This window comes from Coturnix japonica, chromosome 2, assembly GCF_001577835.2.
Source record: "Coturnix japonica isolate 7356 chromosome 2, Coturnix japonica 2.1, whole genome shotgun sequence".
Classification (NCBI taxonomy): Eukaryota; Metazoa; Chordata; class Aves; order Galliformes; family Phasianidae; genus Coturnix; species Coturnix japonica.
The window spans coordinates 125,512,956-125,584,322 of record NC_029517.1 but is presented as its reverse complement, the minus strand read 5'-3'; the positions used below and the strand labels follow the sequence as shown (position 1 = coordinate 125,584,322).

The following is a 71,367-nucleotide window of genomic DNA, read 5'->3' as shown; positions in this document are numbered from 1 at the left end:
CTTTTTTTTTTTTTTCCTCCTGTGAAAACATGAGAGACAGTAAGACTCTACAGTCATTATGCATCAAACAACCAGTTTAACTAAAGTGCAGCAGTCACTCTATTTCCAGCCCAGCTGTGAGCCATTGAGCACTAGAACTTGATCCTGCCTTTTCCAATTTATAGCGCCCCAGGGAGACCAGATTGAGGCATTCAAATAGATAGTGGGGCCTATAAAAAAGTTGGGGAGAGACTATAGGAATAGGGCAAGGGTTTTAGGACAATTTTAAACAAAACAGTAGATTTAGACTAGATATAAAGAGGAAGTTCTTTACTCAGAGGATGGTGAGGCACTGACACAGGTTGCCTGGGGGAGCTGTGGATGTCCCATCCTGAAGGTAAGCAAGGCCAAGTTGTCTGGCACCTTGAGCAGCCTGATCCAGTGGAGTTGGATGGCCTTTAAGGGTCCCTTCCAACCCAACCCATTCTATATTTCCATGTTGCTAAGTCAGCTGCCCAAATGTTGGCATTTAGCAAAATTCCTCCTGAGATTTGAACAACCTTTTGCAGACAGAATTTCAGCAAAGCAAGTGCATCACCACAGAAACTGCTGGCTCATTTTTGAAGTTCAGGAAAAAAAAAAAAAAAAAAAGAAAAGAAATCCAACTCAGTTTAAACATGAGTGCAATGCCATTAAATCAACATAACAAAAATGACTCTAGCCTGGAGACTCAGAAATGTAAGTGAGACTGGAACACGCCTTTAATTACTTCCATTTTTTGTTCCTCAGTAGCTCCAGCAGGACTAAAATAGTTCCTCTCTGCTCTTCCCAGTGTGTCAGTAGGACAGAGCAGTGGGACTGGTGTGTGTGGCTCCTCAGACACAACAGTACCTCCGTTGGCTTCCTCTCCCCTCACACAGCAGGCATTCTGTGTTGATTCGTCCTACTGCAGCCAAAACAAGAGGCACAACAGGTGGATTTCTTTTTTTGTCTCTACTCTGTTCCTTTTTTTTCCTCTTTTTTTTTTTTTTAAAAGGAGATGCAGATGGCAGAGTCACTCTCCCTTTGAGATGCACAATCGTCTCGATGGAAAAACTCCCCACAGCTTGTACAATTTTCTGAGCTGCCTTCTGCTCACCTCCACCTCCTCATTTCCCTCTTTATCTGCTTTCTGCATTCTCCGTGCTGCTATCGGTCCTGTGGAAATGAAAACATCAAAGCCATGAGCAGTCATTTTTTTCTGCTGCTCCCGTGTCCTCTCTCTCTGCTCTTCCTTAAGCATTAATATTAATAGCCACTGTACCTTTCTTCGCTGTTGCTTTCTTCTTGATCCTCCAGGGAGTAAGCCTTTTCTTGGACTTTGTGCTACACCGAGTGCTTGTTTGAAGGAAGGCTGGGGCATGCTGGGAAGCACAACGTCAGTGATGCCTGTGATACAATATTGGGCCAAGCAGCAAAGATATTAAACCCTATTGTACTCATTGGAGGAGTCAAGCACACTTTCATCCTTGCAACATAGAGCTGGATTTTTTTCTTCTTGTTGTTTTCCCAACAAAAAAAGCTTTTTAATCAGTCCAGAATCTCCAAGGAAAGGGGAAAACAACAAACAAACAAAAAAACAGCACACAAAGCTCTTTCCCATTCTATCCTTGATGCTTTTCCACAGGGCGGCTACCTGAGGACCAAAGGAGCAGGTGCTCTTTCACTCTTATTGTCTGAACCAAACGTGCACACATAAATACGCGCTACAGGGACACGCAGCACCTGCTCCCCCCCGGCTTTGCTGTTATTTAAATCGTGATGTTAACGAGCTCCAAGCCCTTCAAGGTTGCAGCCCGCAATCGGTCCCTGGGGCAGCAAGCTGAACACTGAGCGCGTGCGTCAGCCCTGCTCTCCATTTGTATTCTGCAGTACTGGTGCTTGTCTGGAGCGTGAGGAAGAAATCCCCCAGGTTTGATTTCACTCACAGACATATAATGGAAATACAGCAGTGTGCCGAGTGTGATGCTTCTGCTCTGTGGGGGCCTGCTGCAAGCCGCAGCCAAGGCTGTACTTTGGGTTGTGGTGGTGTCCAAAAGGCAGAAGGTGAATTTCTCAGTGTTGTCACAAGGAATGAGGACTGTGGTAAAACTGGAATTCACTGTAACCCTTGCAGTGAGTTATTCCAAGGATGCTTTGTGCCTGCACACTGTATGGATTATGATGTGCTGTCTTGTCACTCAGTGCTGATCCTCCTGCATGAAGGATTCCCCCAGTGTGCACAGCGCAGCACTCAGGTGAAAATCCCTCACCCTTCTTTGACAGCATGTGCTGCAGCTGGGCACATCAGCAAGGAGATGCAGATTGCACAGAGACACAGGTCAAGCTCCTCTTATGGCTCCTCTCTGGAGATATTCAAGATCCATCTGGGCATCTACTGGTGCAACCTGCTATAGGGAACCTGTTTTAACATACAGTTGGACTCAGTGATTTCTTTTAACCCCCGCAATCCTATGATTCTGTGATAACCTTTTCAGAGACTAGAAAGCCTCAGACAAGAAGAACCCCATGTCCAGAAGTGCCATTCTCCACCTCTTCAGGTCCAACCAGCAGCACTGAAAGCTGCTAATGGAAAAATAGAAGATTGCTGCAAAACACTGGATGCGAGTCTCACTATATTTGTACTGTTTATTGTTAGTGCTAACAAACAAAAGGAGGTGGGAGGATCTATTTGTTTGCCATAAATAATCACCAGCTGGATGATTTAAAGCATATACAGCAGCTGTGCAATCTATAATAGAGCCTCCTCATGTTTGCACACATGCAACCTAAACAAAGTTTCAGGCAGTGATGATGGGATGCTTTTGAGATCTCTGCAGGATGCCTAATAAGAAAATTCAAATGAGGTCACATGCTTTAATGCTTGTCTACAAGATTCTCCCAAAGGTCTCCCTCCTACCCTGGCTTATGAGCCTAATTAACCCTCAAAACCTCATTGCCAAGAATGGAATTTTAAGTAATTATTGGGATGTGTGGCTTACTTACCAGCATGTCAAACTCTTTAAATCACACTCTGAGCACTGGTATTTGCCTTGCACTTTATTCAGCATTGCAGGAGGTGGTCAGATACCCACACATGCAAAAACTCAACCCAGAGGCATCAATTTGCAGACAGTATTTGGACCAAGGGGGATCAGAATTCCCCTGGAGAGTCTTGCAGGTTTTTGCAGCACCGCAGAGCAGGAAGATTCAAGTCTGTGTTGTCATTAGATGTTTTAAACTACTTCACAGGCATTAACTATGCCCATTTCATACACGCAATCCTACCTTAACCAGATCCCCTGAGCCAAGAGGATGGTGTGTGAGCTTTTCTGCATATTCAGCTGGAAAGGGACAACCTGAGGAAGCTGCACTGCTCCCACAACTCTTTATACATTCCTCACTAGTTAGCTTGAATTGAAAGAAAAATACATATAACCTCGAAAAAAATCCAGAAGCAGAAACTGTGCTAGGAATGTTGCCCTTCGCACTTGTATTTGCAATGCACACTCAATTCCTTGCTGCTCTGAAAACTGGTGATGAGGACATCTTCTCATGCCCCACTGCTGTCAGACAGATAGATCACACTCTGGATTTTTCATAGCATGCAAAAGCCATGGGATTGGGTAGGGTAGGACCCAAACCTTTAGATCCTGAGTGGGTGCCAAAGCAACTAGGTCCGCAGGCAAAGACAAGGAGTTACAAGAGTCTCCCAGATACGTGACCTTAGCTTAAGATAGTTCCAGGCTCTCCATCGCAGGGCAGACAAGCCCAGATGACAGTTTCACAGACTCCTTTCATGGTTTGGTTCTTAGCTGGCTTGGAGGACCCAGTATCCAGCACACTCGGTATTGTAGATCCTGTGGCTAAACATCCATTTCCTCTACCATTTATTACACAGCGAATTTAGGAGTTATTCAGCAATGTACTGAATTCGCACTAATTTTACTGAGCAGATTTTACAATACCATTGTGTAGAGGAAGTGGACCTAGGGGTACTGATTGATGCTCTGCTGAACGTGAGCCGACAGTGTGCCCAGGTGGCCAAGAAGGCCAAAGGCATCCTGGCTTGCATCAGAAACAGGGTTGCCAGCAGGAACAGGGAAGTGATTGTCCCCCTGTACTCAGCTCTGGTGGGGCCACACCTCTAGTTCTGTGTCCAGTTTTGGGCCCCTTGCTGCAGGGAAGACACTGGAGCTTTGGAGCATGTTCAAAGAAGGGCAACAAAGCTGGTGAGGGGTGTGGAGCACAGGCCTTATGAGGAGTGGCTGAAGGAGCTGGGATTGTTCAGTTTGGAGAAGAGAAGGCTCAAGGAAGACCTCATTGCTCTCTATAACTACCTGAAAGGAGGTTGTTGTGAGCTGGGGGTCGGCCTCTTCTCTCATGCAACTGGTGACAGGACCAGAGGGAATGGTTTCAAGATGCATCAGGGCAGATTTAGGCTGGACATTAGGAAATACTACTGCTCTGAATGAGTGGTGAGGCTGCCCAGGGAGGTGGTGGAGACACCAACCCTGGAGATGTTCAAGGAACATTTGGACGTTGTGTTGAGGGATATGGTTTAGTGAGAACTATTGGTAATGGGTGGATGTTTGGACTGGATGATCTTGTAGGTCTTTTCCAAACTTGGTGACTCTATGATTCTGGGACTCTGTAATTGCCAGAGCTGTGAGACAGCGTGGAGGAGCTGCAGCCTCAGCATCGGCATACTACACTGATATAATGCACTGTCTGTCAGAACTTTTCTCTTCTGTTAGAGAACTGTTTAGATCCTTCATACATAGCTGGGCATGGAATCTTTGTTCATTTGATTGGGAATCCCTCAGTACTAGAAATTCACCCCAACTGTTGCCCAATTGCAGGCCAGAAGTGGACTGTTAAAGAAAATAATCAAGTTCACTAGCACAGTTTTCAAAATGATCTGGAAAAAGCTGAATAAAAAGGATATCATGTAGTGAAAAAATTAGCAAATGGCATGTCAGTTTCTTTTTAACAATTTCAGAGACCATGGCACAAATTTTGCATGTACACAAACTCAGAAGTTTCCTCAAAATGAACATTGCCACAATTTATCTTGAGTATATTACAATAGTCTCTATGAACACTTGGTTCTAATTAAACATTGACATCCAAAAACAGTAACAATTTGTTGTATTCTAAGGAAATATCATTGTACATTCTGCTTACACCAGTTGATCAACCATTTATTTCATTCGTCCCATGTGTGCTCTACTAAATAAAGCATTTGCCTTAACTCGAGGGCTTGCATCCACAAATCTTACCAGGTGGGTGACTTTCCCTTTCTCAGATTCAGTTCCTGCAGATATAAAACAGGGATAATGATAATGACCTCCTTAGTAATGCCACCGGGGATTTACTAATAAGCTAATTATTATTAGGAAATAAAACTTTATGTGAGGAACCATTTATTAAAGCCTTCCCATGGCTTATTTGCACTCCAAAAGCGATTTATGAATGGAGCCTGAGAGGGAAGGTCAATGAAAAGTGCTGCAGTGCCAAAACATGAAATATCCAAAGCTCTTGGTCATATCTCCAGCATACATATGTGTATCAAGAAATAGACACTCAGTAGTTCTTTACCTTCCTGTCCCTCACAGCCTTCGTCAGCAAGAAGGAGCTGGGTAGTAATTCTTTAGCTGTTTTGATGCAAAATTACAGGATTCTTTGTTTAACAAACACCAAATGGGTGTGAAACGTTATTCCTGCAACTGTTTCTGCAGTGTTAAACCCACAGGAAACAAGAGAAAAGGAGGAACTGTGCTTAGAGCATAAGGATATTAGAAACAGACAAAGAGAGCTTCCTCATGGTGCCTGGAGCACATTTGTATGAGTTTGAAGAAACTGGATCATAGGTTTCATCTATCTCTGTCATTCTGCCAAAGGTTAGGTTTAAGCTTTATGATGGAATTTATTCTTTGGAATGAGTGCAACAGGAGGTAGAGATCAAATCACTAAAAGCGATTCAACTGGTGTGAAATGGAGGGAAGAAACCTTTAGTCTATGATAGCAATAAACAGTATATAAAACTTCATCTCTTTTTCCACCTTACTGAGCTACTGCATGGACAATCTGAAACGTCACTCATGTATTTCTTCTTATTTTCCCCTCTGTCTAGTAACCTCTATTTATCGGCTCTCCTATGCATTCCATTTAAACCTCTGCAGGGTTCTTGGCTTGCCCAGATGCAAAATTTGCTCGTATTGCAAAACTTTGAGATCTGACTGAGTGCCAAATGCGGCTCTTTGTCTCCTACCATACTCTCAAATGAGGATTTTAGCCATTTTCACTCTTAAAAATAGGTATTCATCACTTCAAATCACAGCAAGGTTACAGAGTGGAAAACATTGGAAGCTGTTTTCTTCCATAGTTCAACTGTTTGAACTGTCCAGAAAGGACTCTAAAGAGTGTTTTGTCATTGGTTGTGATGACCAATGATATATGGATATGGAAAATGGACAAGTAGAAATAGAATCATTATGTGCCAGGAATAACAATGATAGTAAATTGAATATTTAGTCACATGGCTAGACAAGATAACCAGGGTACTCTAGACCTATTCTCAACCAAATCTCTCCTTAATTATAGGCTACCATTGGCTATTTCATACCCCACATGACACCATTGGGAGCTTATTTCATATGCACATGCATGGCAGGTCTCTGTGGCATATTTTCAGGGACTTTCCCAAATGTTAAGTGCAGAACATGTAAGGAAGGGAGTTGCTGAGAAAAAAAAAAACAAAAACAAACCAAAACCCTACTGAACTCTCATTTACTGTGGAAATAAATCCACGCTCTTCAAGTCCTTAAAGCTCTCTTCCCATGAACATGGTAATCTGCTCCTGTTAATTTAATGGCAACCATGGTCAGGGGTACCAGCTGACAGAAAATTACATAGTTGCAACAATGAATAAAATGGTACCGGTGCCAATCAGTACAGGATATAGCCTCAAGTCGTACAGGCTAAAGATGCATGAGTTCTTGAAGTCAGATGGCTGATACACAAACATAGGAAAGATGCTAGATCATAGGTTTCATCCATCTCTGTCTTAAAGCTGAAGGTCAGGATCAAACTTCTTGTTTCTCTTGTGGGACCAGAGGCAGAAATCAAATCAAGATTCTTGTGTACTAAATCAAGAACAGCACATTCTTAGTGGGTGTGAGATGAAAGTATGTCAAGGGAAGAAGAAATCTGTGCCACGTAAGCATCAGTCTGCTCTTGGGGTGATATATTCCAGCAGAGGGCCACAAAAATGATTAAGGGCCTGGAGCATCTCCTGTATGAGGAAAGGCTGAGTAACCTGGATTATGTTCAGCCTGGGAAAAGGAAGACTGAGAGGATCTGATAAATATGTATAAATATCTAATGGAAGGTGGGAGGCAAATGGATGAGGCCAGACAGTTCTTGGTGGTGTGTAGCAATAAGACAAGGAGTAAGGGCATAAAACTTCAACAAAGAAGGTTCCATACAAGCATGCAGAAGAAATTCTTTATGGTAAGGATGACAGAGCACTGAAACAGGTTGCTCAGAGTGGTTATGGAGTCTCCTTCTATGGAGATATTCAAGACTCAAATGGACACCTATCTGCGAGACCTACTGTAGGGTACCTGCTTTGGCAGGAGAGTTGGACTTGATGAGGTTCCTTCTAACCCCTGCAATTCTTCAATTCTGTGATTTCTCCACATAGTCTTGATCTTGGTCTTCCTCTTAATAGCCAAAATCACATCTTATTATCTGTGCACTGAATATTCCCATGCTGAAATCCATATTGATGGCTTGCAGTAATGATGGAGGTGTAGCATCAGTGTAAAGTGGATCCAGTGAAACCATGATTAATTTCAGTGTTCACACATACTGAATAGAAAACGGCACTCAACTTTGCTGTAAAACATGAGGTTTTCAAAGCACAGTGCTATGACAAGAGGAAAAGTGGTCTGGCTCTTCACAGAGATGTTATGCTTCAATTTGTTCAGAGTCAAGCAGATTGCTTAGTGGTGACAGAACTTTGAAGACAAGGTGGCTGGACAGCGTGCAGTCAGGTTAGCTTTGCAGGCAACTACCTCTCTTTATAAAAAGCTCTGATTCTCCTTTCATTTACACCAGCATAAATAACATGAACTCTGCAAGTCAGTGAAGAGTATCCAGTTTAGATGAGGGAAAGAGCTAGTCCAGAGAGAGTGAGAGAGAGAAAATTTGTCATCTTGAAACAGTGCTCTGCAGGTGTTTCTGCTATTACAGACGCCTTGTACAAAGCCCCTCGTGGCATGTAATTTAAATCCAGTTGGGCCTAAGTAAGACACACAAATGCCTTCTTCCTCAGCTCACTGAAGTCGTGAGCTCTCGTTGCGTTCTGTCAGGAGTCCCCACAGCACTCATGGTAAATGACTGGGGATGGATGCCTCATGCAAAGTCAAAAGACAAATTATATTAAAAAGTAAAAGTGAAAAAGCAAACAACTCAATGGGGACTTGAAAAAGAATAGCTGCAGCATGTACTTTTCATTGACAGCTTAAGTTTTTATGGCTGAATGACTGTTGGAAATGCTAAGGGTTTGATCTGGCAAATCTGTCTCATGCAGCATTCCAGGGACTTAGGACCACTTTCTTCCCCAGACATCCTAACTATGCTGTACTCACTTCTGCTTCATTCTAACTATCCCAGAACTACAGAAATATCAACAATATATAAGCAAAGCCCAGATGCCATTTTCTCCCAAAGGTATGTGCTTACATGACACAAAAGCCTGAATCAAAGTGCAAACATTACAGAGGTAATCTTAATCAGAATCTCATCCAAGGCTTATTTCTCTTGGACAAGTGCGTTTCTGTGCTCTGTAGTCTGGAAGCAGTTACACAATGGTTTCTCCTTGAAGGCTTCTTCTCCTGGTGAACAGCAGTTCTCTGTTTAGACAGCCATAGCCTCAGTCATTCATTTCTTTGATGATCAGTTTTCTCATGTTGTATTATATTGTGCTAACCATGGTAAAGCTGGGGACTCTGAACTCTGCTGCAATACAGATCGTTAATAATACTCAACTCTCAAATGAGGTGCAAGGGGAGCTGCATCATCTATGGCACAACAATGGGTGATTATGTTAGTGAACTTTCATGAACCGGCTTCACCTCTTGGGTGGCAGGGGCCAGCCTCAGGGGATACAAAGCTTAACTCATTTGGTAAGGCAATATCAGGATATATGCTGGATCCAAACCTTCCTCAGCCTGTCATGTGGAGAAAACAGTACCAACAATGTAATCAAGCACTGATCAAGTGTTATCACCAGCCTTCAAGAAATGAACCCAAAACCATTAACAAAGTCTCCATGCCATTTCATTCCTCCCACTTACTTTCTGCCTTCCACTGAGATGTTCAGCTGTGGTGATGAGGCAGGGAGAAATCTAAATGCATCGAAAGCTCTTTTCTGTGCAGATAGGCAGGGCTGGCAGTTGTGTATCACACCTACATGGTTTAGGTTGTAAGGGACCTTAAAAATCATCTAGTTCTTACCATTCTGCCATTGGTAGGGACACCTTCCACAAGATCAGGCTGCTCAGGTTCCTTCCAACTTGTTCTTGAACCCCTCCAGGGATGGGGAAGGGTTTCTCTGGGCAGCCTGTTCTAGTGCCTCATCACCCTCTGAGTAAAATAAGTAAATTAAATCCTTTAGTTTAAAAGATAGTTTTAGTTTAAAATTGTTGCTGCTTGTCTTGTCACTACACCTCCTGACAAAGAGTCTCTCCTCATCTTTCCAGAGACTATTCCAGACCCACAACTGTCCTTATTTGCCCTAGCTCCAGCCTTTTGGGTGGTGGTCCTGCTTGCACTCATCTCACTGCCAGAATTAACACTGCTGTTAGCAAACAATGCAATGGAGAGACACTATGCTCTTACATGTTCATCTCTGTGTGCATAAAACTAGTTTTCCCTAGCACTTCTTTTATTTAAAGATCAAGTATCAAGACTTATCTGTGATAGTTACAGAACTACAGAAACTGTGCTGGTTTCAGGGGGACTCCTGTGTGATAATGAATGTAGCAGTATCTAGCTGATTTTAGCCTTCACAAACTATCGACAGCAAGGTCCCTAGTCCCTGTCCTTCCCATGGCTCCCCTCTCTGAAGGAGAGAAGCTGGACTCTCCACATGGGATCTTGCTGCAGCTCCTCCAGCTAATACTTCTGCAAGAGAAGATGGTAATGAAAGTCAGCTTGCATATCCTCTTTGCCACTTCCCTGAGGCTGAGAATCTTGCCTTTTACAAAACCCTAATGCAACTTCAGGTTTAAGCCATAATGACTTTTTCAAGCTGGTGACTAAGCATTCATCAGAAAATGAAATGATGCTGGGAGAAAGCGAGTGTAGGAACTACCCTTATTTTAAAATTCAATTAGCAGTACATCCATGATGAACAGCCCTGTGGTTATGTAGATTTAGTAAAGTTATTAAGATCTCAGATTACATGTGGTGCTTTTTCCCCTTATTCTCCCTTTTGCTGCCCCCAGCAATACTGCCTTTTTTCAGCCTGTCAAATACAAACTGAAACAAAATCACCAGGGGTTAAACAGCCCAAATTGGATTACAGTCACACTGTTCAGAAAATAGAATATTGCTCATAATTGTATTCCATTGAATAAATAACTCAACATTAATTTATATCACATTAATATTCTGACAGTGGTTATTCTCATTGTAATTTGCCTGTCCAAGAATAAGTGTTATAAGTGTTATACAGAGCTTGGGATCCAAATAATTGATGGTTTCTGGTTGTTTGTTTGTTTGTTTGTTTGTTGTTGTTTCTTTGTTCTTCAAGTGTTGTTTCCTATTTTTTGTTGATTATTTTTATTTTCATTTTTTAAGACTGAACTGCATCTTGGTTGGGTCTCCATAAAATCTTAGATAAAAAAGTTTCCCAGAGCTTCTTCTTTCAATATCACTGAAAAGTTATGAGCCGAGTAATTTAAGACCTAAGCCTTTTCCTGTTAAGTCTGTAGTTCTGACATTTTTTTATTGCTTCAGGATTTTCAAATTTTATTTTATTTATATCACAGTGGCCCTCTGAAGTTTCTAGTTCCTAAATATCTACAGACAGTCTGCAATACCTCTTTTGACATCAAAGATCTTGTGACAGAAATGGGACTGGATAACTTCACATGAACTTTATTACAGCTTCTTAATGTCAGCTTGTCTTAGTTCAAATTGTCCATACCTCCTCACTGCTCAGCTTGACTATGACCAATTACTGGAGTCTCCAGAAAGTTAACTGATATTATCAATCATCAACCACTTTGATTTTGTTCAATGCCTGTTGTTCTTCACTTTATCAGGGAAAAATACAATGTCTTGACAAGCAGATAAAGAAGTATATAAAGCAATAAAGATAAAGAGCAATTTAGCCAGGGACTTCTGTATGCTTCACGGCATCACTGCAGACACATCTGAGGTATGTTCCTCCAGCTTTATCTGTGGCATCTCTGATATTGCCAGAGAGAGTTAATGGACCTCCAACTCAGTGAGGCAACTATTTAGTAACCAAGAGCATCATCGGTGTTCACAAACCAGCAAGTAGTGATGAGGACCTGAGAAGATAAGAGAGAAAAACACTGGCAATTAGATAGAAGTACAATTTCATTCCTTGCTGTCAGAATCATAGAATCCCAAAATAGCTGAGATTGGAAGGACCTTTAGGACCATCTGCTCAAACAGGGCCATCTAGGGCAGATAGTGCCCAAGAACATATCCATCCACACTCATGAACAACCACACTACTGCATATCCAAAGAAGGGTAACAACGCTTATGAAAGGCTTGGAGAATATGCCCTATGGGGAGAGACTGAAGGAAATCATAGTCCACCATAGTCTGGGGAAAGGAAGGCTGTGGGGTGACCTTATTGCTCCCTTCCAATATCTGAAAGGCGTTTACAGCGAGAGTGGGGCTGGTCTCTTCTCACTGGTGACAGGTGAGAGAATGAGGGGAAATGGCCTCAAGTTGTGCAGATGACACAAAAATGGGAGGTGGTGTTGATTTGCCTGAGGGTACGGAGGTCCTTCAGAGGGATCTGGATAAGCTGGATCGCTGGGCTGAGGTGAATGGGATGAGGTTCAACAAGGCCAAGTGCCGGGTCCTGCACTTTGGCCAAAATATCCCCATGCAGTGCTATAGGCTTGGGGTTGAGTGGCTGGATAACAGTGAAGAGGAAGGGGACCTGGGGGTGCTGCTTGATGCTCAGCTGAACATGAGCCGACAGTGTGCCCAGGTGGCCAAGTGGGCCAATGCCATCTTGGCCTGTATAAGAAATAGTGTGGCCAGCAGGAGCAGAGAGGTAATCATCCCCCTGTACTCAGCTCTGGTGAGGCCGCATCTCATGTACTGTGTTCAGTTTTGGGCTCCTCACTACAAGAAAGACACCGAGGCCCTGGAACGTGTCCAGAGAAGGGCAATGAAACTGGTGAGGGGTCTGGAGCACAAGTCTTATGAGGAGCGGTTGAGGGAGCTGGGATTGTTTAGCCTGGAGAAGAGGAGGCTCAGGGGGGACCTCATTGCACTCTACAACTTCCTGAAGGGAGGTTGTGATGAGGAGGGGTTTGGCCTCTTCTCCCAGGCAGCAAACAGGACCCAAGGAAATGGCCACAAGTTGTACCAGAGGAGGTTTAGATTAGACATAAGGAAAAACTTTTTCTCCTAGAGAGCGGTCAGGCACTGGGATGGCTGCCCAGGGAGGTGGTGGATTCGCTGTCCCTGGCAGTGTTAAAGAGGCGTCTGGATGAGGAGCTATGAGATATGGTTTAGTGGTTTGCTGTAGCTACAGTAATGGAAGGACGGTTGGACTAGATGATCTTGTAGGTCCTTTCCAACCTTGTGTGATTGTGTGATTCTATTATACTCCCAAGGAAAATGTTTTACAATGCTGCCCATAGTACTTCCTCGAAAGAAACACCCAGTGGCTGGATATCTCAATCTGGGCATTTCTATGTAGTAATTACTCTTTTTCCTTGCCACAGGTCCTGTAATCAGAAACTCCCCAAGACAACTGCACTGTTTTGTTTTCAAGCACCTGCAAAGAAGAACAACAAAGCTGGCAACAGGACCAGAAAAGATGTATGAGGACTAGCTGAGGGAATTGGAGTTGCTTAGTCTAGAGAAAAAAATGCTGAGAGGGGAGCTCATTGCTCTCTACAATGCCCAAACAGTCTCCAGGCAGTGGCAGCTCCTCCTCAGCCACAGAATCATTGAATCATAGAATCCTCAGAATTCAAAGGGACCTTTAAAGGCCATCTCATCCAACTCGCCTGCAATGAACGGAGAAATGCACAGCTAGATCCGGTTGCCCAGAGACTTATCCAGCCCCACCTTGAAAGTCTCTATGGATGGGGCATCAACCACAATGCTAGATAACCTGTTCCAGTGCCTCACCCCTCACTGTAAAATATTTTTTCCTTATATCAAACCTAAACCTACCCTCTTTGTGCTTGAAATTATTTCCCCTTGTTCTATCACTACAGATCCTGCTAAAGAGTCTGTCCCTTTCTTTCCTGTAGCTCCCCTTTAGATATTGAAAGGCCACTATCAGGTCACCTCAGAGCCTTCTCTTCTCCAGGCTGAACAGCTTCAGTTCTCACAACCTGTCCTTGCACAAGAGGTGTTCCATCCCCTGGATCATTTTTGTGGCCCTCTTCTGGTCATGCTCCAACAGGTCCATGTCTTTCCTGTACTGGGGATTCCACATCTGGATGCAGTTCTGCAGGCGAAGCCTCACCAGTGCAGAGTAGAGGGGCAGGATCACCTCCCACTACCTGCTGGCCACCTTCTCCAGTTTAATAATTCTGTGTGATGTCACAGAGTATGAAATCCCCCTTTGGCCAGTTTAAATAATCTGTCCTGGTTCTGTTTCCACCCAGTTCCTTGCGCCCCCCAGTTCTCTCACTGGCAGGACAGTACCAGAATCTAAAACTTCTTTGGCTTTGTGCAGCACTTGCTCAGCAGCAACTAAAACATCAGTGTGTTATCCTAAAGCCCCTGAAGCTGGAACACAGCATCAGACCAGACACCATCATGAAAATAAACTTTATTCCATCTGAAACCAGGACACAAGACATGAGGAAACAGTATCAAGTTGTGCCAGAGGAGGTTTTGATTGGATATCAGGAAGACTTTCTTCACAGAGAGGCTGCCCAGGGAGATGGTGGAGTCCTCATCCTTGTAGTTATTTAAGCGGTGTGTGGAGATGGCACTGTGGGACATGGTTTATTGATAGAGCTCATAGGTCAGGTCAGTGGTTGGACTTCATGATCTTGAATGTCTTTTCCAACCTAGCTGATTCTATTACTCCATGATTTCCACATCTGCAGGAGAATATCTTAGTTCTTATGGTAGTGCTTTGCATAGATTCAGTTTTTGGGAAGAGATATCACTTTTCATGCATAAGAAAGAACTGACATGGAAAGACCTTCACTTCTCCCATTGCTTCAGATGCATGCATGCTGTCATTTATTAGACAATTCCAAAAGTATTCTGGGCTTTCTGCCAATCAGCAACACAAGGAGTTCAGTCTGAAAGGCAGTTTTAGAGAGATGTGACCATTTCTGCAATGGTGTTGAAATACCAAATGCCAGAATTATCTGTATAGACAAATTCAGATTACAAATGTTAAAGCCTTAAACAGGGGTATACTTCAGGAAATATACTCACTTTTCCAACTAGTCTTTGTAATTTCCTATAGTCAAGGATTACTCAAGTGCATCACAAAAGAAACCTTCCACTTGCAGACCATTAATTGAGGAACTCTGAAGTGTTAATTTTGCATAATTTTACTGGAGATAACTTCATCTAAATCTTGCATTTTCTTCTCTTTGTTATCAAAAATAATCAAATAAGATGATTAGTTAAACGAAACTTTTGCAACTTGACTGAATTGAAGGATAATTTACTGCAGTTCACCTAGAAGCAGTAGTTTAAAAAAATTCTTAAAATCTCTCCCTGGTACTTCTGAGTCCTACAAATATACTCATGTAAGATTCTTTTCCCCCCTGCATTTTGTAATCTGTAGTTCTCTGCTTTACAAATTCTCTGTCAAGATATATATTTTTTACAACCTGAACATAATATTTGAATAAGGCTATCAACAGTGGACAGATCCTGGAAGGCAAAACCTACCACAGCTGGCATTTTCCAAAGAATGATGGGACCTTGGAGTCCAATTTCCACAGGCCTCCAGCCTATTATCTTGCTGATCAATCACTTCCATATGTAGCACTTGATGCTAAACACTGAAAACAATCCACATTTTACTGCCAGCACCAAGTGCTTGAGAGAGAAACAAAACACACTGAAAAAACTATTATGCAACTGGAATCAGGAAGCATAAGACTGCATGACAATGAAAAACAGCAAGAAGCCCAGCACTTTAGCTCTTTTCCTGGTACCTAGCACCACCAAAGACTGTGACTGTAGGCAGTGGTGACAGCAAAATAGTGACAGAACAACACACAGTCACTCTTAGAAGCTTCTTCATTTGGTGTCACTGGTGGAAAGACCTTGCATAAATATTGCCAACTAATTCCATCAGGCTTGATATAAGAACATCAGAGGGTAGGGGTATGGAAAGAGGCTATTACTGTAGGCTCCCTCCAGGCAAGGGCACCATGAAAGCCCTTTTGTATTACAGCAAAAGATCACAAAATTTGGAGTCTGGCAGGGACAGAGAGGACTGACAGAGAGGAATAAGGCTGGTAAACTATTGGGAATGCTGCCTGAGGTAACACTGATCCACCCTTGAGCTCTTTAGAATACAGATATCCATTATTTATTGCATCTTTTGTTTGTAAGAATATCTCAGACCCAAGCTAGTATTTGAGGCTGGGGGAAATGAGGGTGGATCCATTCTCCATAGCCATGTTTCCACCTTCCATTAGGTCTCCAAAGAGATAAAGCAATCCCACAACAATTCTACTGGTGAACACTAGTAGAAGATTTCTCCTTCATTTAAACAAAAGACTGAATACCTCCTATGCATAATTCCACCAGTCTTCTCCCAGGCAACAAACAGGACTTGAGGAAATGGCTGCAAGTTGTACCAGAGGAGGTTTAGATCAGACATAAGGAAAACCTTTTTCTCTCAGAGAGTGGTCAGGCACTGGAATGGATGCCCAGGGGGTAGTGGCAGTGTTCAAGAGGCATCTGGATGAGGAGCTATGATATATGGTTTTGTGGCTTGTGGTAGCAATGGTAATGGGAGAATGGTTGGACTAGATGATCTTGTAGGTCCTTTCCAGTCTTATGATTGTATGATTCTATGCAGCAGTGCTTCCCAGAATGGAGGGCAATACGGCATGCTGTTTCTTAATGGGAAGAGTTAAGAACTTTTGTCAGGAATTTATAAAAATGAACGTAGGTCCAGGGAAATTTGATCTAGTACTTGATCTAGCAGCTGGCAACCCTGCCTGTACAGGGGGATGATCTCTGAGGTGCCGTCCAACCCAAGTCATTCTGATTCTATGACAGAAGATATAGCAATTTGGAAGCTGAAGGAGAGAAACAGACTCTATTACATGGCAGCAGCATTTAACTATCGGAGAATGCTGATATCAAAGATCAGTCTTGGCTCAGTTTCTACAGATATCATAAAATCACCATGTGCAATTAGACACAATCTGTGACGTGTATTTCATAATAAAACCTGAACTACCACACCACAGTTACTGACTTCATTCACAAACTATAAGCATTATTTTCCCAGGTCAAAATTAAGATCATTGTCTAGCAACAGCAAAAAATATTCAGTTCTCCTGATAGATGTTTACAATCTTTTCAAGGCTGATTTAATTAGTCAGATTTTATTTTGCTGATGACATTAACCTTGGCAGGAGTTAAAAAACAACAACCCAGAAACAAAGAGAGAAAAAATGCTGTTCCAGAAAAGCAAAATCCACAAATCTGACCATAGTGGGTTTTTTTGTTTTGTTTTGTTTTAATTAGTATTCTAAATAAATTACATAGTAAATTTCTACTGAAACACAGTGTTTTTATTTTATGCATTTAAAACAGCCTAAGAAACAACATGGAAGTGATAAGCATTGATTTTCCTCTTTTGCATAAGAATTACAAATATAAAAATTTATATCTGATCCTTACATTCCTAAAGCCTTTATTAAAATCACATGCAAAACCTGATCCTACTGGAAGCACAGTCTACACAAAGCACCTTCACTCTACTTGGCTAAAGAAGGAGTAATAATCCATGTGCTGGTCTCTATTTGCAAGCCATTTCTAAGAAACAAATATCTTAATCTTAGCAACAACACGTCTTGGTATTTCCAACCAGGAGTTTTTAACAGAGAAAGCTTTTTGGAAAAGTTAAAACCTAAGCAATCAACTTTTCAAAGGCTCTTTTGTGTATTGAATAAGGGCTCTGCTTCAAGAAAGCTAGAAGAGCCCAGATATGCATGGCACTCATTGACTTCAATCCAGTGTGGAAAAAATCACCCAGTTGCCTTTCCTCACTGACACTGAACACAACACTACCAAAGATGCTGCATTCCTTGAGGGCCAAGATCTCACAGCCTCACTTGCAAGGGTAGCACCTTCTCACAATTCTGTTTAGAGTACAGAATGGAGTCAACTTCTGGCCTTAAATTATGCATTTATTTGTGATTTATAATGTTTGTTCTTTATAAGACCTGACACAGCAGTCATATTAATACTGTATGTTGGCTTGGATTTCAGATATTGGCACATCAGTACTAATACATTTGACCTTCAAATGGGAAGAAGATTCCTCTTGAGAATTCATGAAACACTTTGCCAGAGGAAGTGCATCACTGCTCAGATCTGTCACTTCTGTTGTGGGCCAGGGACAAAGTCTCCTACATCCACTACGAAGTAAATAAGAGAGTGGTATTAACCATGGACAGCACATGGAATTCAACTAAGACATCAGCTCCGAACGTAATGCTTCCTGTTTTAATATGTTGGCACACATCAGAGGCAAATGGTGGTATTGCCATAGAAGCTGAGAGAGGTTCAGCCTTCTCACCAATATTCCAGTACATTTTGTTGCTGTGCAACAGATGGCAGCAGAGGGGCAGACTGTCAAACAGTCATTTGATGTGGAAGTGCATATGAAACAAAAGTGTGTCATTGAATTCCTTCATGTGGAAAAAATGGCACCCATTGACATTCATTGGCATTTGCTGAATGTTTATGGAGACCAAACAGTGGACACAAGCACAGTAAGATGGTGCACAGTGCATTTTTGCAGAGGCAACAGCAATGCGAAAGACAAGCCATGTTCCAGACAGCCATGCAGATTTTAACCAGCACAGCATTCAGTCTCTTGTTCTTTGCTGGTGAAAATGCATAGCTAATGGTGATGATCATGTTGAAAAATGCTGTTCTTTATCTGAGAGACTGCTCTATCAAATAAAGCTACTGCGCTCTTTGTATCTGTTCAGTTTCCATAGAAATAAATAGAAGGCATTGCTTTTGGAGCAACCTACATACATAATATCTGAGGGGGATAAGGGGAAGTAATTTTTTGATATGTTACCTCTTCACATGAACCATCAGCAGAGATAAGAATACTTATTTTCCCAGGCATCCTCCCAGATGGAAACATTTACCAGCCAAAAAGAATTTCTCCCTTTGAAGTCCAGGAAAATCAGAAGTATTTAGGCAAGGACAGCCTCAAGGGTTTTTACCTCTTCATGGAGTTTCAAACTGAACAGTAGATTTTATCTAGTTCTCACTGAATGAGACTCCAGGATGGAGAAAAAGGAAGCTGTAAATTGGATTGGCTAGTAGGCATTATTAACAGGCAGATCTCTTGTGTCCTGTGAGAATAACAGAACCATAATATGGACTGAAAAGGACCTTCAAAGTTCATCTAGCTCAACCTCTTGCTCAAGGCAGATCTACTTAGGTCAGACTGATAACACAGGCATCCAGCCCAGACATTAACCCTTCCAAAGGTGGAGATTACACAGCTTCTCTTGGCAAGCTATTCCAGCATTTGCCCACTCTCTTTCTCAAATAAATAAATAAATAAATAATACTAAATCAGATTTTTTCAGCTCTTCACTGGTGCGTTTGTCATCATTCTTGTACTGGCGAGTCTGTATCTGAAGCGGCATTTCAGCTGCAATCTCACAAATGCTGAAAAGAGGGAGAGGATCACTGCCCTGGACCAGAAGACTACACTTTTATTATTACAACCCAGGGTGCCATGATGATTGGCTAGACATGAATCCTGTTGAATTTAATTAATAAAAAACTGCTATGTGCAATGCATTCTTTGAGTCACTTCTTTTCTCAGACTTTTTTTCAGTCTTTATTCAGACTCACTTCTCACTTTTTTCCTGTTGTTACAAGGCCAGTATTAATGACATCTTATCTTGAAGACATTACCTTCACCCAGATTTTATTGTTAGACCTTTGATCAAAGGAAAGATATAGACAGCAGAAAGTCTTTTCCCTCTCTTCTACTCCACACCAACAAAACAGCACTGTTTAGATACTCTTAGAGTATAGATTGCAGATGTTGGAATGGGATATCTAGTAGTATTAGACAGTTGAATCAGTGCATCCCCAAAAGAGCAAGGTACACACAATTTTGGTTCTGTGCTCTTAATGAAGTCTTTCCCTTAACTTAACCAGAAATTGGATTTAGCTCATAACATCAACTGAAGGGCATTTCAGGTGAAAACAAGAATCTGCAGTTTCCTTGGAGGAGTGTCTTTACTCTGCTTGTTCTAATACAAACGCCGCACTGCAAAATGGCTTTGTGTTGAAACCACTTTACATTTGATGCCTAGTGGAGATTAAAGCTGATTGTTGCAGTGACTTACTACAGTAAGTGTTTTGGTCCCTTGGCATGGTGGCCTTGCTGCTTTCCAAAAATAGTGTTTGCATTTTCCCCTACAGATGATTTATCTTCACCCACAGCTTTGCTCATGCTGTTATCTCCTTCATGTGGAACCATAAAACACTTAAATCAGAGCAAGAGAACACTACAGAAAGAGCCAAGAAATAGGATTTGGTGAGGAGTCGACAACTTTAGCATATACAGGGACTGTTTGAAATTAAGCACTGCCTGTAGGCATGAGTGTCAGACCTGGTCTGCAGCTGGTGTGAAGAGGAAAATCATCACTGAACTGCTGAGCTGAGCCAAGTTCAGAGCTCTGCCTGCCCCGAGCCTTCCTTCCAGCTCTGTCAGCCTGCAGAGGACGAATTGGAATGGCCAAGGGGCTTCCCTGCAGCAGCTGCCGTGATCGTGACACATTCCTGCCTAGCAGACAGCCCAAGGAAGGAAAGAAAGAAGGGAAAAAGGAAAATAAAAGGGAATGCAGTAGCACTGAGCAGCACATCGCTCACTGTCCTCTTCCCCAGCTGGAATTGACTCACGTAGCCAGGCAGGAGAACATCTGTCTCCAGAAAGGCAAACACATACAGCTGTCAGTTCTAACAGGTATTAGAGACATTATTATGAGCACACACATCATTATCCAGACAGCACTTTATAAATCCAAACCAGCAGAGCCATCCAGCAGGCCAGAGGCTTCCTTAACAGCAGATTCTACCAGGAATATGATTTTTATCTAACTAGCTCATGGGATTGAAGGAATGAATATGCATCTGCTCCTTGCTCTCCTCCCACAAGCACAAACAGAAAGGGCTGAGTGGAAGTCAAGGTTAATATCAGTGCTTCCTTAAAACAGAAACATAGTGGTATTTCCTCATGCTCAAATGCCTTTTGCAAAGGGGCAGCAGAAACAAAAGCCTCAGTGCTTGCTCTCTGCTTACAAAGCTACACTGGCTGACTCCACACTTGCAATTGACCAAGGCATAAAATGGTTCTTCATTGTGGGCAGCAGTGAATGAGTCCACAGGAATGACCTTTAAAGGTCCCTTCCAACTAAAATGATTCTATGATTCTGTGATTTCAGCCTGCCTGGGCTTACTGGTCCCCTGCAGCCTCCACCGTCTCAGAAGCAGCATTACTTAAGGCCAAAGGATGCTTGCAGCCATCAGAAATCTGCAATGACAAAAGGCGCTTGCCATGCATGCTGCAGGAGTTTGATGCACATCAGAGGTGCTACGTCTTGGATCTGCCTGAGTATGGTGGGTATCAGCAGTCTGGCTCAAGCTGTGATGCTCCTACTGCCTGGAGCTCCTACTGCCATAGCGCCTACCTACTGATTTCCTGCTGTCCCTGTGGACCTTGTTAGCAGGGAATAGGAGTGCCTTAATGCTTATTCATCCTTGCAGCCTTTCGTGCAAAAGGTAGGAGTGTTACGAATGGCAAACAAAGGCTTGAAAACATAGATCCTCCCACTTAATTTCTTTAGAAGCCTGAATCCATTGCTACAGCACTCTCACGGTGTCACTCTGCTGTCACTCTTCTCTGGTGCCTCAGAGTCGGGAGTGGGACATTGGCAAAGCTATCTCTGATGCAGCCTCCAGTCCATGAACTCCTCCAAACCCTCAAGGCCAAAGCCTCATGTGGCTGTGCACAGCCTCAGCCATTGCCCAGGAGACTTGCTAGGAGTTGAGTACTGCTCTGTTGGATTTGGAGTAAATCTTGAGGAAAACCCTAAACATCATCTTCACAGCTGTTTTGAAGCCTTACATCTCTCTTTCTTTTTGTTGGCTGGGGAAGAATAGTTGTAACCAGTTTTCCAGTCTAATGGGTGAATGAAAGGAAGAATTGCTCTGCTCACTTCCTTTCTGCCCTTCCACAGGCCTGCAGAAAGTTTGCAATGAGCAGCAAGCATTCAAACATAGGATAAAGACAGGAGGCCCCACAGATACCCTGTAACCTCTGTGTAGATGGGCATGTACTATGACATGATCAGCCTCACATTTTGGTACCAACATTATCAAAGTCACAGAAGGGGACCCTGCCTACTGGTTCCTCTGCTCCTGCACATTTAAAATGGAGACGCTAACATACATAGATGTCCTAGTGTTGCTTTAAGAACTGCTGTGTTCACTACAGTGGCTTCTGTGTAGGTACTCCACACTGGGAGCAACCAGGAGAGCTTCTCCACCAAAGTGGCAGTTTCATGCTCTCTTGACTGCACAGGACAGATTGCCACCAAGGCAGCCAGCAATCCTGTGATGTATCAAAAGATATGGATAGAATGGCTATTGGGGAAAAGCTTGAATGAGAGGAAGACCAGAGATGCAAGAGACAAGCATTTGTCACACTGGGTAATCACAGAATCATAGAACCATCTGAGTTGGAAAGGACTTTCAAGGCTAACTAGTCCAACTCTAGGACATCCTTACTGTAAATAAATTACATAAATCTATATATATGCATGTATACTTATGCATTATTATATACTTATACAGTTTAAGATGCATGTGGTTTACCTCTTTCCTTGTAAGCTTATGTTTGAAATACAGTTGTTATTTTCTGGACGAAAATGGACTGCATTTTAATTAAGCTATGCCTGCTGCTCAAGTCAGTTTGATAGCAATTCCTAAAACTCCAGACCTCCACTGACACATGCATTACTTCATTTTCATTTGCTGGAATTCACCAATTAAAATCTCACCGTGGTAAAACTTCTTTCGGGATAAACCTGGGTGCCTCAATCAAAAACTCTGTGGCTTTGGCAATGTCAGCAATTCATTTTGTTTTGGATCACATTTAGTCAAAAAATTACAGTGCTGAAAGTACTTAACAGAAGCATAAGCTTCCACTGAGAGCTTTAGAAAAATAGAACAGTTTGCTGATGTGATAAACATGGCAATCACCGTTTCTACTCTCTGCTCTCAAAATGCAGATTTCTTTCTGATAACTTTCAGGTCTTGAATACATTGTGGCCCATGCTATGCTATACTAAGTACCAAAGATCATATGTTTGGAAGCACTTCTTGTTAACGTCATCAAAGGCTTTTAGGCTAAATGGAGAAACAAACACTAAGATCTCAGTTCAGGTAGTCACCTTCCTGACACTAGACACTCATTATATGTTTTATGTTATATCAAATAACATGAATCAGAAATGTTAAAATACTAATGTTCTCTTGATATTTGACATTTTTGGGTACATAAATTCTATGGTTGTCTAAATTCCAAACATTTCTCCTGGCACAAACGCAGTTACTGAGTAGTGACAACAGGCACAGATCAATGCTTGTTTCACACATAAGCTTAAAAACATCACAAACTAGTTGTAGTCTGATCCAATGGATGTGTCAGAATGGCTCTAACACAACAGAACAATGATGAGCTGATTTACAAAACCTGGGTTACAGCAGTCATGCAGGATACGAGACCCAGAGACTCAAGCCCTACTCTGAGAAGATGTGAACAAAACTCACCCACTAGCATGCCCTAAAACCAAAACTTTCAGATCTTTCTGGTGGGCCTGCCTGAAATGACTCTTGATGAAGATATTCCATGGTCATGAGATACGAATATTTATTACAGAGGACCTCAAAGCAATCTCATTCCCTTCCTGCACCTGATCTCAGAGTCACTGTCATTCTTTTTTTTCTTTCTTTTTTCTTTTTTTTTTCTTTTTTTTTTTTTCCCATCTGACTGAATGGATATTTAATGAACTGCTTCAGTGGGACAGACAGAGCACAACTAGCTCAAAAAATAGCAAACAGTCTGGTGGCTTCCAGCACTCTCCTGGGAGATATTGGTTCAAGTTCCTTCAGCGAGATGAGAGGCTTCAACCTTGGTCTTTCATACCCTAAGGAAGCAATATGAAATATTAATGCATTTTATTAACTGACATGGCATCATTGTGAGAAACAGCCAACCTCATTAAAGCACTTAACCTTGAATGAGTATTAGGCTATGTAACAGGAGTGAAAGGAAGCCGTGCTTTCCAGCAGCTGTCAGGACACTAGCTCTCTTTTGTTCCATGATACCTTGCTCTGGCATGCTGGCTTTGATGAATCTCATTCTAAGTGGCATTCACAGCTTTACAAGAACTTGGTGCCTTATTCAGGGATGAGACTTCCACTGGAAGGCAAAAAGGTGATGAAGTAAATATTACAACTCAGCATCTAAACTTCTTTGGTGAGCTGAGCTGAGGAGCTCTCAGGTCCCACACCTCCCTCAATTAAGGTATGATTGACTTCTACAGAACTCACTGGAAGAACTCCCATGGACTTCACTAGGACGTGCTTGATAACTTCAGTGCCCCTAATTACACCATAGCAATTAAGCACTCTAGTTTGCAAGGTCTGTGATGCAGTAGATTGTTTACATGCCAAATGGAGCAGATTTTATCGTAGTTCTCATAAAACTCCACTGGGAAAAACACTTTATTACATCTATATTGATGCTTAAAAAAAAACCAACAAAACAAACAACAAAAAAAAAAAAACAACAAAAAACACAACAAAACACAAAACCTGAAACAATTAAATAATTCAAGTGTGTCATAGCCATCAGCTGGGTGAATACCTGTAAACACAGCTTGCTTACAGACTGTGACACTGAGCCTTGTCATGCACAGAATGACTGGTCACTAAGAAGAAAACATAAATATATACAAGAAGAATATCTTCTCATAGTGGATATTTTTTAATAACAATAACAATGGCAACACAGCATTTCACATCCAAGTAAGGATAAAGTATGATTTCAAATTAACATCACCTAAGTCCTCAATTTAGGATGCACGTAAGATTAAATATAATGGAGCAACAAAACAAATCAGATGCCTCGTTATCAAAACTATAGGCCTGATCTGAAAGCAGTCACTAGAGAGGTCCCTGGATCAGAAAGAGTGGTGAAGCATTGGCACAGGCTGCCCATGGAGGTGGTGGAGTCACTGTCCTTGGATGTGTTCAAGTAAGAGTAGATGCAGGACTGAGGGACATGGTTTAGTGGGCATGGTGGTGATGGGTTGATGGTTGGACTAGATGATCTTAGTGGCTTTTTTCAATCTTAATGATTCTAATGATTCCATAGCAGCTACATAGCCATAGGGATTAGTACAAATGTACCTGCTCCTTCTATGACCCACAGTCACTAAGCCAAGTGGTAGTCGTCTCAGTCCATCATTGGACTATATAGCGGTGCAGCTTTGAATTTCCAAAGAGCCTGACATCATGACAGTTTTTTTGGCCCCAGACAGAAAAATAATATTTAGAGTGCATGTTATGGGCAATCAAAATTTCAGGCATTTAAAATATCCTATAATCCATGTTGCAACCCACTAAGATGGTATTTTTACAACATGAAGCCAAAGGTGTGTGTTGCTGCACTCAGCAGTAGCTTAAAAACATATGGATGTGCACATTCAGATGGGAAAATGTTGGAGAGCTGTGCAGAGCAGAGGGAGCCAGACCTCATGCAGGTTCACTCATTTCATTGCAGTCTTTGCAGGGATTCAGATGATATGGCTGCCTGGAGTGATCCAGCCCTAAAACCACACCTGGGTTTTGTCTGTAAGGGGATTGAGTCATTTCTAAAAGAGAATGTACAAATACTTATGCAGTCTGGATGAGCAACTGACCAGGCAGTGACCCCAGTGAGTTACCTCATTTCAGTCAGAGAATAATAGAATAACTTGTGTTGAAAGGGACCTCAAAGTTCACTCTGTTACAACTCCCTGCCATGGTGTGGCTGCCCCCCACCAAGCTGCCCAGGGCTCCATCTAACCTGGCCTTGAATGCCTCTAGGGATGGGACATCCACAGCTTTTCTGGGCAGCCTGTGCCAGTGCCTCACCATCCTCTGAGTAAAGAATTGCTTCCTAACATGTAACCTGAATCTTCCCTCCTTTAGTTTAAATCCATTCCCCCTTGTCCTATTACTGTCAGGCCACATAAAAAGTAATTCTCCATCTTTTTATAAGCTCTAATAAGTACTGAAAGCATGGACATTCCTGTTGACTTTTGCAGATACACATCACAGCTGTACGTGGTTCACAGCACTCGGTTCCCTCTGTGATATGTGCCCAGAGCTGAATACCTCACAACTGGTTTACAAATAGCAGCTCGCTAAGCAAGCATTCTTGTAATTGAGGAACATCCAAAGCGAGGTCAGAGGTGTGTCTTCAACTCTGCTCTGCTGCAGCTTGGGCTTCCAGCTCAGTACTGTGCAGTGAGTCTTCCCTTCACTCAAGATCCACAGACTGGATTATCCTTAGCAGATAATCATCAAAGAGCTTTTTGCAAAAGCTATGCAAGAGGTCAGCACTCTCTTTAAAAGCACATTCACCAAGACAGCACGTCACTGCCACCACCCCCAGCCCTGGTCAGGCCCATGTAGGCTGGCTGCTTCAAGGCTGCTTAGAAATTAAGCACACAACAGTTTTAGGCATCGTAATTTTAGGCACCAGCCCTGGTGACATATAGGCACTAAAAGTCCTTTGTGGATTTTCCATCCAGTGCCTTATCTGCAGGCACAGTACACAATTACATATGGGTTCTGTGACACAGAAACACTCGCCTAAGGTTTCTGATCATGGAAAGCAGATTGATCAGAGGATGTGGATTCTGAGGAACAGCCATTGAAAGGAAACCAAAAGAGATCAAAGAGATCAAAGCAGCCAACAAGGTGCAGAAAATTAAGCACTGGGGTGAGTTGAAGCAGATGGGAAGAAAAAGAGCAGCAAATATGTGTGGATGTGCAGGCACGTGCAAGTGCTTCTCTGGGCAATGCTGAACCCCTGCATGGACACAGCTCTCTTCACACTGCAGCAGATGGAAAAGGTAACCTGGCCTTCAGACAAAGGCTGCTCAACTGTTGTAGTCACAACATAAAACTGCTCCAAAGAGGGTAAGGTAGGATGCTGACACACAGCTTCCAGCACAAATGCAAGAAAATGAAGAAGACACTTCTATGTTCAGCCCAGCTCCTCCTTCCAGCAGAACCTCACCTTTACACGTGCCCATCCTTCCGGATTGAAGCAATTTTACAAAGCCATATGGAGCAGGGCCCCCTTTTGTCCAGCAACATCTATATCTACACCAGGAAGCAGCACAACACAGGGAGGGAGGAACTAATACTGAAAAATGACATCGGCATTCAATACACTGTAAAGGTTTCCTCAGCTAGTCCTGGGGCTGGAGCACATCTGCTATAGCTGAGGTTGTCTGAAACCTCTTTGTGATGAAAAATGAATCAAGCCACCAGGGGACCCAAAACACAAGGTCCCCATTCAGCTGCCCATCACTCACTGCAGTGCTGGGGCTGTCCCGGGGAGCACCACACGCATCTCTCCCTCCCCATCTCCTCTCCCCACACCTAAACACGTGGCTGTATCTGAAGCCACAGCAGCACATCACCAGATAGAAATGGCATTCTCTGAGCCTACAGGCAGCACCCAGCACCCCATAAAACTATGCCTGTTCCTGCACTCACTGCTGTTCAGCAAACCCTCCAAGCAGCGGTGTGCAGTTGGGTTTATAAATTACAAGGCAACAGACAATGAGACAAAATTAAAGACATTACTCCTGGCTCCCATAAATTATCTCTGTAGTCTATTTGAACAGCATAGATTTACCAGCACATGTGGAAATAGGAAGAATACCCACCTAACAGACTAACTGGGTATTAATGAAAAAGGAGAATAGAGTGTTGTGTTCTCTGAAATGCAAAAAGAGAAATACTCCCACTGGTCCCGATAATGCCGTTCCAGGGGGAACGAATCATCATCTTCCATATTGAAAAAGAGTGCGATCTCGTGGAGTCAAAAAGAAAAGAGATTTATTAATAAAACTAATTACACGCTTCGCTCATGGAAGAATGCAAGGCACCGAGTAGCCCAGGAGAGCCGGGCTCTGTGATTTCGCCGCGTTACAAATTCCCCGCTATTGCCGGCAGCTCTCGGCGGGGCTTAGGACGGGGATCCTCAGAGGGGTGCAGCGGGATCACCCCACGGCCCCGCACGGCACTTCTCATCGCCTCTCGGCGCCGTCCCGAGCAAACTCCGGCTCCCGGTTATCCCAACCCCTCTCCGAACCGGCGGGCTGGGCTGTTTCATGGCAGCGCTCCCTTAAAGGGGCCGCGTACGAGCACGCGTGTGAGTTGGTGCGTGAGCGCGTTGCACACGCAGCCGTAAGCGCAAAGAGCCCGTCCGACCTCCGCCCGCGGATCTGCCTCGGCGGGGAGCAGAGCGCTTGGCATGTAGAGCGAGGAGAAAGAAAAAGGTGGGGAGAGGAGGAAAAAGGGAAGGAGGGGGGAAAGACGGAAGGAAGGGGGGGGAAAAAAAAGAGAGGAAGGAAAAAAAAAAAAAAAAGAGCTGCCTCTTTAAATGCTGGGGGCTGAGCGCTCGCCGGGGCGTCCGCAGCCGGATCCAGCGTCCCTCCTCTCGGCCGTGTCTCCCCGGCGCCTCCTGCACAGCCCCGAGTGCCGGCAGCGCGGCTGCGGGCGCTGCTGCTGCGGGGAGCGCGGAGCGGGGCCGGGGGGGCCATGATCGCACCCGCCCCCAGGAGCCGCGCCGCCTCCGCCCGGGAGCCCTAAAGCCGCTCGGCGCCGCGCTGCCGTTCTCCGCGGTAAGTTTGCGGCCACACGGTGCCGGCGCGGGGGCGAGTTGAACCGGGATGGCTCACCTCCGCCAGGGGTGGAACTCCGCCGTCTCCAGCTCGGACCTCCGGACCCCCCTTTTAGCCGCGCCCTCGGTCCCTAACAGGTGGCTCGGTGCTCCCCTTCGGCGCCTTGCTCCTCCTTGTTGCCGGCTAACAGGTGGCCGTGCTGCCTCACCTGCCCCTGGGCTCTGGCAGTGGTCCGCGGCTGTCACCTTTATTCCCCCTCGGCTACTCGCAGGGCTGTGTTGCAGCATGAAGTGTGGTTAAGGTGGGGAAGGGGAGCGGGGGTGGACCGTGCTCTGAATCCCTGCTCTACTGTCTCTCTGGCCCCTTGATAGCCACGCTGTGTGTGTGTCGTTACAGCGGGCATGGGGAACCAGGTGGAGAAGCTGACCCATCTGAACTACAAGGAAGTTCCCACGGCTGACCCGACTGGCATGGACAGAGATGAAGGGCCCAGGATCGGGGTCTCCTACATTTTTTCCAATGACGACGATGAGCTGGAGCAGCAGCAGGACTCGGGACATGACCTCGGGGGTGAGCACCCTGCCCTGCAGCCCTACGATCCCCAGCTGCATGAGGTGGAGTGCTCTGTTTATTACCGGGATGAATGCATCTACCAGAAGAGCTTTTCTGAGGAGGATGTGCTGCCGGAGGAGGGTGAGGAAGGAGGCAGGGGACACCTGAGCACCTACACCCCAGAGAACCTGCTGAACCGCTGCAAACCAGGTGACCTGGTGGAGTTTGTGTGCCAGGCCCAGTACCCACATTGGGTGGTCTACGTGGGGGATTTTCAGGTTGTGCACCTGCACAGGCTGGAGGTGGTGAACAGCTTCCTCACCGATGCCAGCCAGGGCAGGCGGGGCCGTATTGCCAACCAGCTGTACCGCTACAAACCCCTCAGCCCTGCCACGGTGGTACGTAACGCCCTGGAGCAGGTGGGCTGTAAGGACCGGGACCTGAGCTGGAGAAACTCAGAGTGTTTTGCTGCCTGGTGCCGCTACGGCAAGAGGGAGTTTAAAATCGGCGGGGAGCTGCGCATCGGCAAGCAGCCCTACCGCCTGCAGATCCGGCTGGGCGACAAGCGCAGCCACACGCTGGAGTTTCAGAGCCTGGAGGATCTGATCATGGAGAAGAGGAGAAATGACCAGATCGGTAGGGCTGCCGTCATCCAGGAGCTCTCCAGCCACCTGCAGGCTGCAGAGGAGGAGGACGACGAGGAGGAGGAAGATCATCCCCACCATCCAGGTGCCCGGACTGCTGTGGAGTAGTGCCTCAGCACCGCCATGCTACTCGGGCTGGGTGATGGGGATTAAAACGGAAGGCTGCGAAATTGAGCTGTTATAAACCCTTTGGGCGGCTTCAGTGCAGCTTCATTCCGATCACATGTGAAAGGAAGGGGGAAAGCTGATTAAGTGTCTGTGCTTTAGTGCTTAACTCCTTCAGTGCTCGATGATTAAAAAAAAAACAAAACACTGACTTATTGTAGAGGATAAAACTCAGGGCAACTCTACCCTTCTCTGCTCCCACCTCTTTCCCTTCCTCTGTGCCAGCCCTTCCCTCCACCATCTGCCAGTAGGCCTGACCCTATGGGATGCTAAATGCCTTTGACATCTACTTATCGGCAGAAGTTAGGAGTACTTAATACTATTAAGGAGCCAACAGCTTCAGGACATGGCCATGTTTATTTGAGTGTATGATCAGTCGGTAGCCAGAAAGTGTGATATGTTGCTGTCATTTCTCTGCCTGTTTCTCTTCAGTTGTGGCTCAGTTGGTCTTGCAACAGGCTGCTTGCTCGCTTGTGTGGTGCTAGGCTTTATGGATGGGCGGCCAGCTCCCCAAGAGGTGCAAGGGAGAAATCAGTGCTGACTTCAGTGAGATGTTTTTGTGTTCGGTGCTTTCTTAATTAATAGAAATGTGCAGGTAAGCTGGGGGAGCTCTGCCTCTGCTAGCAGCACGTGGTTTGATTGGGGAGAGAGGAGCTGTTATTGCTGACTGGTCCCAGTGAGGAGGAAGCTTGCAACCCTGATTGCAGAGTCTGCGCATTGGTGCGTGCTTGGGCTCTTATAGGCAGATACTGAGCTGTGCTGGAGCTTGTTACAGGCTTCCCCTAAAGCAGACAGCAGAGATCCCGATGACATCTGTGGAGAGCATAGAGGCCATAGAAGTAGGTTGTTTGTGTGTACCAGCACATCTTCACTAAGCTACACCTCAAGAAGGGTGGTCTCATGATTGGGAGTGTGGCAGAGGTCCTGCACAGCAGCACTCCCTCCCTGCGATGGGAAAGGAGTGCAGGATGGAAGGCAGGGGCGTTAGTTCTATTTTCCCTCCTTTATCACAAAGCAATTTCTTCTTTAGAGACTTTGTGTTTCCTTATTTTCTACTAATTTTTCTGTTGTGCAGCTGAAATATAACATCGGAAAAGAGGATTTGAATTGGGAGTTGTTATGTAGGTCCCCTATTAAGTGGGTTGGGGGGTGCAGCGCTGCCTTCCTTGAATGTTCCCTGAATTCTGCTTTCAGCTGTTGAACTGTTCTCCCACGTGGGCGCCATCAGATCATTGTCCTGAGATCTTAAGTGTGCAAGCAAACAGATTTGGACGCCTGCTTATAATACAAAATTCCTTCCCTTTAAAAGCACAATAGTGAAGAGGTGAACCTGAAGATAAGCTTGAGCTCATTTAAATAACAGCAGTTCACGTTGTGCTGTAAACTTGGAAGCATTGTTACTGCTGTCTTCCCTGCGGTTGTTTATGGTTATACCACAAATAGAAAAGTACTCCATGTCCTTTATGCCCCTTGGGAGCAAAGACTGTCGATTAGGAAGTTGATAGCAATTTTTGATTAGTTAGAACTACATAAAGCAACTTTGACAGTATGGTTTAAACAAGTCTGAGTTGTTTTCTTCCTAAGATACACAACCTGGAGGGGAACAAAGCAGTGATAAACTCTTTCAGCCTTGCTTCCAGAGGAAATGTGGCTTTAAGGTTATGCAAATACACCATACAGTGTTTTCTTAATGACTCTGTGTTCTCATTTTGGGCTGCAAAATGCTCAAATCCAAAAGAGAATTTAACACCCAGCTCTGTTAGAACGCTGTAGCTCAGGTGACTGCACTGATGGTTTTCTTCAATATGCAGTTGAGTCATACTCATGTTGGTGTGGCTGTCAAGCAAATGTGCAACCTTGCTTTAAAAGTATGGCAACAACCCATATCTGACTGCAGTAGGGTTTGTTTGTGGAGGGCTGCACGCAGCTTCCATGTGATGAAATGCTGAAAGCTAAAATGATGATGAAAAAAGTCCAAAAGAGAACAGAGAGTCTGTGCTGTACCGACTGGTATGAGACAGCTGAGGTTATCTAGACCACAAGTAAATGTCTGCCTCCTGTTGTTTCTTTCATACTGACCCTTGTACATAACAAAGTTTATTTCTCTGTGTAATATATGTATGTAAAATAATATTTTCTTACAGATATTTTTTGAAAGTTAAAAGAAAGAAAAAATATCCATCAAAACCTTGCATTTGAAAGTAAGTTGTTATGCACATTATTTTCCAGTCCTCTGAATGGGTTTATTTTTCATTAATGATCTAAAGTATATTCTAGGTCATAAAGTATAGAAACTGCTATAAATGTCAGATATTATGTATCTACAGGGTACTAAACAGTAAACTAGTTGTGAAAATATTTTTCCCTTGTGTCTGAAACATCAGAACTCTGACACACAGCCATTTCTCTCCTTCTGAGATAACCCTGCGTGGTCTGGCTTTGTTTTCTGTGTTTTTTTTTTTCTTTTCCATTTTTCCCCCCTTTGTTTAATTAGAATAAAATGGACCAAATCTGTTTGAGAACAAAGAGCAAAGCTTCTTTGACCAAAATCATGTCTTGTGCTGATCTTGGTGCTTCCCTGTACCGGTCATGCCTCTTGGGATCAATTCCTGTGCAGGCATAAGGGCCTTAACAAAGAATCCCAGAGCTTGCACAGCCCTCTAGAATGGAGAGCTGAGCAGAGGGCTTTGCTTACAGCAAAGCAGCCTGGCATGCAGTCAGCTGTGTTACAAAACCTGTCTGCCCCTCTGGCACCTGCAGTTCAGGTGTTCAGTGCTTAAAATAGTGTGAAAATGGGTTTTCATTGTTCCTGTTGTTTTTTAAGGGTGGTTTTGTTGTTTTTCTTTTCCTATGTCCTCATAGGGATTTCTTACCCCAACAGCTAATGACTGTTGAATCTTTAACAGGTGGGTCTTTTTTTTCCCCCCTACCTGTTGATTAGGCAGTGTTATTCAATAGGTGCTATGAACACCACTGCAAACATTTCTAAGCAGGCTGGTTTTTTAAAGCCATGGCTCATAATGTGCAGACTAGAATTGCTGTAAGAGCACATCACAGCTGCTTAGCTTCTTGTTTTTGTTTTACTGTAATTGTTTACTTTCTGCAGACTACACTGGGATTTCTACAGTTCGGTTGGGTTTTTTTGTTGTTGTTGTTTTAATCAAAGAATCTCTTGGGGAAAACAGTCATCTTTTTGTGTGTTTGTGTGTAGTTCAAGACTTCTCTGTTGCTCAAAAAAAAGAGAAAGGGAGAGAATAGATGGAAGTGATGTTCTCTGAGCTCATTCTTTAAGGTAGAGAAGTGAAGGTGCGATCCTTCTGCAGAGCTTCTGGTTCAGCCCAAGGCCTGTGCTGAAGTTTGAAGTTGAGCCACTTGGAAAAAAATCCTCAAAACTCATGTGTTTGAAGTTAAGTGTCTGTTAGCGTTTCTGTCTGAATAAGGCTGGAATCTTGATATGAGATCTCTGGTGGGAGCGCGGAGGATCTGATATTGCCTGTTCATGGGGAGGGCACAAGAAGCACTGTGGAAGCTCTTGTCTCAAAGTGCCCTTGTCCAAACAAAGCAGATGGAATCCAACCCAAAGTCTGGCCTCAGTTTTCATGCTGAAAATCCATGACTGACTCAGCAAGTGGTGAGGCAGACACATTACACAGCAGTTACATGCTAAGCTGACAGTCATACTGCGGACTGCTTCCTGGTGTCTTTGTCTTGTTGTGCTTGAACTTCCCTTGAGTTTTTAATATTATTGGCTTTAAAAGCCCTTTGGTTGTGCAAACACTCATGCATCTGTATGAATTTACTCATTTGGATGTATGCACTGTTACTGATGGGAAGACTACTGTGGATGTCATTCTGCATGTGGTAAGGCTGGCAAGACAAAGCCTCAGATGTGCAAAAGTAGTTCCAGATAAGAAATGGAGATGAGCAGTCTTACTTCCCCAGAGTATTGGTAAGTTTGATGCAAATGATACCACAGAAGCGGCTTTATAATGAAGCCTACAATTATTCCTTGACTGAGTAGTTTTTTAAAACACAGTTCAGATGCTTACCTTCCATGATAGTCTTGCTTATATCTTTGTTCACTATTTCAAGTTTCCATGATTGTGTGAGTATGAAGTATTGATTACAGCTCTTTGTAGCTCAGCTGGACAACACAGTAGACAGTTGTAGGGTAGATGGGAAGGGGAAGAAAAAACAACACCACAATACCAGAAGCTACTTCAAAAACTAGCTTTTGCTCAGAAAAGTATATCCTTCAGACCGAAGGACTATGGAAGTAAATGTTAATTGTTTTGTATAAATGCAGCTGTAGGCACACTTCTACCATTTTGTTCTTTTAAATTCAATATTTCACTCCAAGTACCAAAAAGGTGTTCTGGGTGGAATATATTTCAGATTTTGACTGTAACAGCAGATTTCTTTTTCTTTCTTTTTCCCTTTGGGTCTCACCAAAGGGTGTGTGAGGCCTGTTGAGTCATTTGCCACCTGTGCTTTCCTGACAATTAACCACATCAACTGCAATTCCAACAGCCATTTAGGAACAAATACTTTTTTTTTGAAAGTGAACCTTATACAACTGGTCAGAGATGAGTAACTAAAAGTAGGAAATGCGTTGTTTCCAGCAGCAGTTTCTTTGTGAGAAAGATACTGTTATTTATGTGTTGACTTGGCTACTCTATAAAGTAACTTGTGGTGATGAGGCAAGGTTTATTGTATCATGGACTTAGATTCTGCAGATCAGACTCTTATTTTTAACTGTGGATAAGAAGAAATCAGAGTAGCTTCTTCAAACATCAGTGGTTTATGTGGTTCTTTTGCATTATTGTTGAATTAGAAGCTTTCTTTCAATGCACACCTGAAATTCCTGATATTGTAATACTTCATGGAATCATCTACAATAGCCAGTGTAATCATAAAATATGATTTATTTTTTTTTAACTCCAAGAGCATTTTCTGTAAGCTGTCTTTTGTCGATGAATGTTAATTGTTAGTGCTAATATCTCTTCTTTTCCTGAGAAAGAAGTACAGATCATTGATTGTACCGTTTCCTTCAAAATGAAGGGCATTGCATAGTAACTAAAAAGAAATAAAAGATTTATAGTATCTTTTATAATCTTTCTTTCCTTTCTTTTGTTATTTTTTTATGAATGGAATGTTTTTCCCTCGCTTGTTTGGGAAACTGTAGTGATTTCCTACATGACGGATGCATCAGGCACAAAACAATCAATGTTTTCGCTGGCTTCACATGTCAGATCAAAATGTAGCTCTTCAGTTGTGTTCATGCTCAAAGACAAAACAAAAAACCTCTATACAATGCCAGGCAGTCAACTGATTAATAGGCAATAGCTGTATTAAATCTGAGGATCTGGCAGATAATTTAATCTTAAAAGTGGAAAATGAATTCAGAAAAAGATCATATAGTATTAGTTGGCACCCAGGCCTGTCTTGTGTGCCAGCAACTGCTAAAGGAACAGATGTAGTGTTTGTGAGAAGGAGAAAGGAGAGAACATCAGAACTTATAGGGAGTTTGGAGAAGATCTCTACAACTGTTTGGTTCATGTAAAGTCTTGTCTCATGGAAACTCCAGGAATGGGATGGGAATGATGTGCTGTCTGCTAGTGAGTAGTCACACCATGTACGATATAAGTTGTCAAAGCTATCCACTGTGTGTGCATCCATGACTACCAAAACAGTGATACAGTGACTGAACCTTACTTCCCTGAGGTTCTAACTAGAAGTTGTTAGAAACTCATGCAAAAGCATCAAGTCAGCTCAAGCAAGAATACTTTGAGTGAAACCTTCCTAAGGAAATTCAGCTGTAACAATATGGTCGTTGGCTGAGAGTATTAGTGGAGAGTTAAGTCTTCTGGAGGCTGCAGCTGTACTCCATGGCCTTCTCACAGGTGTGACAGACTGAGACAAATCCCTGTAACAAAGAGAGCAGCTTCTAAGGCTCAGGGCCACAGGTGGGATTTCACCATAACATTTAATTTCTAGCTCTAGCTTAGACTTGGTGGTTTTGAACAAGATGTGTGAGGCACCCAGCTGTGCTCTATGTGACTGCAAATGCCTGAATTTTCAGGTGTCTGATATTAGATCTGAAAAATAACATGAAGAACCAAAAATGTCAGTCAGGTGTCTGAATCAATATCCTGAAATCCCTGCTCAGCTGCCACCTAGAATTGGAGACCTCCAAATCTGAAGCTTGATTTATTAATTTCTACCTTGTTTGCAGAATCTTGAAGTTTTGGACCTTTTTCTCACCTAGAAGGTTCTCCAATTATATGAAACAACACAGCTGATGTCTTCTTTCACAGCCTGTGCCCAGGAATGGAGGGATACAGTATGGGGGAATCTCACACCACAGTGGCTGCTCCCAGAATGTACATAACCTCAGATGCTGAACAGGGACATCTTAAAAATGTAATTTGCACTGTCCTTTTATTTCAGAACTTCACACCTGAGCCAAAAATAGGCTGATGTAAAATGCATTTAGGTGGACATGGAGTGTGATGATTTTTTTACTCTCAGAGCTGGCTGCTCTGAGCCGTGGGATTTCTCTACTGAGGTTCCCTCATTAGTTATGTCTTTACTGTACTCCAGATCACTTCTAGCAACAGCACTCATGAAAGTCCTCACCTCACAAAAATATGGAAGTGATGGATAGGAATTTAAATCCTACTCTATCCCCAGGCATAAGAGGAAATGAAATTGCAGTCTTTCTCCATCCTGAAACTATGCTCACACCTCTATGATACTGTATAAAGGAGGACCACCCACCACTACCACCTCATCAGATTTTCATTATGCAGGAAGGTGGTCTCATTTTACTTTACAAGAGTGGCTACCATGTACTTTCTTCCCCAGAATCTGACATTGTGGCAAGAGGCAGATTCTGTTAGCTGAGATCAAGGTGTTTAAGCACTAGAAGGGAATGTTGAGGGGGAACTACAGGTTTGTAGAAAAAGAAATATCTGTAATAGTGTGAGTGGACCTCTGGAAATTGTCCTTCTCTAAGCATGAGCAGATAGATAGAACAGGTTGTTGACATCCAGTCAGATTCCATGGCTGGAAAAATATGATCTCTGTAGGCAATTTTCTGCCTCTTATAGACTTCTTTTTATATGTTTTACTTCTGTCAAGAACTGCTTGATCATCCGTGCAAGCCTCCTGGCACCTTTGCTTCTTGCATGCAGGAATGTACCGTTATGGAGCCAATGGTATTCTGGGGGGCATTACAAGGACTGTGGCCAGCAAGTTAAGGGAGGTTCTTCTCTCCCTCTACTTTGCCCTGGTAAGAACACATCTGGAATATTATGTTCATTTCTGGGCTCCTTATTTCAAGAAAAACAGGCAACATCTGGAGTCCAGTGGATGGTCACAAAGATGGTCGGGGGCCTGGAGCATCTCCTGTATGAGGAAAACTGACTAACCTGGGGGCTGTTCAGCCTGGAGAAGACTGAGAGGGGATCTTATCAATGCTTGTAAATATCTAATGGTTGGGAGTCAAGTGAGTAGGAGCAGGCTCTTTTTAGTGTCTGGCAACAGAACAAGGGGCTGTGGGCACAAACTGGAACACAGTAAGTTCCATAAAAGAGAAACTTCTTTTCTATGAGGGCCACAGAGCGCTGGAACAGGCTGCCCAGAACAGTAGAATCCCTTTCTCTGGTGGCATTTGAAACCTGCCTGGATCCTTCCCTGTGTAACCTACTGTAGGGAACCTTCTTCCCATTGCTGAAATCTGCTTTCCCCAGAGAAGTACCAGCTTGGTACTGGGCTCAGCTATGCACTGTGGTTGGGCCGTTGAAGCCAACTGGAACTGACTGTGTCTGGTATAGGGCAGCCCATGGAAGTCCTGCTGCCCCCCGGCCAACACTGGTCCAGCAGGCACCCCATATACTCCCTCAGCTTGTGCTGCATGTGAGGATTGTGCTGTGCTGTGACACATTCCACGGACAGCTGCTCCAGTAGTACAGGTGACCATGCTCTGTAGCACACCTCCACCATTGCTAAGCATCTGTATGCTGTTCCCTCACCTCTTCTGTGCACACTATTGCATTTGTTGGCCACACATTGCCAGCTACGTGCTAGATCTAACAGTTGTATGGACCTCTCCCCAGTACTAGCTCAAAAGGGTGCTTGACTGCCCTGATCAGGAAGCCAGATGTAAACAGATTACTCAAAGCACCCTTTGAACATGTAATGCCAGCAGAGCTCATTAGAACCATATGGAGCTTGCTAGAAATCCATGTCAAACCCTCAATAAGAGTCATTTGCCTCACTGAGTCATTATGTTACCAAGGAATGTACTCAGTCCCCATGTTGGAACTTGAAATGTTGCTTGTGTAAAGATTATCAGTGGAAATTAACTGGGTCTGTTCAAAAACAAGTTCTTAGAACCATACAATTGTTTGAGTTGGAAGGAACAATTAAATTTCATCTAGTCCAACTCCTCTGCAATGAACAAGGACACCTACATCTCACCAGGTTGCTCAAAGTCCCATCCAGCCCAACCTTGAATGTCTCCAAGGATGGGCATCCTCCAAGTTAGCTCAGGGTAATATAAAAGTCTGGGATCTAGTTTTTCATTGCTCCTGGGATTCTTCCATCTTGTCCTATTCAGAACAAGCAGTCTGGGGCAAACTCCAGTCTTTCTGTATAGTAGGTCTGAAAGTGGTTACATAGTATTAATCAGTTCAGTCACCAGAGGACAGAGGAAATGAAATGATGATATTCTGGACCATGAAATAGATAAATCACATCTCTGGAAATGGTTTAATTGAGGTACACATGTGTACCTGGCTTACCACAGTTACTGAACAGAGGAAGGTCAGACTCCAGAAGTAAAGATCAAGACAGAAAAGTATGTTCTGTGCTATTGTAAATAATATCTGTGGAGAATAGTCCTTCATGTGCAACTCACACAGAAGGCTCACGTAGAAGCCAGCTGGCACCACTATCCTTTGTAATGCTTCCTACACTCAGGACTGGGTACACAGTGGGGAGCATATCCAAGCAACCCAAAGGTGTTCCTGTGTATCTATAGTATCTGCCTGAGTTAATTTTTCAGGAGGTGAAAGTGCACACATGCCTTTATGAGACTGTTTGAAGGTGTTGGACCAGATCTTCCATGCTCTGAAGCTTAGGATTCAGCCGCTTTAAACATCAGAGAACCAGACTTTGTTGATATTATCAAAATTATTACAAACTACAGATACAATTAAAAGAATTAAGCCAACTATTAGAAAAGCAGTTTCTGTTCATTTCTAAAAATAAACAGTCTGTTCTTTGAATAGTTCTGCATCCACTCTCCTCTAATAGGTCCTAACATAGGTTTACATTTTCATAGCCCCTTAATGCCCAGATGCATCTCAGATCCGCAAGTCTAATGAGTTCCCATCACATGATTAATTATACTATGGAGCACAGAAAAGAAAGCCATTAAATCTTAGATTAAGTTATTAAATTAAAATATTACCACAGAAATCTAATAGCAGCTTGCACCCTGTGGGAAGTCACTCTGCAGGGAAAAATATCATTTGCAGGTGAGGTGGCACTCAGAGCACCTTACCATATTCACTGGGAGGAGGTGCTGACCCCTGCAGAGAAGTTGCAGTTATAATGAGCCTCTTATCCAGGAAAAAAAGCTGTTATCCCAATGCATTTGTGAAGGAAGCTGAGGTACTGAATGAAATGCTAGCAGGATATAAATAATGAGGTGTTACATGGCTGCGCATTGGAACTAAGCCACTAGAGCATGATAATGGCAAAGGCTCAAGCCTAACTGACGTTGTGCAGTTCCTCTGGGAAAGGAGGTGGGAGGATGATGCCACAGGGAAAGCTGATTCCTCAACTTGTAGTGAGTAACATAACTCTGTAACCCTGCTTGTCTTTGTTCAGAGCCAGAACAATTGGAGTTGAATTACTGCAGAGGTCTAACCTTAGGTGCAAGGCTAGATTCCAGCTGAATGTGCTCCTAAAGTCTAAACATACAAAGGGCATTTCTGGCTTCACATAACTAAACCCATGCTGAGAAAGGGAAGAAGCTGCTGAATGCATGGGCCTGGATCATCAAAGAGTTTAAGCATTGTCCTGCTGAAAAGGGATTTGAACTTACGCATGACTGCCCTGGTTGCCTGTCAGAGTATAAGTTACTTGACTTTTTACTATGGTCTTCTGTCACAATGCAAGGCATAGCTTACCTCTGTAATTAAACATTTTAATATAACACAGATCATAAGAGACTCATGGCACTGCTTAGTAAACACACAGGATGGAGTTTTAAAGGGAGCAACATGATTTTGTAACCACCGAAGCCAATGATTTTCTGTGGGATTCTGCTCTGCCCTCTCTGCCACAAAACTTACAGCAAGAATTCCTAACAGGAACATCAGTCAGTGTATTTACCATTGTACAGCAGTGTGTTTTGTTCCAAGTTTGCCTAAATATCATTTGCTGAGCTAAAGGAGTTGCAAAGAAAAAGGGCACAATTTGGAATTTCCTGCTTTTGTATCTCTGTACGGCCTGACTTAGAGATGCTGAGGTGCCCTGTTGCTGTGAAAAAGAATAAAGACAACTTGTCTGTTAACAGAGGAAAATATTCACTAATATACACATTTTATATTATTCTATTACCTCACCTGGCCCTTCATGAGCTAAATCTAAAGCCCAGTGAAATTAAAAGACTTTGCATTGACAGATGATGGGGGATGCATTGTGTGTAGTTTATTGTTGGTGAACTACAGCAGAGAAATCAGGTGGCTTGTTTGAAGTCCAGTGGCAGTGAATGACTCATAACCACTCCTGGCTGAGTGACATGACATTTCTGCTGAACAGACTGGGTTTGTGAGAACCATGAGCTTCTTGCTAAGTTCCTTTAAGTTTCTTTGAAGTCTCTGATGAGGCTGTCAGCTCCACCCTGACCACAACAAAATGGAACAGTCCTTCCTGACCTGTGTGAAAGAACAAATATCCCTTGTAGTCATATTTATACACTGTAGCTCTCCATAATGAGCATAATGTTCCAGCTGTCCCATAATGTGCCATAATGAGAAATCACAGAATCACAGAATGGCCTGGGTTGAAAAGGACCATCGTGATCATCTAGTTTCAATCCCTCTGCTGTGTGCAGGGTCACCAACCACCAGACCAGGCTGCCCAGAGCCACATCCAGCCTGGAATGAAGAACTGGGGCTGGGGGAAGCTCTGGCCATCAGTGGCCCCAGCATGCTGACTTGAATCTTTCTAGTAATCTACTTAGAATGCAAAAGTATTGCTTTACTTCCCATCCAAAGGGCTCCTAGGCACTGAGGAATTAAAATATACCCTCTGTTCTCCTTTATGTTTCGGCTTTTTCTAGATTCAGAGCTAATTGCTCTGACCAGCAGTTCCCCTCAGGGAGTCATTATTAGGTCCCCTGCAGCCTTCTTTTTCAGTCCTCTCATCTCCCCTGAGCTCATGGTTTCTGCAGTGCAGAGCTCTGCAGGCTTTCCTGTTACCTCAGCTGGTCCCACCCGCTCTCAGGGTTAAGCTGCAGCTCAGTAGCTGTGACGGAGCTATTGGAACAATAGCATTATTACTTGAATAAAAGCATAATGAAAAATGGCCCTTCAAAGATCAAATAAATGGTCAGAATGCCTTACTCTATGCACTTTTACCAGGTTTACAAGGAAGCTATGAATACTTCTTCACTATTTTCCAGGGCTCCTTCCTTCATCCATATGGGACTTGAATCGCCAGTGCACGATCTCTCTCCTGAGTTAAGCTGGTGTTGCTGCAGTGCCTCTAGTCTTTTCCCTACCACCTTCCTGAAACACATGAGATCAAGACAGGTTATTTTCTCAATAACAGAATTTTCTGAAGTCCAGGAAACTGTAATTTCTTCAGTGTATGTAGTCCTTACAAGTTCTTGTCTGACTCATTTAGCCAGGTATACAATTGTTAACAAAACCCACAGGAGATCCATAAATCCATAACATTGATGAACAGCCTGTGTATGCTCCAGATGCCCACAGCATCTGTCCCATTGCCAACTGAATGACCTTGAATAATCCATGACACTGCAACTGTCACAGGTGCCCTCCCATGATGACTATTTTTAGCTGACTTTTTAAAGGTATGAAACTCAGCATCTCTGTTGAAATAGGTGCTGTTAGGTGTGTGCTCTGCCTGGGATTTCAGCTCTGTTTCTGGGAGATGGCTAGGTGAGGAGTGACCGTGCAGCACAAACACCCTAACTCAGCGCTGAAATGGGCACTGAGCCTCATAGTTTTGCAGGTTCCTCAGCACAGTCATCATTCCTTGGGCACTGGGATCAGTGCCAGCATGCTGGTCCTTCACCCCTTCCTACGTGGAATTAGATATGTAAGAGATACTCCTTCATACTCCCAGAATTTATCATAGTTGATGTGACCATGGGGAAAAAATTGAGATTCTTTTCTCACAAGAAATTGTCGTTTAGGTTATAAAAAGCTCTTGATGATAGTTGCAGAAATGTGTCAAGGGAAAAAAAAACAGATGATAGCATTGCAAAGCAGCTTTGTCTCCTGCATTAGGAGCTTCAAAGCACACGATGTTCTGCTTTCTTGGCCTTTTAGACTGCTTTGTTCCAAAGATGGTAATCAGTTGGAAGTTTTCTGCAAGCTTTTGATGGCCTATTAAATAATGTTGTTCTTGTCTTTCAACAGTTGACATCTCAGTGTATTAAACTTGTAAACACTTTTGGCCTAGTAACATACAAGCTTACATCACACAGAAAGTTTTTCACTTTCTAATGCTAATGAAGCCAACTGAATTTAGTAGTTTTGGTTTCAAGAGAGTAATTTGTAAGCCTAGTGCTAGGCAAGCAAATGATACACCTTGTCTGATAATATTTACAATTAATATCAAGGAAAAAGTGCAGCCTTCTGTCAGAATTAATCCAAAAACCCAAATCTCTGTAGACTTCAACCAAAAATGCCTAGTTTTCTAGACCTCAGCTTCCTACACAAATAAAATTCACTGCTCAGAAATGATGACTCTTTACTCAGGCACTGCTTCTAAAAAGGTGATGTTTAGGATCACACCTATTCTTAAAACCTTAAACAAATGGTAAAAAGCAAAGGCAATGGCAGGGGAAACTAGAGTTTGACAAGATTCACAAATGAAGTTTGTCAAGGCTGGGTTTTTCTCTCCCCCAGAATAATAAGATCAGAGACCTTCAGATTCTCTTTTGATTCTGGGATTTATGCATACAAATAGCCTTTGTGTCTTCTAGGTGATTTCTGTTTTCTATTACAGCACTCTGCTTCCCCCAGAACAATATGAAACAATTCTAGTTTGTCTGCTAATTATGTGTAAAGTTGTCTGAATTTCTTCATTAATACAGATTTTATTGCACTCATTGAATGGAATATATCATGTTTCCACTTGCTTCTGAGTTTACTAGGAAGATTTTGCTATATTTGTACCGTAATCTCTTCCGCTCCTCTACAGACGAGAAGGAAAGACCCATCCTATTGCTGATACAGAGCATCAGTTTGTCAAGCATTTTGTGCATCCCTCGGGATTAGAGGAGCTATGAAATTGTATCATTATCGTTGCTTCCTGCAGTACTGAACCACAAGGCAGGGCCTGAGAGAATATGCATGCATGTTTGTGCAATGACATTTTTAAGTCATGGTTCGCCTTTTCATTTCTTTATATCCTGCATAATAATCCAGCCCCAAAGTATTCCAGGCTGGTGCCCAGAACCGGAATTTCCTTCTGTTTTAAACAAGCTGTTTAAGCTATTTCACCACAGCTCATTATTTACAGATAGGTGAACTGTTGTTTTTTTGCTTAGACACATTTACAACTTCTGAAGGGAGAGACAGACTTGCAGACTGCCGTGATGAGATTTGGATTTCAACCTTTGTCTCCATGGCATGCCTTTGAAAAACAGAGCTATTGCAGACACAGGATTTGGCTCTGCAAGCACTAAAATGCACACATAAAGTGCAATAGCAGCATCAAAGTCACGGTTTCGCAATATCTGGGCCTTATTTAGGAATGTGAGCCAGCCTGGAAGCCTTTTATTTTAGGCAGATTTGTTTTCCACTTTGTTACAGAAAAGCAAACTTCAGAGCTCAATAAGCACCAACCTCACGGGAAAGTCATACACCCATCAGAGAAAGAAGTGGGCTTGAAAGAGCCTCCCTTGACATGCTGCAGAAGTTACTATTTCCTTGGAAGACTCTATGTTTAAAAAATAAAAAAAAAAGAAAAAGCTTGTAAACTAAAGGCCTATAAACGAACAAATGCATGATAAGAACTGTTCTCAGCATTTCCTGTTGTTCCAGCTCCGCCCCGCCGGGCCATTGTGCTCCCGTTGGTCCCTAAGGGCTGTGCCGGTGCCAACACTGCCAACACTTGCAGCTCCCTGATAGGGTGTGACCGTGCTTTTGGACACGGCCCTAAGCAAACAACAGTGGTGAACTTTTCCAGCCAGCAAGGGAAGTCACTGTGACGCAGCGAGCCATGCTTCCAGCAAAGCCTTGCCAGGAGGGATTAACTCTTCCCAAGGCAAAGGATTCTCTTCTCTGCTGCCCAGACCTGAGCAGGGGGCTCATTCACTCACTCATCATACAATCCTTCCTCTTCCATTTGCTTGGTAACCAGAAAAGCCAGGAGTTCAATGCGCTGACATCATGTGGTTGTGGAGGGTGTGGGAGGTTCCAAGCCTTTGTGTACTTTTCCAGAAGCATGAAGGTTAAAGCAAGGTTAACATTTAAATTATACGGAAGCAGAGTGAGGAAGCATCGTCCCAGCAGCCTGGCAGCTCTGTGAATGTCCTGTAAACTACTTACGAGCTGAAGCTGTGGCAGCTCAGAGTGTTATTTTTAAATCTGAAAATGGGGTGCTGTTTACACTGTATTACAAGATGTCATTTTACAGAGAATTTTTCAAATTTATACAAAACTTGTGGTTGGGCACTGGCACAGGCTGCCCAGGAAGGTGGTGGGGTCACTGTTCCTGGAGGTGTTCAGGAGATGTGGCACTGAGGGACATGGCTCAGTGGGCATGGTGGGATGGGCTGAGACGGTCTGTTCCAGCCTTGACGATTCTATGATTCTGGGATTAAACTATAATCTGAAAAACAAGAACTCTGATGACAAAATGTGGTGTGCAATGCTAGGACTGGAAATAGAGCTCTTGAGTGATAAAAAGAGGTATTGATATTAAAATAATAATTTAAAAAAAAAAAAAAAAGTGTTTTGTATTTGTGAATGGTTTTGTCCATATTTTTCAAGGAGAGAAGTTACAGTCTTTCCCCTGCCATGCTTAGGAACTCTGTTATGGGATTTTGCAGTTAGTTTTCTGTGCTTTAAATAAAAGAGCCCACCTACAAATGGACTGAAATATATATTATAGACTTTCAAGTGTTGTGTTAACAAAAATGTTTTTCAAATACCAGGAAAGCATGATGAAACTCAATCGCAAGAATTTAAATTGCATTCCTTGGTCTTTATTCTTTTTTTTGCAAACAATACATCCCACTGAGATGCACACAAAGAAACTAAGAGAGGATCAGCCACTTTCCCTGGTATCTAAAAGCAAAATGAATGAAGTTTGCAATGTGGACATTGACCTCAAGCAGCTGGTTTTGCATTAGGCAAATTTTCAGAAGCCTGATATCCTTTTAGACTCTGTGATAACCATCACAAACTGTTAGATAGCAAACACAGCATTTCTCAAATACTGCTGAGTGGGATTTCCACTCAAGCTCTAAAGTATACCCCAACATCTCTGATGGAAAACAAATATACAGCTAGGCACACGTGTGGCACATTCTAGTTAAGGCCAAATGGAAGCTACCTCTAAAAGGAAAGGATGCTTGGAAGACGCAATTATTTTTTGATAGCAGCACTCGCTATTTCATCTCCACGTGTCAAGGGTTCTGCAGTGACATAACTAACTCCAGAGCAATCGTGAAGTTGAGATTTTCTTCCTTTCAGTTTCAGATAGAGAAGGAGTATCTGCAAATTGGAAAGCAGAATTTGGAGCAAATAAGTGGCAGCTCTGTACACAGAAATGAAGTTTTGGTTTGGGGAAATGTCATGCTTGTTCTCCACAGCAGGAAAGTGGATGCATGGAAGCATCACCGCAGATAATGTGAGAAGCATTTTGTCATTTACACATAAAAAATCACTTATGTGTTGAGATTAAAAAGCAATTCCAACATCCAGATTTGGGAGAAATTGGCTGTCTCACTTGAGCATTAACAGTTACAAAATTCGACACGATTTATCTGGCTAAAACTCAACAGAATTGAAACGCTCATCAATATAAACTTTCAGAAACATACCAGCTTCTGAACAAGCTGAGTGCTATGAAAAAAGAGCAGACAGGGAAGCACTCCCTTCAGTCTCATGCAATGGACTCCTGTGGTCGTGGAGAGCCCTGAAATATTCTACCCACCTCCCAGGATCAGGCCAGGAGGGCAACTAAAATCCCTTGTTTTCGTGTCAGTCACTAAGTGCGCTTAGGCTTTTACTATTCTTTTAAGGATCATTACTACTGCAATAGGTTTATCAACAGGTTTACTGCTATTGGTTTAGGCAATGTTTTATAATTGCAGTCTGCCTATATTAAATAATAACATCTGTTGACAGAACTGGGAAAAGGTTCTTCCTTGTTGAAAAAGGAAAATATGCTAGTATCAGACACAGGCTTTATGTTAAGAGAAGACAATGTTAACAATAGCTGAAGTAGAAAAGGCACTAACTTAGAAGGCATTACACTGACCTGACTTTACAGGGGTGTACCTGGTGTTTATCAAAGTGCACAAAAAAGCAGCTGGACTGGCTGTAGTTGAAAAGGAAGTTCTGGGTGGTGTGGATTCACTTATTTGACTTGGATTTGCATTGAGCCACAGCCATGAGAACCATTTTAGTGGAAACATCACAAAGTGCTCTGTGTGGACTTAAACTTTTGTCCCCAAGAAGGCAGGAAATCTTGAATGACAAGGTTTAAACTGAACTAGAATATTTTTTCATTCCCGTCAACAGAAAGGGTATAAAGCATATTGTTTTACACTGCAAAAAGGCTGCCTGTATTTTTATTTATTCATTACTTTCTGCTAACAAAACGGATTGTTGGCTTCCAGAGAAATGGCTGTGCTTGAACACAGGAGCTCTATCTACATGTTAGAAAATGTGAAACTGAAAGTGATTGGACACTGATTGGTAATAAAGGTGAAAGTGCACGGTTCATGTTCATTGCTCACAACAGAACAAAGCAAACAATCAGGATTAAAAGGCAAGTTAATTAAATTCCAAATAACTTTCAGTGTAATAAGTTACAGTGGTATTAGTAGCACAAGCTAGGAAATTTATTACTAAAAATACCATTTTTTTTCAGTCTCTCTTGGTTTCCTCTGTACTTAGTAAAGAGGGGCGAGCACACCCAGAGGGCAGTTCAGCTCTAAGGAGAACCAAGTTCTTTTCTTATATGTACTCAGTCTCTTTCTTTCTCTCTGTAAAAAAATGAGTGCATACACACAGAATATGTGTGCAGACACACAGAAATACACACACACATTTGTGCATACACAAATATGCCTCTCTGTGTTCCTAGGACACACACAGGTTCATGTGCTCATGTGAGCGTAGTCCCCAGCAAGTTGCATTCTTAAGTCAGACTCTTACCACTTAGGTGCGATAAATGCAGGCGGGGGAGTTTGGCAGAGCTAATTCTAATTCTCGTCTTTCACTGTTTTCACAGTCATGTTGGAAAATGGAGTTTCTTCTGACTTACACTGGTTTACATCATCTCAGAGTAATGTTTTGAGAAAAAAAAGCGTGCCAGAAAAAAAATAATAAAATAAAAATTATGTGTCTCTGAATAGAAGCTGGTGTTCAAAGAGCTGATGCGTGTTTTAGCACTCAGAATGTCATACCTGGGAAACAAGCAGTCACATCTTCGGCTCGTGTGAATCAAGCACAGTTCCCAAGACCTCAGCCCTCCACAGACTGAGCTTCCCTTGACCAGCATCTGGATCAACCTGCGTGTTCCCTTGGGACCACCTTGCATGGGGTTGGCCTCTGCAAAGCCCTTAGAGCAGACAGATCTCTCTTGAGTCTGGGCTGTGCCAGGCACATTACTCCTCTCTGTCCCAGAGGCGGTTGGCTGCCTTTCAGCTTTGCTCTGTGCACACTGGGGAGTGAAACTCTACTGTTACCAATGCAAAATGCATGAACTTTGCTGAGATAAGTACCCTCTGCTCAGTGCTCAGGGAAGGAGGCTTGACCTCCCACATGCAGGAGAACAGTATTTTGGCTCTTGTTTGGAGGTCACTGCAGGAATGATTCTGGCATGTAAGTATAAATCTCACTGAATGCTGGTCGCAGACAGGTTTGGGCAGGAGCTACTGCATCTCTCAGCGTGGTAAACACAAAACATTTTAACTTGGAGTTACGTTACAATTATCTTAGTATGACTGTAATCACTGAGTTCCACAGTCTGTGAAGATTACCGAGTATAACTAAACATGTAAACTCTGAGTCTGCAGAAATACTGTACATATCAGCAGTGCGGGGCTTATCTTACTGCCAAAGCTGATTCAGTTACCTAACACAGATCCCAGGTTTTAAGGAAATTCCTAGTGGTGGCTGAGATTCTTAAGTAAAAGCTCTGTAGCTGCACAACATTTTATCTCGGCAACCGTGGTTACTATTACATCAGTGTGATTGCTCTCTTCCCTTCATATTCTAATCATAGATCCAAAGCAGGCTGGCTGAAAGAGAGCACCAAATTTTAGGTGACTCACACACTCCTGAAGTGTCAGCTCCACACCTTCAGCACGCTCCCTGGTTACCATGTGGCAGCCAGAGATGCGTGAGCAGCTCTGACTGCATTTGCTGTCACTGAGATATTGGAACACAGAATGAGAACGCAAGAAAGCCATAGCTGCAGTGGCCAGACAGCACCCTCATCCTTTCATACAGCTCTGACTGTTGGGTCTAAGAGTCTGTGTCCACTGAGAGTGTCACCTACAGAACAGTGTGTGAAGATTCCACTATTTCTACCAGTCATAGCTGCAGCACTCCCCATTCTTTTAATGCACTGTCACAGAGGAAGGCAGCTCTAAGTTACTCAATAAGTATATGTTCAGTTTGTTTTACTGCCTGCTATGTAAACCTACAGACACCATGACAACTTACCTCGTAATGTCTATGCAGAGATTTACAAACTAGCAGATGCTTGAAGAGCCATCGCTGCTATTACCACTGAGTGGTGCTGGTTACTTCCAGTGACCATAAACAAATTATGGCTCTGGTCATGGGAAAAAATAGATACTACATATTTTTCCTGCTTGTATGCTGTCCATTATGTTGTTCTCCTCAGTATGAACTTTCAACTCAGGTTGTTTCATCATTGCAAAGCTTTAACATCTGAGGGAAAACAAAAGAATATTTAGCTAGATAACTATGCATTGCAGGTATAGAGATGACCTCCAGCTACAAAACAAACACCCAGGTCATAGACAGGACTGTTCTTCTTTGTAACTCCTCTGAAATTAGGGGGAGATGAAAAAAAATAAAAATAAAAATAAAAATAAAAATAAAAAAAAGAAAAAAGAAAAAAGAAAAAAAAAAAGCAGCCAAAACAGACTGCATGATAAAAGCTTTAAGAAGTAAAGGTTTACTGAGCATATCCAAGCTGAGATGACTTGATGAATACATCATGAGCTGACAGCCTAAATGGCTTATCTCTGTGTCACTAGTGAGTTACTTCTCTGTTAACTCCCTCACTCTGTAAAGCTAAGTTTATGCATTTTCTTTTGTCTTTATTACTGTTTTAAACTTATTTCTGGAGTCAGTTTTTCCTGACTTGATGTACTTTCTCTCTGTTGACACTAATTTATTTCAGTAGCCCATTAGCACCTTTGAAATGCTGAAGTTTTTTTCTTCCATCTCGGCTCTGCTAGATAGATCAGTTCCAGGGTAGAAGGTGATGTTTCATGCAGCAGGTAAACACAGCCTCACATCCAGAGGTGCTCAGTGGCTGTAGGAATCAAACCTAGTAGTGGAGATAGACAGCAAACAATAAAGTCAGCAGGGAGTGTGGTCATATCAAACAAAACCAACAAATGCTGGCAAGTGGGAGATACCTTTCTGGTGCTACTTTATTTTTCTTGCCCAGCTGCTCATAACCCACTGTATGAGTTGTTATCAGCCCATCTCAAAGCCTGCCTTTCTTCTTGATTTAGACTTCAGCTCTTGATTTTTTCCACCCACACATGTGTTAATTTGCCTCCCTCATGTTGAACAGAGAGCAGATCAAGGGCTGTCATTCTGCTCAGCTTAATCTCCAAGCACAGAAAGTACAAAAAACCCCACAATTTCAGAAGCTCACTGATTAGTCAGCGGAACCACTGTCTTGGCAACAGCAATGCAGAAAACACCTTTGCAACAGCACCTGCACATGACAAGCAGTGACACAAGCCACAAACAGATCTTGTAGGTCAAGAAGCCTCTTAGTCATGAAAGTAAAGTTTCAGTTCTGTCTCACTCTGGATGGCTATGAAATTTCTCAGCAGCATATTAACCAGCACCATAGAAAAGAGCTGCTAATTTATGGTTGTGCTATAGTAGCTATGGTGAACGTGCTTTGCTGGACTTCTTTACATTCTCTTCCCCAGTCTCTCCTCCTTCATACACAGGGCAGGGGAATACCATGTGTATCCTTGTAGATGGCAATTACTAAAGTCCCCGTATGCTTGTATGGAGGACCAGAAGTCTCCTTGTATTTTTTGCATCCTACAATACGATTGATGCCCTCCCATAAATGAGGAGGAGTTTTCAGTGTGCTTGCCAGTGGTTTCAGGAGGAAAGATGAAGTTCTCATTGTATTTAAAATGAGATGTCTTCAAAAAGCCCTAGCAAAGTGATGACTTAAATATTGTATCTTGCCACAGATGTTTTCCAGGATTGGATTGAACTGCTCAGTGCAGGTTTTACTCTATAGGTAAAGTGTGAGATTTCAATACATGCAGTTTTATGATGCATTCAAGCATAGGTATAATCAACATCTCTCTTTAAATAACACATTCATGCTGAATCCTCATGAGAGGCTCATGTTCCTTCCTCTTTAATAATGCACAACCTTGTAGCTTGTGCAGTCTCTAGGAAACATTGGCAACCGGCAGTCAGGAGAAGCAAGGGATTCTTTGGAGACAGCTGTTTTCTCACATTTGGATGCTCCTGTTCATGTCCCCAGTTTTGCTGTTTACTCAGTGTTATACATATATTGCATTGCACACATGTACATGTAGGCACACCTAAATGTATCAAAAAATACACTTGCGTAGAGACATATATATATACATATAAAAGCACATGCACATACTTTCTCAGGATTCAACTTTTTTGTGGAGCCGTCTCAGTTTAATTCAACTGATCTGTGCTGTCAATTGAACAGAAAATGCTCTGTATTATGCACTGTTCTACATAATTGCTCATCATACATATCTCATCTATCAGTTCTCCTCTTTGAGTGTAAGGAACTTTACAACCCATTCACCACTGATGCATAGCGTATGCTGGGCCATCTATATCTCTTTTGTTTATGAATGTACCTTTACATATAAAACAACAGATCTCTAGTTGATATATTGATTAATGAACCAGTACTGTTCTGTAGACACCACTGAATCTCTCTTGATTTACTTCTGCAGAGTCTCTCATCTTTGATATTCTATGATGTACAAAAACCACGAAGACTTAGAGAACTTTAGGTGTAACATAGATACATATAAACAAAGTAAGAAAACAGGTTAGAAAAACAACAACTGGAGACTGAAAAAATCTAACTATAACCTACTCATAATTTTGCATATCTGCAGCAATACTTCAGTTTTGTGTTTTTCCTGATATTTCCATCAGTGATGCTAATTGATTGACTCACTGCAAGCCCAAGCAGAAACTTCAAGTACAAATAAGTTAACAGATATTTCACGTTCCCCAAACTAGATCTATTGTTTAAAAAGCTCTCATGTTGCATATCCAGCACTCACTGTAACCAGTGATAGATGAATGTGTCTGTTACTAACACAGAGATTAAGTATTATCTGTTTTGCATTCAGTTCCAGTAATGTGGAGAATGAAATTCTGTATGGGAGCAGAAGATAACACTTCAAGAACAGGTCAGTGAGAAGAAAAGAAAGACAGTGAAACACGGTAACTGTCTGAAAACATACAGAAGTTCAGAAGGTTAAAAAGGTTGAGCCACTGTTTTCTCACAAATAAGATTACACATAAAGATAAACAGAAAGCAATTTTCCTCACTATCTGTGGCAGTAAAAGTTAACGCCCTATGAAGTGTCTTGTTGCAATCTAAGAAAGCAGGAACTGTAAGTCTACAAGACCTGTAAAAGATCTCTGCATGCTCCAAACAAGGCAGCAAAGGCAGTAAGCATTTTCAAGTTTCGTAACAGAATAAGGAAATGAAACAGGAGATCAATACTTGGCACATCTAAAAAGCAAAATGAACATGTATTTAGAAATCTCTTGGAGAACTCGCTTCATTGCAGATGTATAGCATTAGTGATGGATGACTTCAGAATCTTTTCATGAGAGAGAGAAACAGAACTTGACCCAAAGATGCTGGATTAGCAATGACAGAAGGAGTAGTCAGAGTTCAGGGACACATGAAGTGACTCAATAAACAAAGCAAAACATATAGCCAGCTGAGAACACCACAAATCCTTTTGTCTCCAGTATGAGTTCATTCTATATGCACTTGTAAATATGAATTATCTACACATGTTAGACAGGCCTCCAAGAGCAGAACAATAGCTAGGACAATGATAACTAGCATGTGTCTGAAGGGTGGTCTCTAGCTTGAGAAGACACAGGAAAAGGGAAAAAAAAAAAAAAAAAAAAAAGAATTTGGGGTTGTGAGGAGGAAAGATGGATAAGTTGGTATAACTTGTGCTGTACACAACAGGAATGAACAAAGCAATGGTGGAATTAAATAGTTCTAATGGAGCTGCAGTTTCTCTCACCATTTACCCTTCATATCAGCAGCACCAAGATGAACCAGGCATCTACGGAAACAAGTTTGCTCCTACCCAGGTGGAAGCAATCCATGAGAATGGGTTAGAGTTCATCCCAACACAACAGGGAAACTAAAATGACACTGCAGTGGTTAATTGTGTCAGGAAATAAAATTTAAGCAGCAGAAAATGAAGAGAGCAATTTACAGACCTGTTACAGGAAGTTCATGAGTACAGCAATTCAAGACCATCTACGTATGTAAAAATGACAGTACAAATCTGAAAACATAGCATGGTTGATGCATTAATTGTGATGAGGGAGACTGTGCAAATAGAGTGCTTACTGCTGGGGTACCATATGAATCCAGAATTTTCAGCTGAAACAGGTAAGATTCATTGCAAATGTTGCTTGGGTTGAGATTATTCTGATCATAGACAGATGGGAACCCATGAGCTTCCAGCATGCTTGCTTCTCTACTCTGCTCTCATGAGACTCCATCTGAAGTACTGCATCCAGTTCTGGGACCCCCAGCACAAGAAGGATATGGAGCTGTTTGTGTGGGCCCAGAGGAGGCAACTAAGATGATCAGAGTATTCAAGCACTTCCCTCACAAGGACAGCCTGTGAGAGCTGGAGCTTCTCAGCTTGGAGAGGAGAACGTTCTGCAGGGGACCTTATAGCAGCCTTCCAGTACCTGAAGGGGCCTACAGGAAAGCTGGGGAGGGTCTTTTTAGAAGGGTATGTAGTGTGCTCATATCACAGGGAAATCAGAATGGAGTTTGTTCACAGCATGGTTTGTGAGTCCTCTGTATGATGACCATGGGCCAGGGCTAGGAGAATGGAGAAGGCAGGACACATCTACAGAGAAACATCCTGCAGGTGTGGGGAGCTGATACCTGGCAGTGAGACTGTGGCTGGGTCCTACACTGAATCATTGTGGAGCTGTCATCAGAGCTGTCAGGATTAGTCAGCTGTCTGCAGAGCAGAGTCTCGACCTGTGTTATTTCCTGCTTTAAACCAATTTTCACAGAAACTTATGCATATCCACACACACAACCACAACTGGCGGCATGACTGAGTAATTCAGTGTATCTGGGAATGTTGTATTGGAACTCTGATTATTTCAGAGGTTCTTTTGAAGAACTTCCCTGTAACTGTAAGAGTACAAACAAAAACATGCAAGCACTAGTCCTGCTAAGACTTAAGTTACACACATTGATCTGGGTGTGTATTTCTACTAAAAAAATGCAGTTTTTTTTCAGCTAAGCAGATGGCCGTAAACTTTATCATAACTATGCACTGTATTTTTGAAAAGCACTGATCATGCCTGGATGGGAAAGGAACTGGTTGGCATGAAGAAGACTTTTTTATGTTATTATTATTATTATTATTATTATTATTATTATTATTATTATTATTATTATTATTGTTTAATCAGAAGATGGGATGTTGCCTAAGTCAAGTATGGTGATGTCTTTGTATGTAGGACTGATTTTTGCTTTGGGCAAAGTTTTAATTTGATTTAAATCCCTGATCTAGAGAATCTGAAATTCTTGCCTCAAAGGGCAGTATCAGTGTTTATTACGCTTCTGCAGCCCCCATTCAGCAGTGCTGGAGAAGGGAGCTGAATCTGTCTGTTCACTGAGAGCATCTATTTCTTCTTTCCAGGCAACCAAAAAAAATGTTATTTTTGTATGACTGTGACAAAAGGAGGAAAAATGGGTTTCCAATTTAAGTTGATTGTCCGGGAATGCATAGAACAAAAAAAAAAATGTTACCACAAGCACACAACAGAAAACATAATTTAGGTAAGACAGATGACAGCTTGCACAAAACCAGAAGCCTATTTCCTAAGGTACCATTGGGGCCATTTCATTATTTGCAAATAAAATGGTCCCAGCTGGTTAAGACAGTACCCGATTCGCATGTGCCATTGCTAGCATAACTGTCAGCGTATCTGCATGACAAGGTCACCTGAATACATGGCATTTCATTTCAGGCACCGCTTCTGTCAGGAAACAGACTGTTCCTGAAAATGCAAAGAACTTTGTTTAATGATTAACCACCAAAATGGATTCTCACTTCATAATCGAGGGAAAGGGCAAACCACTGTGACCACTACACTTTCAGAACCGCTCATTTTATGGAAAATAAAATAACACACACACACACACACACATATATATTCACCACAGTCTCTAATAATGCTATAGAAAATGCAGACTGGAATATTTTATAGAAAGCCTCTGGTGTGTTAGAAGTTCTCCTGCCCTCTGTATCTCAGGGTGTATCACTTCCTACAGAACAGCAGTACTTTGCCTCCAGCAACTCCCTCCACAGTTCTTTCAGTACTGGGAAACCTTGCTGGGTGAGATTGGTTTTCTCCCTCCAGGACATTTTGATATAGAAGTGCTGTTTTATGCATCTTTATTTCAATAAATAAAGTTGATTGTTGCTGTGTTTGCTTTTCTGGTTTCACTATTTTTATTGTGTATAACAGATGGATCTGCTAGCAACAAAAACAGATAAAGTTGCTTAACATTTTCTGTGACAAGTCTCTGTTTTCAGATGCTTATATCTCATTTTATCCAGTTGGGCTAAAGAATTTCATGCTTGCTCCTTGCCTCAGATTGATTTTTTCTCTCTTTTTTTTCCCCAGAAAAAATGATTCTTCTACATCTGAGAATCAGAAAATAAATAAATATATTTCCTAATGTTAATTTTGCTCTTATAAGGCCGTTTGGGATGAGAGTGCTGCATTTTGATAGGCAGGTTGCGGTGGAATTAATTCAATTAACAGCTTTACAACTTTTAATCCATGGGCTGATCTTATGAACATTACAGCTACCGTGAGCAAAGCATGTAACTTAAAATCATAGAGCCATGGAATCATTTGAGTTGGAAGAGACCCATAAGGGTCATCTAGTCCGACTCCACTGCACTGAACAAGGGCACCAACAGCTAGAGCAGGTTGCTCACAGCATCCTGACCTTCAGTGTCTCCAGGGATGGGAAATTCACCACCATCCTGGGCAACCTGTTCCAGTTCCTCACCACCCTTATTGCAAGAAAATTCTTTCTATTCAATCTATATCTTTTAATTTGAAACCATTTCCCCTTGTCTTGTCACAATATACTCTATTAAAGAGTTTGTCAGCTTCTTGCATAGTACTGACTTTTGAGCTCTGTGGATGTAGAAAAAAAAATCATTTAAAGGCATAAAATGGAAACACTACTACCACAAAAAACAGCAGAATCCTTAATATTTCACATCTGAAAATTTTAGCAGGTATGTATGCACACACACACATACAAATTACTGTGGAAGATATGTACTGCCTTATGTTAGAGAAATATGACCTAAAGATGGCCTAAAGATTTCAGGTAGAATGCTGGCCCCACCAAAATAGTTGGAATATTTTTCTGTTGACTTCGCTGGAGAAAATATCGTTTCCTTGGTGAAGCTCCCTGCACCCTCACATTTAAAGTAAAGTTATGCAGCTCAGGCTTCTCCTACACAGAAGATACAGCTTTTGCCTTCCCCCCTTCTGCATCCTCCGCACACATTCCCAGGCAGCTGTGGCTCCTGCTCTTTGCTCAGCTGTTCCCAGGCCCTGCAGGCACTTGGATATTTGAGAACTGCTCTGTGCTGCAGCAGCTGCTTTCCACACCACTTGGCTGAACACCTTTAGCACTGGCTGGTCAGGAACCCCCTGTGGGCCATCACTGCTTTATCTCCAGACAGTGTGTAACACCACAGCTATTTTTTTCTATGTGGTATATACTTAGAAATGAGGATTCCCCTGTAAAACATAGCATTAATAATGCTATCAATAAAAGTAAATTAATCAGTTAAGATTTGTTCAGCAATTACTCTATGCATTGAGCTACACAACTGAAAATAAACAATAATTAGCCCTGTGTGTTTGGCTAATTATATAAATATTTGCCATACATATTTTCAAACTAAACTTAACCAGCATCCATCTAGGAATCCTCCCAAAGTGAAGGATTGTACTGCAAATTACAGAGTTGATTTTTAATACATGTCAATATTTTTCCAAGGAAATTTGCATGATATATGCACATATAATGAAGATTCTTGGCTGTTGTAAATTCCAACCCCACCTTTCTCATAAAAATCACATAGAGCAAGATATGGCATGGTCTTTTTTTGTTTATTTGTATTTTTTAAGCTGACCAGCTCCTCCAGTCATTTAACTAAATTAGTAAGGTAGCTGGAATGTGCTCTGTGTGGGGTTCTGCTCTGGGACTACTCAGGCAATGGAGTGAAAGCAGAATGCATCCTGATTATTAACTGTAGCTGTTCACTGGGGACACTGTAAGATTAGAAAAACAGAATCCTTGCTGTCTGCCAGTTACCTAGCAGTTATAAACCAAAGTGTTAGCCATAGTCTGTAAAATCTTTGATGATATAGGCATGGTCAATGAGGACAGTGTGATTCTGCTCAGGCTAAACAGATAGAATAATGCTGGAAACCAAGCAAAATACTCAAAATTAATTATAAAATAGGAACAAAAGGGAATTCTGTCCTCTAGGCAACAGTGCTTCCAAGCTCTTGTACTTAGAGAAACAATAACATATTAGGACATAGAGTCAAAGAATCATTTGAGATGGAAGGGACCCTTGAAGATTATCTAGTCCAAGTCCCTTGTGACAGGGACACCTACAACTAGATCAGGTGCTCAGAGCCCCATCCAGCCTGATCTTGAGCATCTTCAAAGGCTCCAAGGTGTGTAGGGAATGCTTTCCATTGCCTGAATCATTCCTTCACTTAAAGCCAAGGTGCTCAATAGTGTCTTTGCTATCTCCATTGTTGCAGTCTGCCCTTCACTGGGCTTTCCAACTACCTTCCTTAAGGTAATGTACATAGTTCCTTCTCCACTGCTGAATATCATTTTCATTCATTAAGTGATGGGAGGAGAGGGGAGGAGAAGGGAGGAGAGGGGAGGAGAGAAAACATCTTTTTGCATCCTTGCACTTCAGCTCCGCCCATTTTATCACCCTGGACCTCTTCCCAGCATTGTGACCGCTCCAGCTGTACCACACAGCCACTCAAAGCCCTACTGAAGAACACAGGGGCCATACAGGTCTGTTTGTACAAATGCTTCTCACTAAACTGAGCTGGGATGCACACACAGCAAGCTGAGGACCAGTCATCACTCGTATGGTTTCCAATTTAGTCAGCAGCAGCCCTGGATTCCTCATTACACAAAGTTATTTCCCGTATGATATTTGCCACAGACGATAAAACTAAATAAATGGGTGAGTATAATTCATTCACTGGTTTATGAACCTTCGGTCCCACAGAAACACTAGGATACAGCAACCCAACTGCGGTGCTGCTACAAGGGAGAGACAAAAAGCCACACAGGAACACAGCACTGCCAGCTCATGGGGATTTATTCAGGGAAGCTGAATGTGCTCCAGGATTGATGTTGATCCCCTCTTTTCTGGGTTCCTTGTCCACACTGTAAAACATTTACCTATAAACAACAAAGCAAGGCACTGTGATCTCAAAGGGAAACACATGCATCAGCTCCAGCCAGAAATGGATGTGCGTTTACAATGTGCAAGTTTATTGTGCAAAGTTTTAGGTGAACGATTCCTTGAAATGGCAAAACCCAGTTTGCCCCTTTAAAAATTGTATGGGTAGAGTAGACATATAATAACAAAATTATTATTCTCATTACTGTATTGTTCCACCCGCTTCAGGTTTCATTTTAATGCAAAAAACAATCAAAAAATACTGGATGATCTGTAAACTTGTTGTCCAGTTGGGTCATTATTATTGTGACGCTGACCCTGTATGCAAGTCGTGACAGCAAAGGTAGTTGAATTACACAGACATTGTTTGCTTTGGGATTTTTAACCTAAAAAGGCAAAGCATCACACAGTGGTCAGACAGAAATCATGCCTGCTATGCAATGCCAGGAAAGGGAGATCAGTGTAAAACAGCCTTGAGGACACCAAGAATGTCCAGACTGGCAGTGAGGACATTTGCAAATAATAGTTAATGCTTTTCAGGATTAGTATTTAAATATACAATGATGCAAATGTTTATTTATCCACAGAGTAGCAGATTGTCAGGGTTGAGTATGCCAAAATAGGCTTTGGCCACAATCTGACGACAAAGCCTTGTCTGAGAGATACTGATCAGTCTGGGGAGCTGAAGTGACACAGAAGAGATTTAAAAAATCCGGAGGGGGGGGTGTCTCTCCTCTGAGGCATACACAAAGTATTCATTAAGAGTCACCAGCACACAACTCTACCCATCCAATTTCCTGCACTACAACCAGATGAGAGGGTAAGATACTTTAGGGAAACAGATATATCAATTACTCTGCGCCTGGTGAAAGGGTTCAGAACTGCCTGCACTATTTTCTTGAGCACCTACATATTTTCTGCTTACAGATTTAGGGTCTAGGGAGCACTTCAGAGCGCTGAACTTTAATTGCACAACTTCAAAAGCAGCTCTATAAAACGTTTACCTGTAAATAACCTCACCTGTACATACAGTTCAAATGAACTTTGTTTTGCTTGGTTGGTTTATTAAAAGTTGCGTACCATAACACCTGCATTTAATACAGAGATTCTTGCAAAATGGAGTGGTGGTGTGGGATCTGAGTTACCCCACCAAATTCACTTCAAGGGTTGGAGCAGCTCCAATTGCCAAATCAACCTCGGGGGAACAGCACCTGATGAACTCACTGCACTGAACGTTACCCATCGAGCTTCCTTCTATCCCTGTTATCGGGGTAGGTTTTGATAATTTTGCAGATTATGTTGCAGCTTGCTTAGTTACATTTTCATTAGTCATCCACAATGGGTCCTAATTAAGCATAATGCTGCTGCAGATACTGTAACAAAAGGCTTTTCTGTCTCTTTATAATCTGGTGTGACTTCATAACCTGCAATTATACTCAGTATGGTCTCCACAGTGTGCCAACCCATACAGAGAATTTATGGTTCACCACCAAGACCAAATTACCATTGTACATTCCCCAAAGGTGCCATACGCAGGTTTCCTATTTAAGTTTTTCCATTGTTTGCAAGACCAGGAGATTTCCCCATGTGCTAAGGAGCAGTTTTGAGGCAGCTGCTGGCAGCCTGGGGAACAGAAAGGAGCAGAGTGAATTGGCAGAAAAATGTCATGAATGAAAAGGAGTTCCTGCTATTATGTGTTTAACCTCAACAGATCAGTTGTTTCAGTTCTGTTTTAAAAAGTCATCCTATATCCTTTAATAGGAAACACCCGCTTGTCAAATCCAGACGATTAACTCTATTAGAATCATCATAATGGAAAACACTATCCACAAAAATGTATGTAGTTATTAGTGAGGAATGAAATACTGTAAAATGGCAAAACATTATTTGAAATTTCAGATCCATTAAATTAGTTATAGTGTTATCTGTCCAAAATTACTTTTAATCAAGAAGCTCTGCATTCTCATTGCTAACTGAGCAGTCCTCCATCATCATACTGCAATAGAAAGAATGTTGGAGGAGTCCAAATTCAGCTGCTGGAGATTAGACAGGACAAGGAGGAGTGGTGTGCATAGAAAACTCTCTACACACAGCTTCATCATTAAAACTTCTCTAGCATGAGCAGAAAAGTTATTAAATTTCCAATAAAAAATGTTTAAATGTCATTAAAAAGTTTCAGTTCTATCATAATTCTCCTTAATGGTGAGAATTTCAGTGCTGGTTCTGAGTCTTGAAATTGCATTTTCAAAGAACTCTGAGCTTTAAGTCTCAAATTGCCTAATTACCATATTTATTGCTGGATTCTGTTTTCTAATCCCTGATGACTTTGTCGGATATATTTATGTTCCCTTCATTTTACTCTCATGCAAGGACATACAGGAACTGGTAGGGATGCCTGTTGCAACCTGAGTAGAATAGGTGTCTCTCTTATCACACAGTAATAATGTCTGTTAGGCTGCCCATTATTAAAGACTCTGCATATGAAAAATATCTGCATATGAAAAACCATAGCAGATATTTTCCACTTAATATTTGTCAGAGTTATGCTTGCAGGACAGTCATTATAACCAATAAAAATGAAATCTCAAGAGTAAACCATCCAGTCTCAAGCTGACAACACCAAAACCAGGTCTGTTTCATTGAAGATCTGAAGAACAATTCTTCTATTTCTCAGCTTCCTTTAATTAAAGTATTGCCACAAAAGTGTAATTGAAGAGAAGAGGCTGGATATAATATTAATAAAAGCAGGCATCCAGGCAGTCTGGGAGTGAAAAAAATCTTTAAAATATTCAAAGAAAGGCCCTGGATTTATTTAGCTCCTGTAAGTTTTGGAAGATAAGAAGAGGAGGAGATCATTGCTTGTTGTTGAAATTAAGATCTTATTAAACTGCAGCTCTCCTTTTACACTGAGTATATAGAAATGTCATGATAAATTTTTTTTCCTGCTTTTTCATGAATTAAATACTTTTAAACAATATTACATCCCTGTCAAGTTTCTAACCTTTTCAGCTCAACAGAACTCTTTCCCATCTTGAAGTTGACAGCTAGCCTTAATGAAGCATGTTTTGTTGCAACTTCAGCTGCATTATACTAACCCCACAAAACATTAGGTGTATTTTGATTAAAAAAAAAAATAAAAATTATCACTGAAAACATACAAATAGTAAAATATCAAAATGCCATTTTGGCAGTTCTAAAATATATCTTTGAAAGAGAACAATTTTTCAAAATGATTTCTTCTCATGAACACTTCCAGAATGTTGGTGCATAAAATAATCCTCAAAGGAAATGTAAACAGATTCTGCTGTTAAAATCCATCCCACTGGCACCACAGATTAAGCAGTTCTGCAAATCACAACATGCACGTAGGGACCACTGCAAAGTACCCTCATCTGGTATTGACACTTAGTAAAGAATAAGATTAATAGTAAGAAAATAAAATCTGTCAGTCATTATGAATCACTAACTCTGTAGGGTTGAGGAAAGTTTAAATTTACTGTAGTTACAATCATCAGATATAACTCTGAAGAAATAAGGCAAGTCCCTCACATTGATTTCCTTCTTTACCTACTGCCTCAGTAAAGTATTTTAAAACTATGAGCAAAATCCAGCTGTGGCACTGTAGTGTCATAAATTCATAGGTTGTACATTACTCTGAATTTTGGCTTACTGTAATGGAGCTAAAGGACAAGACATGCTGAAGAGTTCATGCTGCCCCTAAAATTGGTAGAATAAGGTGGTTAACTTCTGTAGTTAAAGATCGATATGAACAGAACTGTGCTTCTAATAGTTACTGAATTAGAAACCATATGCCTGAGAACATTTGCTAAAAATAACAGAAAAATGAAAGACAAATTATGAACTGTAAGAACACAGAAAAAAATCATGTGCTTCACCTAAGAGGTTGGGTTTTTCCTGTTTATTTTTGCCTTCTATTCCAGCAGAAATTTGCTTTACACAGACATGTAAATATCTTAAAATTTTAACCAAATGTGGGTGAAAATAGGAAATATTCATTTCTATTTTATAAGTACAGTGAGTTGTAGGTAGTTTTTAGTTTTGAAAATGTATTTTAAAGTGTGAAAAAATGTAAGGTATATAAGCTCATATTGTACAATAAGGCAGAAAATTTCCATTGGTTGGACCTCAGACAAAAATATTAGAATGCATCCTACCCAGAATGTAATGACATGAATCTCACGTCACTTATAACGGAACAATCTTGCACCTGTTTCACAAGCATAGTAAAGTGTCAGAGTTCAAGCAGAACCATGCTCTTTTGCCAAAGAACTAACTAACACAAATGTGCGTTCCTCTTGGAATAGACAGTCTGGATTTATTTCGGACTTAGATCCCTAACAAATTAATAGTTCACCTGCGAGTTAGTTGTATATTGAGCATTTTGAGTTTTGCTGCTCTGTGGTTTTTCAAACAATGGTCTGTATTGACAGTCATTAACTTCAGGACCAGCAGTCAATGCCTGACTCAATGCCTAAATGCATAGCTTTAATGTGTACAACTTGCCTTCTTGACATTAAAAAGCCTAGGTACAAGCTTGTGTCCAGAGAGCAGTAATTAAAACATGTGGGAAAAAATCATTCCAAATGGCCAGTGTATGAAACTGGGTATTTCTCCACTGTGTTAAGAAAGCTGGAGGAAAACATTTTATACAGGTTTGGACCTTCAAGCAAATTAGAAATTGGGGAAAGCACTGGAGTAAGAGACATCAAATATAATCCTATCTGCAGACTACTTGCTATGCAGCCAGCAAACAAGAATTGGAATATACTGGCTTTTTGGCCACTGAAGCTTCAGCAGCATTTTTATGAGCAAAGAAGGGCTCGTTCTAATTCCTCAGGTTAACTATGACTTGACTTTCTCAGCAATCTCAGTTTAAGCCCTCTTCTCACTCCCCCAGTGTTTTTTAACAGTGTAACTGAAGCTTCAAAGTGATTTAAGAGACATCACTTTACATCTCAGATATAGATAATTTTGGTGGTACATTCTCAATATTGGTCTTAATCACACCCTTCCTGCTTCACATGAGCCTTGGATGATGTAGTCAAGAGCAGCTTGCAAAGTGGATTGGCAGCTGTGGATGAAGGCTCACCTGGAGTGAATTATTAGAATGAGAAAATTAGCCTGGATGGCCAAGGTAACAAAACTAAAATTGCATCTTGCTATCAAAGAGAGGGGTCATAGAAACTACACAAACAATAACTGAAATGATTAAAGCTATAAATAAAGCTGAAGAGGGAAAAAATCTGTAATCATGATAACATACAAAGTCAATTTGTAGTCATCTGATGTAAGATGCCTAAGGCAGGACATGGGTCTCATGAGGCTCCCTATGTGGTCAATGGAGACAGAGGGCAATTCAGCCAAGAGCGCAATTTACGTGTCTAATAAGCCTGGAAAGCCTACAGTTCCTTAACCTACCCTGGCTGCTCAAAACACAAAGGAAAGAAAAGGCTTTCAGATTTCAGTATTTCACTTTGATGGTTCAAGCAAGCCACGCAGTGTAGATCCCTCAAAATCTTCAGCTTGTGGAAGGGTCCAGCTATGCTGTAAAGGATCCAAGGATGTATGAAACAAGTCTTCTCCAGAGCATGCAAACCAAGACAGCAGCCAAGCAGAGAAAAGGAGGATATAGTAAAGTGGGCAAGAGAGGAAGACCCCAGGTGGTATGGAGAGCTGGCATGGCTTCACAGGCAGATGATGCTCTCAATTTCCTATTCAATTAGAGAGCAAAAAAAACCTTAAAGGAGGACTGGACAGATTTTTGAATCATGGTCTATTGACACTTCACTGGGCAGGGAAGCTCTCTAATACCTGTTTACAGAAGCAAATATTTGCACTGTCTTTGACAGAACAAGTTTCTGAAATCAGAGGCTGTCTAACTTCTCAAAGGGTGGGCATTTATCTTAATACCTTGTGTTTATGAAGGAAGCATAAGAAAAAAATCTTATTACAGACAGAAGGAGAATAAGGCAGCAACTTGAATTCACAGGGTAAACACAAGGTAAAGTTCAGGCTTTCAAAGAATTAATTCTAAAGAAAAAAATCATTATGGCAGCAACTCAGAAGATATATCTCCAAAGGAGTCAAAGCCTCAGAAGCGTAGAACAAGCACTTCTTATAAATTTAAACTCATCCACAATCCAACATTAATGGCTTTTATGCCACAAAATTGGGGTTTAGCAGCCTAAAATGAAAAACTACTGGTTTTCCTGTTACTGTTTAACCCAAGGAGAACAATATCTTAAGAAACACTGACTGAAACAATAACCCAGATTTCTTCAAGACTTAACTGAAATAGCCAGAAGACCAAAAATCAGCAGAGTGCTTTCATATACACATATATAGAGACACACTGCTTTAATGCTCTCTTTGTGCAATAAATTACTTTTCAGGATATTAACATGTATCCTGTACTGAAACTGGGCGCTGCAGCTTTTTGCTGAATCAAAGAATCCAGGCCTTCTAAATGAAACTTTCATTATTACTTTTCCAATTCATATTTAATCTTCACAGTTGTACTGTAGATCATTGCTACTAAGACTGATGTTTTCACCAAGTTGGTTAACTGTACCTCAAAATCCAGCTGAGAATAATTTCAACGAGTTCAAATCTTTGTAATAAGCACTTTCTTTTCCTTACAGCCATTCTGCACAGCCAATTTTGAGATGCACACTGAAAGATAGAATGAAAAAACACCAAAATAAGATTGTTTTAGATATCTTCTTACAAACATATATTTCAAAAATAACCGGAATGCAATTAATAATAATAAAAAAAGCAACAATACGGTGCTAATGAGAAATATTATAAAAATATTAGTGAAAAATGCATAATTTGAGAACAGCCAACTTGTTTGTTGTCTAATCAAATTAAGCAGGTTACACAGTAACTGCTGAGATCTGAAGTAACTTGGGCAAATTTTTTTAAGCCTCTCATCTTCCTCTTTTCCTAGCACTATGCTGAACAAATTGGTCTTTACATCTGGGCTGAGGAAAAGGAAGAAATTAATTGCTATACTAATTTATTGCAGTAGTTACCAGTCAGCTTGAAGGACAAGGAGACAGCACATTTCTAAACAAATATATTTATCACAATGTGTTTATATGAATGATGTATTAAACAGTCAGTGAGTGCATAACTGTGTTTCTATTTCTTTTGAATTGCTTCTTGTCCTAGAGTTATTTCTTGAGCTGTACTAAAGTAAAATGTTGTAGTGGTCCAGCAGTGAGTCAGACTGAGGAACTGATCTTGCTAGAAAACAACCCAAGGGAAAAACAAAGGCATTACAGCTGTTGACTGGAATAGTTCCAGTATGGCTCACAACACAACTGTAGAAGGACTTACTCAAGCACAGCACTAGAACAAGCTGGCTTGAGCAACAGAGAGGGATGAAACAGCAACTGCAGAAGCCAATTTACACAGCTCTACTTCCCAGGTTCTTTGGTTTCATTCTCTCTTTGAAAATATTCCCAAAGCACATACAAATTTTGGATGCATTTTCTATTGGACACTGTGATTCAGACATCTCTGATCTGATCCAAAGCAATTAGCCTCTTCACTTTTATAGATTTCAAGTCCCACGAGATATCCCCTGGTACACCAGTTTAAGTAAGGTCAACTCCTTGTCTAGACAGGGTGCCAGGAGCAGAACCTTCGCCTTTTGTTCTATAAACCTACTTATACTTTTTCTGGATTGATGATCAGCAAGAGGGCTGAGGTTTTTTAATTATCCACTGAATCCCAGCCAGCAAAAAAATGTGCTAACTTTGGAAACATATTCCTTTACGTGTGAATTTAGTTAATTTGTGAGTGTGCTTTTAAATTAGTCATTATGTAAATTCCCTTGATATCTTAAGCAGAATAAGCTCTGCTATGCTTAACTTTAAATTGTTTTGTGCTACTCGGAAAATGGAACAATCATGGAAGCATACCCATGAGAGTGTGTTTGATGAAGGGGTAACCAATATGTTTTAGGCTTTGTTTTTAAATAACACACCACTAATACACAGTCGTAATTTCTCTCTGATTTTATGAGCTCCTGCCTTTGATATGAAGTCACTGAACTTCAGTCAAAATCCCATCAATCACTGCTTAAAAGAGAAACCCAAGATGGAGCATGAAAGAATATTATTTTTCAAGCATTATGTGGCCAGTGTTGCTTTCTGTGTTGCTTGTTCTGGGGAAGTCTCTGTTAAGTCAGGGTGTTTTCTTTTCACTGAACTGGAAAGCAGAATGACGCTGTAGAAATAAAAATGCTTGGTTAGCTCATTTTTCCCTAAGCATAAAACTGGTAGGTAAAACTGGGCAAGTCACTGAGGTTTGTGGACTAACCATGCCCTTACAGTTCAGCTCATGTTCAAATTTTGAGCTTGATTAAATATCACAATTATCTTCTTTCAAATGTATGTCTCAATTTTGCTAAATCTAGCTCCACTGAAGCCAAAGTGGCACTGGACCTGCATCCAGCCCTGCAGTGTCTGCCAATGGGAGTACTGAAGGGATGATGCCTGGCCTCTCAGAAAGCCCACGTGGAATTCAGGATTTGCAGATGTTTTTTTCTAATTACTCTTAAGGAATGGTATTTCCTTCTAGGATTAATTCTGATATATTTCCTGCATCACTTGTCCTGATCCCAAACTTCCCAGCCTTCCCAAAGCCTCCTCTCAGCAGACTTCTACAGCACAGCTACCTCACATCCTGTTGGTAAAAGTAATCAGTAAAATAGCCAGATTTGCTTGCTTTTATTCGAAAAAAAATGCTATAGCAAGATCAGCACGGTATGCAGAAGTGTCCCAAACAGTTAAATTCACCAGCAAAGGCTATAAATGTGATAGACAGGGACAGAAAACCATGCTTTAGTGGCACTGTGATTGATGGTCACTGTTACAGACAGCAGGGCAGCACAAAAACTGCCTATCTCTTGGCAAAGTCTTTGCTAGTAAAGTGTGAAGGAGTTTTTAAGGTGGGACTCAAAGGGGCAAGATGTGCTTCTTTTCTGACTCTTCTATTACGCACTATGTATTGCCTTGCCTTCTGTCATACAAATTGTTTAACTTCCATGAAAAATAGTTTTCAGCATTTCTACGAGGAGTTGTGGAATTACTAACAGACAAATTAATCATAGAGTCATACAATTATAGAACTATTAAGATTGAAAAAGAACTCTAAGATTATCAGCTCCCAACATTGCCATGCCAACTAAACCATGGATGTCCAATCTGATAGCAGTTTTGTTGTTGTTGTTTGTTTGTTTGTTTTAAATAAAAAATATGTTGGAGTACTAAGCTGTCTTTGTAAGGATTTATGAGTGCATACAGTAGTTTTGAATTGATGGAGTGTTCTAGAATAGCTGAGTTAGGCCTGTAGGTTAAGAGTTAGTGGGCGGGGGGTTTAGGTAGGTGTGTGTACAGGTTCTCTTGCATGCATCAGGTTTTGCATAGCGGGTGTGCGCATCTGCACGGGATTTAGGATGGTATATAAGGTGTGTGACGCAGCAATAAATTGAGAGAAGCCATTATGGCATCCATGTTTGTGTCTCTCCCCTGGACAGTCGAAGTCCTGGGATAAGTCGGGTTGATTGGTGAATACGTCAAAAATATTTTAAAAGAAGCTTTATTACTTACATAATTTAACAGTATAATATATTTTATATGTGGCCCAAGTCAATTCCTCTTTGCTTAATGTGGAGCAGGCAAGCCAAAAGGTTGGACACGCATGGCCTACAGCATGCCCTTTGTCATGCCTCTTCTAAGGAAGGGCTGCTCTTGAGATTTTGCATCTCACAGCATTTCCTCCGGGATTCATATACTCTGGTTTTCAATGATTAAAACCATCAATCCTTAATAATTAATTAACAAAAAGAATTATTTTTCAACATGGTATTTTATTTGATGCAAATGAAGTAAAACATTCAAAGGATCTTAATAGGGCCCAAGAAGACATCAATTTCAATGTCAAGACTGAAATTAAAGGTTTTCTTTAAGGGCAAGCCAATAAATTGCCCTTAGTTCTGCAATTATTTCCATTAATGGAGAGCTGGGCTGCAGAGAAAAGTGACTATCTAGCCAAGGATAAGCACATTGGAAGGTACAGTGGTAGACAGGGATAGGTCTCCAGATCTACTTCAGTAATCCCCATACTTTCACACTGTGTAGCTCACTACCTCACTGGTCAGCTACAAAAAAAATTTCTTAGACTCAGCCATCAATGAGAAAATGGACAATATAGAATCTATTAAAAAAACACAGATTTCAAGCCAGTGGTTATGGGCGCTGAGAAAATTATTCAGATTTTGTTTCCCTGAAAGCCTTTAAAACTAGAACAAAAGCTGAAATTTCATCTTTATGGCAGAGCCCAGGTGATGACCATGGTCTTAATCCAGGATTCTGTCTGACCTCAGACGATCCTGATGGGGGGATAAAAACCCCTTTCCTTCTCCAGAAAAGCCCCAGAGAACAATGAAGATGACACAGAAAGACATTGAGTACCCATTCCCAGGTATTCCCTACAGAGTGAAAATAAGATGTCATGCTATCAGTCTTTCAGTGCAGAAACTAATACTAATGCTTGCTGTCAGCTAGAGAGGTGACAGAACAATGGGAGCTGCAGATTCAAATGGCTGTCAGGAAAGCAATGATGCTAAGCAGGGAAGAAAATGGACAAGCCCAAAGCAATCTGAGAAGCAGAGCTGTGGACAAGCAGTGCTTGCAGCTTGGTAGAATTATCCTACAGCAGTTGTGAAGCAACGTGGTAATTTACTCCCAAATTTCTATTAAAACCGCAGGAGTTAATGTGTAATTCTAATGAACAAAACCTGAGTCTCAATTAAATTAAGGCTTTAAGCTTATAAAGTCAAGGCCTAGTACCAGGATTAACTAAACTGCAATTTCTAAATCTCTTCAAATACATCACACACACAGAGATTGAACAAAATTGCCTACTCTCATGTATTAAAATACTACCGTACAAAAATAAAGCAAACAAATAACCTTAAGGTTACCTCTGGGTTGATGGATGAATTTCTTTCAGTGGCCAGAATTTTGTGAAATTCTAGTCTTTCTGAATCTTGAGAAACCATAAATATCTTGTCTGCAGTTCTTAGGTTACTTTCAGATGCATGAATCCTCTGCTGGTGTAAATGTTTGTCTGTAACAGTGCTCACTCTGTATTCTTGCCTTATGTAGAGCTATATCCAACTTTCTGGTTTTTGACCATGCTTGGTTAACAAACCTGGAAAAGAACGTGATGCTCTAAAACAAAAAAACAATTTAGAGAAATAAACTACGTGGAAACAGCTGAAGGTCTTCCATTTTATTTAATTGGCTTTTGAAAAGAATACAAGTGCTTTTAATACTGTGCTGAAGAATGATACAGAACTACCTCTAGAATGCTTGTTTTTACTTTCTCTTCTTGTCATACTTCAAGTAAGTTTAATCACACTATCAAAAATAGATCCCAATGCAGTAACTTCTTGGGCCATGAAATAATCCTGTGTTCAATAAAGGACTAGCTACTCACTCATAAACTGATTGCTTGCATTGGGTTTAATTTCTGGTGCTGTTAAACCTTAAACTTCTAGACAAGTGCTACAGGGATGAAGGTGGTATCATCTCCCTCTCCCCATTTTCCTCTACCATTGGAAAAGCATGATTAGGTGAGTAACCCAGCCAAAAGGTAGAATAAAGCAGCGTCTTCTATTTTCAAGAGGATGCTGTTTTGCAGAGGAGGTTGTCATCTTCCTTAGCCAAAGTTAGTACATCCTTTCCTGAGGCATCAGTAGTTTGGAATAGAAATAGTCCAAACTGGGGGGATATCTCCTTTTCCCAGTCCTGTTTTATGAAGTTTTTTCTTGCATTTGTGTGGAATGTTTGGATGAAGCTTTCATCCAAACATTACATATTAATTAACAATATTAAATAGTGTTTTCAATATTTAAGCCTATGAAGTAACTAAACAAAGGGCAATTTTCTAATCACTATCAAACTGTTTCATTCTGTGAGTGAATGAGGAAATTATAAGAAGGAAAAAAATATAAATGATTTTATCTTACTTTCAGCACTCTGTCATCAGTTCAAGAGATATCACCATCCCACCAGGACCCATCTTGAGAAACTCACGTGGCTGTGGAGCCACCTTCTAGCCAAGTATCGGAGAGGGCCAAACTTCCTGGCTCTGCTAGATGGATTTCATTTAGAGATGTTACCACACTGCAAATATTAGAGTTCAGAGTTCTGTACTTTCTGGGGAACCTATAAAAGAGATTAAGAATTAATTAGTAATCTGTATCTCATAACATTTTTCATCTGTTCCAGTGCAATGCAGCCTAAGCTTGTACTGTCCTTTTCCTAGTGACACTCATCCACCAAGATCTGTTTCTGCCTACATTAGTCCCCCTCTGGTATGCTTCCAGATACACACCAGATGGTGACTTTTCATTCACTACATGAAAAATGGAGCTTTTTGGGAGAGGGGACAACTTTCTATCTGTTTTTGGACAGACCTAACACCATGCAGTTCTGGATACCAACAATTTTGCTAGCCACTACAACCCTTAAAATTAACCACAATGTTGAGACTGGCTTTGATGGGTCTGATGACCATCCCCAGTGACTGACCAAGAGATCACATGAATGGCCACACAACTGTAGAGAGAACTACCATGTCTGAGAAGCCTATTAGTGGCAAATCTGTACAAATTGGCAGCTTCTACTAGATTTTCCAGCCTGTTAGACGAACAAGCTCATTTAGAGTTAAATTTACTCCAAATGTGTAAAAACTGATGGTTTGAAACCTCAATGTTTTCTGGAACAGCTCAGCAGCTTGTTATAATTGTAGCATGATTCAGTGCTTGGGCCTCTTTCATTATCTCAAGTGCCATCTTAGCAGAGCTTCTGACAGTCTGAGTGTCACCCTCAGACATCAGAGCAGTTGCATGTACAGCAGATCAGCCAAAGTATTCTTGCTTCCTGCAAGGTTGAAAG

General features: G+C 41.8%; 1 protein-coding gene and 1 long non-coding RNA gene across 4 annotated transcripts; one reads left to right on the top strand and one right to left on the bottom strand.

The window, feature by feature from the left end:
- Positions 1–11,143: 11,143 nt before the first annotated feature.
- LOC107310541 lies at positions 11,144–28,650 on the bottom strand. The gene is made up of 2 exons (XR_001553627.1): positions 28,538–28,650; positions 11,144–11,588 (listed from the first exon to the last, which is right to left on the bottom strand). It is a non-coding gene; the product is annotated as an uncharacterized LOC107310541 (long non-coding RNA).
- Positions 28,004–34,951, top strand: LRATD2 (LRAT domain containing 2). 3 transcript variants are annotated; one of them, XM_015856282.2, is made up of 2 exons: positions 28,004–28,135; positions 28,877–33,018. In XM_015856282.2, exon 2 carries the CDS (start codon positions 28,882–28,884, stop codon positions 29,782–29,784), a length of 903 nt encoding a protein of 300 aa, XP_015711768.1. In that variant the 5' UTR covers positions 28,004–28,135; positions 28,877–28,881; the 3' UTR covers positions 29,785–33,018. The 3 variants fall into 3 exon arrangements, with proteins under 3 accessions (XP_015711768.1, XP_015711766.1, XP_015711767.1); XM_015856280.2 differs by lacking the exon at positions 28,004–28,135 and adding an exon at positions 28,241–28,480; XM_015856281.2 differs by lacking the exon at positions 28,004–28,135 and adding an exon at positions 28,487–28,781 and having other exon boundaries at positions 28,877–34,951.
- Positions 34,952–71,367: the final 36,416 nt, after the last annotated feature.

Excerpts from the sequence above, each read along its gene's own strand:
- LRATD2 (XM_015856281.2), top strand. The coding sequence starts at position 28,882 with ATGGGGAACCAGGTGGAGAAGCTGACCCATCTGAACTACAAGGAAGTT.